General features: G+C 41.5%; 6 protein-coding genes across 11 annotated transcripts in view; 3 read left to right on the top strand and 3 right to left on the bottom strand.

Moving 5' to 3' along the window:
• The window catches only part of bcorl1 (BCL6 corepressor-like 1), an 18,768-nt gene extending 11,217 nt beyond the window's left edge, over positions 1 to 7,551 (bottom strand). The window contains exon 1 of one of the 3 annotated variants that reach the window (XM_080415742.1): positions 7,434 to 7,551. Coding sequence is in view for 1 of the 3 variants with exons in the window: in XM_080415741.1 (XP_080271867.1) it covers positions 1,752 to 1,786 (35 nt within the window). In the remaining 2 variants the exon portion in view is untranslated. Of the gene's footprint in view, positions 1 to 1,751; positions 1,842 to 7,433 lie in introns of those variants that run through there. The other 2 variants (XM_080415743.1, XM_080415741.1) reach the window with 2 other exon arrangements.
• Positions 7,552 to 16,807: 9,256 nt separating this feature from the next.
• cstf2 (cleavage stimulation factor, 3' pre-RNA, subunit 2) lies at positions 16,808 to 31,088 on the top strand. 3 transcript variants are annotated; one of them, XM_080416109.1, is made up of 14 exons: positions 16,808 to 16,891; positions 17,110 to 17,188; positions 17,639 to 17,808; positions 19,433 to 19,569; positions 20,846 to 20,965; positions 21,148 to 21,270; positions 21,428 to 21,530; positions 23,246 to 23,305; positions 25,597 to 25,702; positions 26,142 to 26,422; positions 29,515 to 29,645; positions 29,784 to 29,855; positions 30,462 to 30,608; positions 30,762 to 31,088. In XM_080416109.1, exons 1-13 carry the CDS (start codon positions 16,813 to 16,815, stop codon positions 30,582 to 30,584), a joined length of 1,584 nt encoding a protein of 527 aa, XP_080272235.1. In that variant the 5' UTR covers positions 16,808 to 16,812; the 3' UTR covers positions 30,585 to 30,608; positions 30,762 to 31,088. The 3 variants fall into 3 exon arrangements, with proteins under 3 accessions (XP_080272235.1, XP_080272234.1, XP_080272236.1); XM_080416108.1 differs by having other exon boundaries at positions 30,462 to 31,088; XM_080416110.1 differs by lacking the exon at positions 23,246 to 23,305 and having other exon boundaries at positions 30,462 to 31,088.
• Positions 31,089 to 33,654: 2,566 nt separating this feature from the next.
• On the bottom strand, positions 33,655 to 38,967 carry nox1 (NADPH oxidase 1). The gene is made up of 13 exons (XM_080415382.1): positions 38,844 to 38,967; positions 38,614 to 38,709; positions 38,291 to 38,401; positions 37,598 to 37,682; positions 37,039 to 37,181; positions 36,549 to 36,742; positions 36,325 to 36,451; positions 36,069 to 36,161; positions 35,726 to 35,967; positions 35,352 to 35,514; positions 34,970 to 35,116; positions 34,532 to 34,656; positions 33,655 to 34,422 (listed from the first exon to the last, which is right to left on the bottom strand). Exons 1-13 carry the CDS (start codon positions 38,886 to 38,888, stop codon positions 34,296 to 34,298), a joined length of 1,698 nt encoding a protein of 565 aa, XP_080271508.1. The 5' UTR covers positions 38,889 to 38,967; the 3' UTR covers positions 33,655 to 34,295.
• Positions 38,968 to 40,154: 1,187 nt separating this feature from the next.
• Positions 40,155 to 54,353, bottom strand: xkrx (XK related X-linked). 2 transcript variants are annotated; one of them, XM_080415800.1, is made up of 5 exons: positions 53,901 to 54,353; positions 53,278 to 53,365; positions 52,817 to 53,245; positions 42,566 to 42,825; positions 40,155 to 42,201 (listed from the first exon to the last, which is right to left on the bottom strand). In XM_080415800.1, exons 3-5 carry the CDS (start codon positions 53,173 to 53,175, stop codon positions 41,330 to 41,332), a joined length of 1,491 nt encoding a protein of 496 aa, XP_080271926.1. In that variant the 5' UTR covers positions 53,176 to 53,245; positions 53,278 to 53,365; positions 53,901 to 54,353; the 3' UTR covers positions 40,155 to 41,329. The 2 variants fall into 2 exon arrangements, with proteins under 2 accessions (XP_080271926.1, XP_080271925.1); XM_080415799.1 differs by having other exon boundaries at positions 52,817 to 53,365.
• Positions 54,354 to 55,521: 1,168 nt separating this feature from the next.
• arl13a (ADP-ribosylation factor-like 13A) lies at positions 55,522 to 67,252 on the top strand (the record flags this gene model as incomplete). The annotated part of the gene is made up of 11 exons (XM_080415606.1): positions 55,522 to 55,580; positions 56,028 to 56,135; positions 62,079 to 62,195; positions 62,321 to 62,391; positions 63,081 to 63,333; positions 64,291 to 64,396; positions 65,853 to 66,058; positions 66,164 to 66,248; positions 66,354 to 66,615; positions 66,706 to 66,822; positions 66,930 to 67,252. The coding sequence occupies 11 exons, from the start codon at positions 55,522 to 55,524 to the stop codon at positions 66,983 to 66,985; spliced, it is 1,440 nt and encodes a 479-aa protein (XP_080271732.1). The 3' UTR covers positions 66,986 to 67,252.
• Positions 67,253 to 68,755: 1,503 nt separating this feature from the next.
• tmem35 (transmembrane protein 35) overlaps positions 68,756 to 70,789 on the top strand; it is a 2,386-nt gene continuing 352 nt past the window's right edge. Inside the window, exons 1-2 of the mRNA XM_080415892.1 lie at positions 68,756 to 68,879; positions 69,890 to 70,789. The exon at positions 69,890 to 70,789 is cut by the window's right edge and continues 352 nt beyond it. Coding sequence (XP_080272018.1) covers positions 68,760 to 68,879; positions 69,890 to 70,255 — 486 coding nt within the window. The 5' untranslated portion in view covers positions 68,756 to 68,759 and the 3' untranslated portion in view covers positions 70,256 to 70,789. The remainder of the gene's footprint in view (positions 68,880 to 69,889) is intronic.

Here is a 70,789-nt window from a genome sequence, read left to right as displayed (position 1 = left end):
CACACACACACACCCAACACCCGCTGGTATATGGGTGTTCAGAGAGGTGAGCGCAGACGAGCGCAGCATCTGCAAGTAAATGAGTCAACTACGGGGAAAAAAAAGGGACCACACAAAAATCCACGTCAAATCTTACGGAAAAGGATAAATCGGTTGTGTGCTTATCTAAACGTAGCTCATCTTGTACATGACGACGACTGACATACATAACACCACTGGCATTGACACACCATCTCCGCTGGAATCTGCGAACGGGGACCGAAACGGCTCCGGCGATGCAGCTATCTATCTATCGTATCGCTGAATGCAAGGAGGGTCTGCATTCATTACCGTCTAACATCATGTTGCTTACAGCCTAGTTTGTCTTTGTGCTGCAGATAGCCTCACTACGCTGTCTAATACGTTACCCCGCTACAGCATTTGAATTCATCATGCTCCGATGTAGGCCAGTAATAGCCTACATCATCGGGGCTGTGGGCAAAACCCTCACACAGTCAAAACAAAGTCAAGACCGCCCTGACCAGTAAACAGATTGAATAAACCAAATATTCCATTAGCCTACCGCGAGTCTCTGACTGTATGTGTAGCACTTCCTCCCGGCCAGTTCAGTAGGGCTATCCAGCCCCAACACAACAACAGCGCAAAAGAGACACGTCCCGAATATGTCAAATTCTTAAATAAGACAAAGTGCAGGATCAAAAGCAAATCGATTTGGTGGCATCGGAACGGCAGGCTACGTTTGTTCCGTATCAGAATCAGCACGGAGAAACTCTGGAGAGCTCCGGGAGATGGCGAACAGTCACCATAATGAGAGAGGATGACAATTGCCTCTCTCAGGTGATCACACACTAGATCCAAAGACAAAACACGACTCAACTGAATACGCTACCTTGGTTTCCACAGCCCGTGTCATTTGTAAACACGCGATTAAAATGTTTCACGATGTAGAACATAAACGGGCAATACATCACTGAGAGGAGAATCCCCACATCAAAGGCTCTGGCTGCGTCGTATAGTGGACACAATGTGGCAAAAAACTGCCGCCGCCGTCCGTCACATCCATCTCTCTCTGCCGATAAGATGGGCTACTCAACGACGTTCATCTCCAAAATCAGGGACAAACAAAACTCACAACGACCACCCCTGTTATCTCCACATCTATAAATAGACAACCAGGTAGATCTACAATGATCAGTGACGTGGTTTAAACACACAACATAACCCGATCAATGTTAACCCGGCTGATGACAGAAGAACGTCACGTATAGCCTCTCTGACATACACCACAACGGAGTTTCTCACAAAATGTTGTGATCAAAAGTAGTCCGGCTGGACAACTGGACAACAGAGGGGTGGGTTACACTGAACTTGTGGACACTGGGTAGTAGGCTGCCCGGGAACGGACAACACCATGAGAGGGCAAACAATATTCAACTCAAATATCCCTGTACCACAAATAATGTTCGGATCCGTGCGCAGCGGAGTGTCCCTCTCTGCATGACTCCCAGTGGTGTGCATGTTTAGGCAGGCTACTGTATTTATCTCTGACCGCCCGACGCGAAGTGCTCCGTCTCGGTCCGATCGGCCCTTCGCGGAACCGCTTTCTGTGTTGAAAAAAGCGTTGACGAAGCCCGACCCGAATCGATTCTTGTCTTGCCCGTCCCCAGGACTCTCCCCAAAAATACTGAATAATTCTAGAGGTAATTAGCGAGCAAGATAAGATGTCTAAAATGACACAAACAGTTACCAACCCCTTCGTCCGAATGGCAACGGGGAGCAGCAGCATAGATACACCGCAACTCACATAGCAGCCCAGCCTCTCTCTCTCCCTCTCTCTGCCGTTCGCTGTTGTTCACTAATCTCGACGGTCTTCGGTTCTAAAAGTCCGGGGGGGGGGGGGTTCGTCAAGACAGTCCGTATACCGTATCTCCAGCCTCTAGTCTGGTGGGAGAGAGGGGCAGAAGGTGGACGGCTTAGCATGGGATGTGTAGTGTTTCTCCATCCACGCCCAGACCGTAAGAGACGGTGGGATGGGAGGAGTGTGGACTGCAGGTACCGGCATGCAAAGCGAACTCCAGCCGCTCAAGGGGAAAGAGGGATCGCAACCAGAGTGTAACGGTGCGCTATAAACTGAAATGGCTTTATCGAAGTAAAAGAAGTGATACATTGCATATCTTTTTTCAAACCAAAAGAGACACCAAGTATAACTGAACGGATGTGTGCATTTGAGCAATAAACAAGTCATCTTACAGAATCACACGAGGGGGTGATGGTTGATAAATGGACTTGCCAAATGCACACACAAAAAAAGAGTGGGAGAGGTATGCTTCTATTGCAGCGGAATTAACACGAGGAAGCAAGATCCCGGGTGTGTGGGGCACTCCAGTTAGTTACATCAGTGGTTTTCAACTCTTTTCATATCAAGGTCCATTATTTATTCGGCATTTGAGCCACGAACCACCGTTTGATGAAATGTTGCCTCTCAGACCCAAAACTTAGAATACTTGATATCCTTGGATTATACGATTTTGACCACAATGCCATGCTGTATTGAGGTAGTACCATAGGAGAGACAACAGGCAACCGTTGATCAAAATAACATTCTTCTACATTCTGTAATTGTGTAGACTTCTGGTAAATTAAGTGATGCAGATGTTTAACAAGAATTTAACTCTTGAGAGCATAAAATGAAACCAAATAGTCCCGTAATTGGTTTCATTTTACACTCTCTCAAGAGTTAAAGATCTATAAGGGTCCATTTGGCTACCAACTCTCCATCATTTAGCTGGGGACCACCTGGAACCCCATCAATGACCACTGGTGGTCCCCGGACTATTGGTCGAGAACCACTGAGTTAGTTACATGTTGTACATTGTAGGACTACAGATTCATATATAGGAAGGCAGATGGAACAGAGACTTCATTCTTTTCCACAGATTTTGAGCAGAAAGTGTATGACAAATAATTGAGAGTGAGACACACGCTGTCTTTCCAGACATTTTGGCTATAGGTGTTGATGGCATTGTCAATAATGATCCTTTTAGTTCCTGCATGTTGTAGAAAGAGTGAAAACACAACACAAATGTTTACAAGGGACATGCTATTCTGCACTTTTCCATATTGTCTCCCATTGTCTCCCAATACACATTTCCCAAATAGTTGAGTACAAACAACACACACTATGCGGGGTCTCTACACAATATTAATTGTAGGTTACTACTATCCAGTGGCGTACCCACCATAGAGGCAAGGCAGGCGGCCGCCTGCCCAACTAAAATCTCACCTCCCCTAGAAAATAAAGTAAAAGACTGACTGAGAAACAGGCAGTGAAAAAGAAAAACTGGCCGTGGGGCCATTAGCCCGCCAGACAGCCAATACACTATCCATTCAGCAGAGCGACCCTCGCCTATAGTGATGCAAATGTCTTCATGCCATGGGCATGGGGTGCCAGGGTTGGGGGTCTGGGCCATCACCTGTACTCACCTGGCATAAAAGGGGCTCTGAGAGCAGCTTGAGCCATTCATTACTAAACTACAACATGAAGAGACCACCGCTGAATCCAGAGGACACTACCTTTCACCACCGCTGCCAAGACCTTGGCGGCGCCAGGACCAGCGCAATACATACATTGATTATACTTGCATATTGTTTTTATTCGCGTTTTTCAGTTTTGTAGTCAGTGTAGTGTTGTTGTTAACTTGTTGTTTTTTTTGGGGGGGGGAAGAAAAAAATCTCGCCTGCCCTAAACGTAATTCCTGGGAACGCCACTGCTACGATCTCCAAATGGTTGTTGACCTGATTAGAAAGGCTCAAACCCCAAAACATTATACCGCTAACAATGCATGCAATCTTATTCTTGGCATCTGATGGTGAACAGTGGGCCACTGAGAACACTGGGCACCTTTAAAAAAAAAATGAATTTATTTATGTATTTTATATTGTATTTTATATCTACATTTATTTTACAAATGAGGGGCCAAATACATATATATATTTAGGCCCAATATTTCAACAAATGCTATAAGTTGCTACAAAACCTAGGCTGTGATAGCGAGTCGAGTTGGACATAAACAAGAAGTTCAAGGGTACATTTTGGTCAAATAATGATGTACCAAAACATACATTTATTCTTTTTTTTTACATTTTGGAGAAAAAGAAGAAAAAACTGCCAATTAAACATTGAGGTGCCCACTGGACCTGTATCCCACTTTACCACGGCAGTTTGAATCTACTGAATCTACTCTACATGCACTGTCCTTAACCTTGCAGGTCTCATTTTGTATTTGTCCCTTGGTTTGACTGAGCTCTGGCTGAGGTGACGTTTTGTCAGCATGCCTGCAGATAAACAGTGATGAAGGAGATTATGGAGAAGACTGTCACACTCACTCTGAGCACTCTCTCAGCATTAAGACATGTTGCAGTGCAGTGTGTCACATACAAACTTTACCCCCTCATGTCAGGGTTTAACTGAGCTGAGTAAGTTCAGACTCCAAATGCTGCAGAGGCTGAATTTGGACAAGAGCATGGTCAATTGTATTATACATAATCAAAATAATCCTGGGCAAATTCATAATAATGACCTATGTAAATCAATAGGACACTATGCCATAAGTATAGGGAGTTTAACAGTAGAGACATCTTCTTGCAACAGAGAGAGGGCCATTGACTGTGATGTGTAAATGAAATGGGTTTGTGTGATGATTAAAATGACCTTTTGGAGATGGAATCGTATACAAATTGTAATCAAATTAAATGGCATGTAAGACTGTTCAATATTTTAAATGTATGCCTTATCACTTATTGGTCAACTTGATGATCACTGACTCAAACAAAAACACTGGAGACTGAGAACAAACAGATGCAGAAGCAAGAAAGAGAGCTCAGCTGAATAAAACATGCTGACCATTTCAAGCTGCCTGCATGACACCTCATTTACACATAAACATGTTGCAGGGAAACTGTTTGAAAAGTCAAATCAGTTGGAAACACATCTTGGTAGTCTACTTGTATGATTCTGCTCCAAGACCTGTAATGAATGGATGGGTTGTGTTGTTCCCCATAAAATACAATAGTTTCTTACCTAGGCTACAGGACTTGATATACCGTATTCAGACCACCCGTCTTAATTGGTAGAAGGCCTATTGTGGCATCGTTTTTTAGGCCAATAAATTCCCAACATACTTTTCCTAACACTTGTGGTTGGATGGAAGACAGTGTGTAGCTACTTATTACCCAGCCACGATGCCTCTTTACTACTGCAAGCGTATACTAACACAGGGCAACGATCCCGTCCATCCAACGAGAGCGTTTCGGAGTCGTAAACTATTTCGCTGCCTGTGTATGTGTGCGGCGGTGTGCGAGTGACTCGCTGCCTGCCTGCATGTGTGTGTGCTCCAACATGCCCTTCGCCATTCGCTCAGTAATGGCAGCGAAGGCTGCATATACGAATACAAGAACGGTCGCCCCAAAACACGCTCGCCCTGGGCCAAATCCGGCTACCTCGGAACGGTCGCCACCAGATATTCCTAACGTAGCCTCAGTGAAACTATGCATAAAAAACTAACCTTATTCCTAAACGTAACCTCAGTTAACTATGCCTAACCCTTAACTTATTTCCTAACCTTAACCTCAGTACAAAACGAATATACAAGCATACATGAACCGCTGGTGGCGAGCGGTCCGCGAATAAAATGGGGGCGACTGTGTTTTTGGGCGAGTCTTCCGGTTACCGCGTATACAAACAGACACATCGTTGACAAATGTGGCCAAATGTGAAATAAATCATGAAAAAGAAACGTCTATCGAAAGAAGCTCGCCGATCACTCAGCACCCTATCAGCGTAGTAAGCATGGAGACCACGAAGTCGTCAGTTGACACTTGGCTGGCATTGTGTCTGAGCTAGGGGGGTGACCAGTGTTGCCATGTCCGCTTATTATAAGCGACTTTGGGCTTGTTTCTGTAAAGTTGCTTGTAACATTATCTAAACCAGTGGTTCTAAAAAAAAATCATGACATTTTGTTGTGCCCAGGGAGCATTTGTGTTGTTAGAATGTTTCGAAAAAATATTCCAAATATTCCACATTTTATTGCAATAGTTTTTGAAATTAGCAGATCTACAAGCTCGAGCTTGTAGATCAGCTATTTTCAAATAGTCGATACCATTTCTTAGGTTTAAAGTGTGCTCATGATGTGGACTAAGAAGTTGCTTCTTTTGGGCTTGTTTTTCTAGACCTGGTAGCTTATTTCTCTCAAAAACCTGGCAACACTGGGGGTGACCCACACACACACACACACACAGAGCACAGCGCTATCCCGGTAGTGACCGACCAAAGCTCCGCTCCGCTCGGGGCTTCTCCAATTATACACGAGTTCGCCTGTTAAACTTGTCATGCAACACAATTAAAAAGATCAAATATGAAAGAATATGGCAGAGATGCCACAATATAACTACGAGAGAAATGCCTTTACACCACGAAAGGAACCGCGTTTACTTCGAAGGCCTGTCCTCAAAGTGGGTGTACATGGTCATCTGTGAGTCATATTGGAGATTATCGACCCCATTTCGGCAGCCATGGTGTTGCCTATGTGCAATGATATGTCCCGTCCTAAGTTCGTGGTTCACCTGGGCAATACTGAATGTCGAGGCCACATGAGCACTCCAAACCTAAACCTATATGCATCGGCTATTTGAAAATAGCCCGATCTACAAGCTTACGATGCGAGGCGTTGTGAGCTTGTAGATCTGCTATTTTCAAAAACTCTTGCAATAAAATGTGGAACACAAATGCTCCCTGGGCAGAAAACACTTTGGTGAAAATATTTGAGTCAGTCACATTCCTGCCATGATCCGTGTTAGTGGTGCTAGTGACACGGACTGCTGTTCTAAACGTTGGTTTTAAGGGATGACTGACTGAAACAGTCGAATGATGCTCTTATTTGCCAGGTTAATGGTGCAACGACAAGAAGCAGTTCCATGTGAGCTGACGATATCTGCGCGGAACACGGCCACCACGGTGTCAGTGGTAAAAGATAGACAGATTTTTTTTGGTTGAAAATAGAAGATCTACAAGCTCACCACGCCTCACATCGCGACGCGTTGTGAGCTTGTAGATCGGCTATTTTCAAATAGCCGATGGGTTTGAAGTGCTCACGTATGTCATCATCACGATTTAAGAACTTAGGTCTGCATACATAGTAGCCTACATGTGACACGTTTCTTTACAATGCCACGGGACACAGATCAAGGCACAACAACCCATCCACTCTCGCATCTGCAAGAACATTGAAAAACTTGAAAAATAATACCAATATCCAGGTCAAAGTTTGGGAGAGTTCACTTGCCCTCAATGGCGTTGTGCAATGCCCCCTTTAATGCCCCCTGCTCGCCCGTAACGCCTTTGTTATTAGTAATCGCATGGTATTGCACCGCCTTACCTTGCGCTTCCAAACTGCCTACAGATCGGAATAGTCACAAAGCCTGCATGCAGCGCAACAAGCTATTGATCTGCACTGGGAGACTTCTTCCGTGCGGGGCTATAAGCATATGATTTTAAAGTAGGATGAATACTGTATGCAATTTTTGGCTTGTCCTCGCGATCTTCCCTTATTGCCAGTTTTCAGTCTGCAGCAGCTGGAGATGAAAATCGCGCACCCTGGGTCCTAGCGCCGGGTAAAGCCCTACAGGTGAATAACAAATGGACTGGGACTAAATAGGCCCTGTATCGTTAAGTGTCTGTGACTTCATTGGAAGTCGGGGAGACAATTTCTCAAGGCAGCCTACTTTTTTCACTATTCTTTCTGACTGCAAAAGATGGAAAACAGGTGGGGGAATATTGATAGCCTTTTTAAATTTGACCATGCCAAATACAGATCATGGAGATTATTAGATTAGATGCTTTTATACAAACTGAGAAATTCAGTGAATATGCTGATAGAGCACTTTTGCATCTATCAGTGATAACCAGACATTTTATCTAATAACAACAATTGTTCATCATGGTTGGTCAGACCTCATTTCCAGTAAGGAAGGAAAGAAACAACAATTCAGATTTCAATATGAATCTTCATGTTGAGGTTCCAGTTCATTTCATTTTTGGCTTTAGTACAGAAGGATGAATGCACTGGTGCATGCTAGCATTCTTGAATGAAAATGAATTCCATTCAAATCTTTTTTTATGCTGAAAAATTATAATAATCCCTCATATACAATTAACAGCACAAACTTTACCAGAGCATTCATTTTGGAGTACTTTGATGTCACTTCAAAATATATATAAATCTAAGTATCTGATTATATTTGCCCCCACATTTCTGTGTTGCCACTGCTGTTGTATTCTACTGGCTCATCTGCCAGCGAGGACTCCGGAGCCCCCACAAGGAGGACGTAGTCGTAGTGTCTCCATCCTACTACTCGCTGTCAGGCGCTGCCCCAGCCTGTAGGAGTTCATGCAGCGACAAAGATCACCCTCCCCGCCCAGCCCCCCACCCCAATTCTGTTTGTATAGGCACTCGAACCCCTATGATATCACATATTATCACATAACCTTTACTTGCCCTGGGCTGATAGGGCTGATTGATTGATTGAATTTATTTGGTGATATAAGGAAAGAGCACATCAGCACTTCCACACAAACAGCAGACACAATATCACCGAGGATAAAAACACAATAAAGCCCTATAAGGCTTATTTCCATGGTGGTCCTGATATGGCTGTAGCTGACTAATTAGTGCAAGCTAGAGGGCCACCACGAACTGGACTGACACCGTAGCGAACTCAATCAAACATGGACTAAAATTGTCTGCCAAACATGGTCGCTGTGGATATGGTATATACTGTAATTCAAAGCTGATGACACAATGAAGCTTATCCAGGTGCAAAATAATCAAAATTGCAGAAAACAGGTAGAGACCTTTGATGGTTAAAAGAATGTCTTCTTACTAACAAGGGCGAGCCCCCCACCAGCACCTGCCATATTCTCAGACATCTCTCTCCCCATACTGTCAAGAAATGGAACTACCAGTTAATTCACCGGGGCAGTTCCTCATTGACAGTAATATTAATATCCATTAAATGTAAGTGTTAATCAAATGCCGTTTTCTCAATGTGTTTGTGAATAAATAGCCTACGGCTGTGGGTATTTGATAAACAAATTGTCCAGCATTTATTGTTAACGTCAGTATCTAGCCTTGCTCCCGGCTGCCTCAGTCCTCCCCTACTGTACTGATACACTGGCCCTCGGTTGGGTTATCTCAGGCAACAACGAATAATTGGGTGATAATGTAGATAAGACGGAACATATTAAACTTTCATGGGCATGTACACTAGTGTAGGTGAGCAGAGGGTTTGCAGTCCAAACTATGTCAAGGGCAAAGTACTGAACACCATCGCTGGCAGCGGTTAAATTGGTGACCAATGACCATTGTAATTCAAATTGGGCTCTGGTTGTCCAGCTGGGGTCGCTGTAGTGTGTAGAATGGTAGGGATGATTTCATTGTGCTTGATAGTGCATGGAAATGTCCCTTGGTGTAAACTCACTCAGTTGTAATGCACTTCTTCACTTGAACAGTGTCTTTTTAGGTGTTGAACTGAGTAGCCTGCAGCTGAATGCAAAGTGCCTGCCACTGGCTATGTTACCACAAGTTACAGTTACAGTTACAGTTAGGGTGATTACAGGTGATTTTATATTGAAATTATGTTATATTAATTTCAAAATCCCCCATGGACACAGCAAATCTTGTTTACACATGTGGCCCAAACCACAGGAGGAATACCAGATGTTAGCCCCACTAGCGGTGTGGCTTGGTGATGGCAATGTTGGTCCATCTGTCCGTCCAGCACTTTGATCCCAAACAACATATCTTGAAAAACACTGGCTGGATTACCATGAAATTCGTCATTCATGCTATCCAGATGAAACCTATTGATTTTGGTGACCCCAGGCCTTTCCAACCATAGGCCCACATTTCAACATCTAGGGTGATTGGTATGAAACTTACTGTGCAGTAAGTGCATTCATGCTCCCTGGACGATGAAACTTAACCATTTGAGTGACCCCATGATCCACCTCTAGCATGACAATGAGGTGATGAAGTGCCAAAATGTCAAATTTGCACACAAGATATCTCATAATAACTTAACAGAGAGATTGTAGAATTAATCTTATAGTGATTTGGTGACTACGTGGCCTTTCCTCTAGTAGTCAGTGCCACCCCTAGGCTGGCTGAAATGTTCCACTTGTCTTTCTTTCTTTCCTATTTTCCACTCTTTCAAAAGAAATCCACATGCCATTTCACAAACGGAGCCCATTTCTTCATCAAATGTAACTTTGGCAATTGTGGGCAACTCATTTACTTCTGCTTTGATCAGAAGACAGATATTGTGTTTGTAAACACACAACGGTGTGCTTTTAAAAGTTCAGTTGTGACCTGCTTATTTGTCAGATTTTGGACACTACACAAGTCACCACTAATGACTTAATTGTTGTTGCAAAATTAAAACGTGATAGATCAACGTTGGCATTTTTCTTTCAGAACAATGCATGATGGTATGTAGGATTTGCGATAGTCATTATTGGTTGTATTTTTCACGATGCATTGTGGGATCAAATGAGTCCACTGTCTAGGGTATAATAATGATCACTATACATTCGGACACCACTACAAAATGGAGTAATCACTATTCACAAGTTTCCTAGGGCATGGTGGGCATCACTTCCTGTCGATTTGATCCCTGATACCTGATCAAATCAACAGGAAGTGAAGCCCACCACCATGCCAAAGGAAACTTGTGGATACAGTGCACTTTATAGTGAGTAGGGAGTGATTTTGGATACAGCTATAGAAAGTTAAAAGTGTTTGCAAAGTTATGTTTTATTCTCTATCAAATATTGTCTATGCCACTAATCATGGTTATTTGATGGCTAGAGCAGCCTTGTGAATTCTGACTGCTAGTAATGTAAAATAAAGCCTCATTACATATTATCATTACCCCCATTTAAAAAAGTTTTTTATGGTGTGGCACTTAGGGGAGACTTTTTTTTCCACATTTTGCAAATTCATAATCACAGATGCACCATCCATATTTGGACAAGACTGACCTCATCATATAAAGTCATCAATATGACATCAGAGAGAGATCATGAAAGCTACACCTATTTTTGAGCGGTGTAACCGCTCCTATAAGAAGGTTTAGGACCCATCCGTGGCGAAAGTTTTTCTTTCCGTCGTGAAAATTTGTCTTTCGCTGTGACGCCATGCTGTGGAAAACACGCCCATAGGCTAAGCTCTGCAGGACGTGCCGTGATTGGCTAGCGAGACACATGATGAAATTAACTTCAAACTTCGCAGATGTGTTGTGATTGACTAGCGAGACGCATGATGAAATTATTAATAACGTAAAAAATGTAAGCACGTCACTTCGCAGGACGTGCTGTGATTGGCTACAGAGATGCAAGATGAAATTAATAACTCATAAATAGCACCGCTCACTTCACACTGGGTGTGATTTTTTTTTAATGTACAGTATGTACAGTATCTCACCCACCACCTGCCTCCCACCACCCCCTTCCATCAATAAAAACTCACAAAGTACATGTTACAGAAACAAGACCAGGAGACCTGGTTCTGCCAGACCCAGACTTCACATGACGTGTCAGCCTGTGTCTATGCCCATGTATGGACGAAAGGGAAATGGAGTAGAATGTTTTCGCCCATGTATGGAGAAAACAGGTACAAAACATGCCCATGTATGGAAAGGGGACAGACTTTTATGGCTGGGGCCTAAGGACAGTGACCATGCCCATGTATGGACGAAACAGGTACAAAGCCTCATGTAAGCCGACCCATTGGGTCTGGCAAAAATCATAAAGACTTCAATTATACTATAAAAAAAAGAAAAGAAAACACTACAGGCATTACTTTAACTGGTCCCTGGATATGACCCTAATTCCTTACATCCTTCTGTTAGACCCTGTCTTGTTTTTCTTTTAAGGTGTGGCGCCAAAGGGTCGAGCTGTTTAGAGTACTGTCTGTCCGTCCGTCTATCCGTTCATCCATCCATCCATCCATGCGTCCGTCCGTCTGTCTGTCCATCTGCGGATAATCTTGCAAAACCGCATCGATCTGCACCAAACTCCTTGTGCATTCTATTTTCCACATTTTGTGAATTCAATGCTGTTATTAGACTGTTTAAAAAACATAACCGGTGAAATATTAGTAAGGAATGCAGGTATGAAAATTTTTTTTACTGCCCTAGCCTATAGTGTCTATTGTCCATAAGCCTGATTGCTTGTCAAGGAGCCTGCTGGTTTGGGCTTTGAGGCTGCGGTCCCACTTGACAGACAGTAGCAGCTGAAACAGTCAATGGTTGGGATGCTGGCTGGGGTATTTTGATAAACCCACAGGCTTTACTGACACACCGTCCGTTGTATATATAAGCTCACATCCACTGATGCTCTGGGCTGTCTGCACCACCCTCTGCAGCTCTTTGCGGTTTCGGGCAGTGCAGTTCCCATGACAGCCGGTGATGTATCCAGTCAGGATGCTCTCAGTGGTGACTCGGTTGAAGGCCTGTAGGATCTTGGGCCCAATGCCGAACTTCTTCAACCACCTGAGGTGAAACTGGCGTTGCTGTTCCTTTTTCACCACATGGCCGGTGTGTTCATCCCAGGAGAGGTCCTTGGTATTGTTAACGTGGAGGAACATGAAGCTGCTGACTCTCTTCAACAGACCTGTTGATGCCGATGGGTCCAGCCTCTCTCCTCTCTTCCTGTAGTTCCTGCAGCTCCTTGGTTTTGTCGATGTTGAGAGAGGTTGTTCTCCTGGCTCCACTTTGTCAGGTTGTTGACCTCTCTCCTGTAGACTGTCTCCTCATCGCCTGTGATCAATGATCAGGCATATCGCTGTTGTGTCGTGAGCCAACTTAATCACTAATTTGGAGCTGTACGTATCCACGCAGTTGCGGGTGTACATGTCTGACAGTGGGCTAAGTGATGTGTTTCCTTAGCAAGCATACCAAACATTGCAAATTCTGAGGCTTAAATGTGTTTGAGGGTATAAATGAAGACAGAGAGTATAGGGGCAGCACAGGATACAGTGGAGCAGGTAGAGTCATGTCTGTGTTACAACATGCTTTCCAACAACTCACTACAAAGCCCTGTGGGGGCAAATCATGATCATGACATTTTAATCAGTGACAATGTAAGGTTGTCACCCACCTGTACGTGAGATAAACTATCGAAGACAGGTGTCAAGTTGTCTGCATAGAACAGCGCAAGATTGGCTAATCATGACGATTGAAGTCATGATTAGGCCAATGTAAGGTCCAGAGAAGGACTGGCAAGCATGAGGACATAGTGAACAAGTACTGTAAACAACATGTTATGTGCCGTCTCTTTGCAGAGCTAATAGTCCCTTGGCTATAATGACCGTACGCATGGAGGGCCATCTTAACCTACAGTATCTACAGTATCTAAAGATCTTTAAGGGTGAAATATAGATTATAGTTGTCACTTGGATACAGACCAGGTAGTGATACTGAATTGACATGACCAACATTTGGTAACAACAAATGCATCACATATTAGTAGGCCAGAGGTTATTTCTAACCTAGTGCTCTGCTCCAGAAACATACAGAGGCAAAGGACCACCTAATCTTAATGTTGTCCTGAGGGAAGGTGGAAAAGCAATTCCCACAATATTATAATTCTTTTAGTTTTTTCTTAATCCTTTTCTTATGTAAAGTGACTTTGGCTACTTAGAAAAGCGCTATATAAATCTGAGCTATAATTCAACTTAATATAGTAGGCCTACATTATATAGGAAAACTCTTGTACATTTTTAGGTGTTTACTCTTTACAACCTACAGCTCTATGCTGTGGCTGTTTCCCATGCACTACTAGTCAGCCTTCAATATGTTTCAATTCAACACAGATGATCAATTCGTTGTACTCTCAAATTTGCCGTTTTACATTAGCTTAGAACGGCAATATTGTAATCAAATATATTAAGAAACATATTAGACAATAAATAAATAAATAACAATAACAATAATAATAAATAATATAAATATATTGATATATACTGACATGGAGATCAATTGACAGGTTCACACTGGAGGCAGACATTATTTAAGAGGTTTAAGAGGAGACTATCTATCTATCTATCTATCTATCTATCTATCTATCTATCTATCTAACTATCTATCTACTTCATTTTATTTGACTGCACACTATGCCAGCACAACATATGGGGCATTTAAAACATAGTGACACGTCGTTATTTTATTTTGTTCAAATTAAAGGAAATATTTGGCTAAATGTCCAACTAGACTCAATTCTAATTACTTAAAGTGGTCTTCACTAACTGAGTTGGAGACACTGGCCCTGGCCTGTTGCCTCTGGATTTGTGTCGCTGGCAGACACGTGAGGCAGTTGTGATGTGTCTCAACTGCCTGCATGCAGCATCCTACATCGCCGCAGCACAAGCGTCCTGCTTTCCTTACACAATCAATCAGCATGATAACATCTCACTAAATGTGTGCTTTGGTGTTTAAATTACAATAACAAAGCTGTTTCGTTACGTACGGTAACGGTACCTACATGTCTATTTACAACTCGCTGGCAACTTTCTCACGCTCTCAATCTGTGTAATAGTCGGCTAGACAAATGAAGCCGACTGGCCCGTAGGCTACGTTACAGCCTGCAATTGTCCACCGTTCATTCCCTGGACAGTTCAATATAAAATACAACTACCCGTACAAATAATATAACATAATATAATATAACATATAAAGACGAAACTTTCCTGCCAGGTCTATCAGATGGTTCCATAGTGTAGCGGTTATCACGTCTGCTTTACACGCAGAAGGTCCTGGGTTCGAGCCCCAGTGGAACCATTACTTTTCCCCACCGCAGGTTGGTCTTACAGCACTAATCCATTTCACTTTAGTCATTATATACAAAGTCATATTGTGCTTTCAAGGGGAAACGCTAGAAAGACAATAATTCACATAATAGATCAATATTACACAGTGCTTAGCAAACACAATACTGTGGGTTTCAGGAAACTTGATGAATAGATTCAGTTTTCATCGTTTATTTTTGCTCTGAAGGAGACAAGCACGGTCTTGCTTGTGTGTTTCTGTGTGTCCGGACTCGGAGCTAATCTTGCAAAACACTGGACCCACACACACCTATCAGCAGCCATCACATTTCTTGTGCGCAGTACATTGCCAGTGGGCTTAGTAGACCTACCAATGTACAATGACCTTCTATTCGGTTCCAATCCTCAAGCTTAATTTACAAATTTGTTCTAATTGATTTGGCAATGACGTACATATTGCTAACGTTAGCTACTGGCAAGTGCAATTTCATCATGTAGGCTAAATAAACCATAACAGACAACTCCTGTGATGATACAAAGTTTATGTTTAACCACTTAAACCCATATGGTGGAGCGGAGTCCCTCAGGGCTCTATATTGGTGTATTTTCTGTTTTCTGTTTTTGTGGGGAAACTGGGAAAGCTTTTGTGGGGAAAGCTTTTGTGGGGAAAGCTTTTGCTGAAAATAGCCGATCAACAAGCTCACAACGCGTTGCAGTTGCAGTGCGACTCCATGTGAGCATGTCGATCTGCTATTTCCAGCGAAAGCTTTCCCCACAATATGGATGCTGGGGTTTAAGTGGTTAACTTAATAGTTACAGTTCAAATTAGTAGTGTAACCTACCATGCAACTGTACTGGATGACTCCAACATGGTCTTGGTAGAGGTTTTTGACCCAGCAGCTGCAGCAGCCTAAATAAAGAGAAAGGGTAAAATAAAATGTTTAGCTAGCCTCAAAGTTGTATATTCAGCAGTTATTTAAAAAAAATCAGGCCTACTCAACTACTAATGTAAACTCGGATCCTTTCTGCTCGGAACACAATTGTGATCTTTGGGGCCATTTAGCCTTGCAATATGCTGCCTGCCATGTTATCGAGACTGATAATTAGAGGTAACCACGAACACCTGCGCCACCTGGAGGCTGGTAGCGGTAGCCATCAGGTAGCAGTGATGGTAGAAGTACTCACAATTTTTACTTAAGTAGAAGTATCAATACTGCAATGTAGAAATACTCTGTTACAAGTATGTCTGGAATTAAAAAAGTACTTGAGTAAAAGTCCAAAAGTACTATCAAAATGTACTTGAAGTAGCCTACTAAAAGTAGAAAGTACTCATTATGCAGAATGTCCCATTTCACAAGTTGTGTAATGTAAATGTATACAAAATCTTTTGAAAATAGCAGATCTACAAGCTCACAATGCATCGCGATGCCATGCATTGTTTTCAAATGGCCCGAAATGTATGTTTTGTAATATTAATAAAAATCTAAAGTACAATATTTGCCTTTGAGATGTAGTGGAGTAGAAGTAAAAGTACTGAAAATTGTAAGTTACTCCATTAAAGTAAAAATACTTCAAAATTGTACTTAAGCAGAATAAGCACACAATACTTGAGTACATGTACTAGTTACCTTCCATCACTGTCAGGTAGTCGCAGACTCAGCCTTGGTAGTCGCAGTCGCAAGAAGAACCTGCACCACCTAGTGGTCTATTTCTTATTTTAATTTGCGGTGTGATACTGTTTCCAAGGCCAACGTTCCAGGAAATTGTATTTCAGGGACACACTATTGTTTTATTGTTCTGGAGTCAAGTATATCTGATTAATGCCTAGGAGTTATTAAAGGTCGTGTGGAAAGTATCGGAACACGGTCCATTTTGAAAGCGGATATTGTTTCCGTTCACATTTCCTTGTGTCACCTTTGTTTCTGTCCCCAAAATGGCGAATCTAGCAGCTGCAGTCGCTGCTGCTGCAGCCAGAGATCCAGCTGTAGATCGTTCGTTACGCTCAGTGTTTGGTAAGTTCGTTAACGTTTTTGATAATATATAGTTGTTGTTTTTGTTTGGTTTGCAATTTTTTGAATTTGACATACCATTCAAGTAAAAACAAGGATGATCCTGCTAGCTAGCTATCAGGCTAATGAGGTTCGGCTAACCAACGAGGCAATTCTTTATAAGTTTGGTTGAAATGTTGTATTTTAATTGCATCACCTGCACATTTCACACTTTATTTCAGTGGGGAACATTCCATATGAAGCCACGGAAGAACAGCTGAAAGACATCTTTTCTGAAGTGGGGCTTGTTGTCAGTTTCAGGTAAGTTAAGCAGGGGGGACACACATGCACATTCTCTCATTGGTATTCAATTCGTCAGATGTTTTATTACACATATTGAAATATGTCTGTATACTTGTAATTCCACAATGTCAGTGTTTTACAGTAAAACACCTCCACAACACGAAGGCTGCATGTAATGTATCCACAAGTTTCCTAGGGCATTATGGGCATCACTTCCTGTCGCTTTGATCCCTGATACCTGATCAAATCCACAGGAAGTGATGCCCTTTAATGCCGTAGGAAACTTGTGGATACGGTTCAAGTAAATTCTGGTTTCCACCCATAAGTGCAAACTTGTGATGAGAGCCAGCTCTCTCCTCAACTGGCCTACATACATGTAGTTGTCATACAATTTGAAATGGGCCATTTGGATTTCCATGACTTCGTATCAAGAGTATGATCATGTCGTATGTATCTGTTGATGTCCAGATTAGTGTATGACAGAGAAACTGGGAAACCAAAGGGCTATGGCTTTTGTGAATATCAAGACCAAGAGACGGCCCTCAGTGCCATGCGGAACTTGAACGGGAGAGAATTCAGTGGCAGGGCTCTCCGTGTCGACAACGCAGCCAGCGAGAAGAATAAGGAGGAGCTCAAAAGTAAGTGCTTTGGTGCTGGTAGTATTTGTTATTGAGAATTCAAAGTTGCTGCAATTTGGTGGCAAGTTCTACACGGTTAGGGATGGTATGATAATCGCTATTATCGTTGGCAAGTCATAGTGGATGGAATAGGTTGTCACCTGTTATCACCCGTTTATAAATTGTGTAACACTTCCTATGAAACCCATGTTTATAATGCATTATAAACATACTTAAGTTATAATGCATTAATCTGCTTATAACACTTTGTAATTATAGTTATCAGAACTCATTAATACTCTGTGCCTTATAGATGATGAACATTGGCCTGCAACCAATGGTGTAGGGTACTACTTATTACATCGTCCATTGCGTATAGCTACTCAAAATTCACTTGTAATGTGCTCAACAATCAAGTTGAGTAGTGTCACAAATAAGCATTTTTCAATAGGCTAAATTGATTCTGAATATTTGAATCTTAATCTTTGAATCAATACTCAATTGTCGCACTAGACCAGCTGTGCGTCGTCCTATGACTTTTCTATCATCTCTGCCTAGAGAAACACAGGCTACACGCACATTCGCACAAGCACACACAGCAACTTGACTCGTCTAGTTTAATTTGAAAATACAGTTCTTCTGGTGCGTATTGGACGCACAGAAGAATAATTTGGACTCGCACAAATGCTCACAGAGGTTGAACAGATACATTTTGATTTTGGGAGCATATGCAACTAAATGGTCACAGTTTCGAGCCCTGTGTCATACTTGACCATATAAGTCAATATAAAATGCTCTAATATGTTATGATTATTGTTATAAATCATTGAGTATTAATTGGTGCTTATAATCATAATTATTCAGTGTATAAGAAGATTATAATGCATTATACGTTTTTATTTTATAGTGTATATAGACCTGGGATTTATAGGAAATGTTAACCAAAATTGCACATACATAGTACACTTGATGGACCCTATTAACTGCTACGCCACATCTCCTCGCCAAAGATACTGAAAGAGTAACGGTCATATCATTATGTGTAACTGGCAATGGCTTTTTGCTCTGGCAGTACCTGGTGTAGCAGTTGAGTTAATGTGATATATTATAGACCCAATTTTGTAAAAAAGTTGTTTTGTGTATTGAGAAAATGCATGTAAAACATTTTCTAAATGTTTTCATTGCTGCTGGCTTAGTACAGAAAACTCAAAAAGCTGACTATATATATGTATAGTGTGTGTGTGTGTGTGTGTGTGTGTGTGTGTGTGTATATATGTATATATATATTTTTTTTGGTGGGGGATTTTGATATGAAATGTAAGCGTACCATAATCACAGTAATAATTATCATTACTTTTCCAGTCACTTTCAGTTCAGCACAGCTGAGGTGTGTGTCACTGTCCAGCTGACACTCGTTAATGTTACTTGCATCAAGGCAATTTTGTTGTTTCTGCAGATGGTGAACAGTTATTTCTTATAATGAAGTTTTATTGTTGCCCTGGCACAAAAGGGGGAAATAATGACACCAAAAACGAAATAAACAAATATCTGTATCAGTATTGGCTAAATTGTTATTTTAAACAGTGGTATCGGCCAAGAATTTCCATATCGGTGCATCCCTAGTTATTACTTTTGTCTTGCACAGGTTTGGGAACAGGAGCCCCCATTATTGAGTCGCCTTTTGGTGAAAATGTCACGCCTGATGAGGCACCTGAGTCCATCAGCAGAGCTGTTGCTAGTCTCCCCCCAGAACAGATGTTTGAACTCATGAAACAAATGAAGGTATACAAGTTTGTATTGTATTACAAAGTATTGTGTATTCGTTTGTGTATGTCCCAATGGGAGCAGAACATGTTTGAACTTTTAAGAAACAAATTTCATAGTCAGTCCTCTTTGCCTATGGCCCCAGATGATAAGCTTAATGTGCAACATGTTTTCTCACTCAACAGTAAACGTACTAACAACATCCTTATATGAAACTTAAATATTTGTCTGATACTACTTGCTCACTGCGTTTGGCAAACATTTAAGTAGTAAGTATAACTTTACAACTAAATGTGCACCTAGTTATTTCATTTGTTTTTTTATACATTTCCTTTCCTTTCTACACCATTTGGTAATTGAATTGCAGCGACTGTGCTAGGTCTTAGGCCAAGGTTAATACTACTAGGGTCCTATCTTGCACGCGGCGTAAATATGCAACACAAGTGTCTGCTAGTTCCAATCAACGTAGTTGTCATTTTCATGCCCATCGCCCACGTTGTAGAATTACCAAATGTACCGGTACTTAAAGGAGAATTCCGGACTACGTTTTTCCACCGCAGCTAAAAACCCGAGCAGATCACATATTTTTGTCGCGATTTTATATATTTGTTTTTGTTCATATCTGACTTTCCAAACGACTAATAAACTGTCTACAGTGTTTTTGTCCCAAATGGGTCGCCGTAGTGTTTACACTCTGATCACGGGTGAAATCTCGGCTTGCGAGACTTCCAGAGGGGCCTATCTCACAATCACCGTGGACAGTTTTCTGTCATTAGGAAAGTCAGATATGTGAAAAAAATAAAGCGTGCTAGAGCGTGGACCGTCCGCTCTGGTTTTTACCTGCCGTGGACTCGGGATGGAGTTATGAACATTTTCTACTGTACCATTCATCCTAGGATATTGTAATATCATATAAAAGGTAAGAAAAACGTAGTCAGAAATGATCCTTTAAGCTCATCTGTGCGAGCATGGTCGTATTGGTCTTAAAATGAGTTGTGGTCGCCGCATTGTTGGCGCATTGCTATCTTAGGTACAGTGAAAAAAGTGCCAACTGCATCCCAAGGGAATTTTTTGTTCATCCCAAATACATATTTTATAGAGCCCTGGTCTAAATGGGGCCCTTAGATTCTGTACACTCATGTCCAACTTACCAGGAAGTTCAAGCCCTAGAAAACCTCAACTTCCTTTCATATGAGAGCTCTGGTAATGCTTATTCACAGTCAGACATTTTTGGTACTGTTTGTCTTCCATTTCCATAATTTCCAGAAGTAACATTTCTGTTTCTATTTTTTAGCTGTGTGTGCAGAACAGTCCCCAGGAGGCGAGGAACATGCTACTGCAGAACCCTCAGTTGGCTTATGCTCTGCTGCAGGCACAAGTGGTCATGAGGATCGTTGACCCAGAGATTGCCCTGGTGCGAAATCTAAGATATTTTACACTTGTTTTTAGCAGCTCTTTAGTGATTATTAAGAAATATCTGGGTGGGGAATTTCATGTGATTTCTGAAGCCCAATTGTAAAAGAACGTAGTGCCAGCTTGTACCACATGAGATGTATAAGAAAAGTCACTTTATTGAACTTGGCTACTGTGTTACAGAAAATGCTTCACCGTCAGACTACAGTCCAGCCTCTGATTCCCAGCACCCAGACTAGTGCGCCACCAGCAGTCAATCCACCTCCTGCCCAACCCAGTGTCCCTGCCCCCCAGCCACAGCCCATGGTAGGTATTGCTTTTCAACAAACATAAATTTGTAACAAAGGAAGGAGGAATAGCACAAGGTGTCGTTTTATTTGATCTCCAAACACCAGTGCAGTTAAATTTTGTGAGAACCCGCCAAACGTATCCACCTCTTCATGTTGTTTTTATGATATCTTAGCCTGGAATGCATATGAATGGAGCTCCCCAGATGATGCAACCCCCAAACATGCAACCTCCTCCTGGGCCTATGCCTGGACAAGGACCACCACCCGGGCCTCCAGGTAAGCATCAAACTGCATTCATGCATTCATAAATTGATCCATAAATGGTTTCCATCCATCCATCCAAAGGGTTGATGGTTTAAATTAGTGATGAGTAACCACTTGAAATGCAGTTAGTCTCCCTTTATCTACTGTCCATTATCCGTTTCTGACCTATATATGTGTAGTAAGAGGGAAATTATTGACTTTTGACGTTTTGCACTTGCCTTCACCATATATCCAGAAAGAGATATACAGTATGACAGTACATTAGGTGGCCAGTGACTTTGACCAGTTTCACTTTCAAAACCTTTGCATCATGCATGTCACACAAACAGAATGCGATGTGTTTTGTTGATATAACAAGTTTGTTCATATCCACTATATATATGAACAAGCCAGCTTTTTTTTAACTCTTTTAACCACTATTTAACTTCCACAATCCACATGATCAAAACCAGTGGTGTTGTGTGCCGCATTCTGTTTGTGTGACATGCATGATGCAAAGGTTTTGAAAGTGAAACTGGTCAAAGTCACTGGCCACCTACTGTATGGCTATACTGTGACTTCTACATGAAAATCACAGAACAACTGATAAGCTAGTTTCGTTGCTCAATTCCAATCTAAATGTTGAGTAGATTTGTAGCATAATTCACAATCACATTACAACAATATTTATTAACACCTTTATTGCACAAACTAGTGAGGTAAGGTAGGTAGTGTTAATGACTATTTCTCATTTACAAATTAAGGGTTCCAATGCATGTTAGAAAAACTAGACTTTACGATTACATGTCCTGTCATTGAAAAACTGGGTTCTGTTTAGTGTGTGTGTGTGTGTGTGTGTGTGTGTGTGTGTGTGTGTGTGTGTGTGTAAAAAAAAAGACAAAAGGTGAAGATATTTTATGGAAGTAGTGTCTTAAGAGCACATGCTGATTGTGATTATTTTATTGATGATGGGAAGGTGTCATTCTGTTTTCACATATGCATGCTTGCTTATATGTGCAGTCATGTCGATGTGAATGACAGTTTTTGTGCCTGACTTCCAATAAACATATTACTGGGGAAAAGAAGAATGAGAGAACATTTTGAAAAGCAATATTATGCCATAGAAATGTGGATAGTCTGAAAAATATTAATCTTATTTGGATTAATTCCTATAACAATCCTATAAAAGAAGCATTTCTTTCTAGAACTATTTCTCTACATATCTACTGGGAGATTTCTTCATATTTTTCAGATGTATTTTTTTGCTTTTACATGTCAATGTGTCACTGTCACTGTGCTCTTGTCATGGCTCATTGTGATCACTAGGTGTCACCCATAGCACTGAAATCAGTGAAAATGCTCAATGAGGGCCATATCCCAGTCAGCTATCAAAATGGTGTTCAAAAACAGAGCTCATAGAAAGCTGACATTTTGATATTTTAAATGTTTAACCTTCTAAGGTCTCTGTCATTCTTCTAAGCACATTAATATGTTTTATACATTGCACCTTACAAAAGTGCATACCACTTTGTGCAATAATGTGCAAGTTGTAAACATTGTAAATCCAGCCCGTACTGAACTGGTTGAGCACAGTCATCTCTTAATCATCTCTTTCTCATAACATGCATGTGTGTGAGAGAGAATCTCCATGGTTGGGGCGGGCTCCATGCTTGGGAATGATCTTTCAGTACTACTTTGCCTTTCTGAGTGCCGTGTCTCTTGTCCTTTTCAATTTAATGCTGGCTCAGGAAACCTTCAGCTTTCTCCCACAGGATCGTCTGGGCAGGCTGCTATCGAGCGGCCTCAAGGTATCACCCACACTCCCTCAGTTCAGCCTCAGTTCTCTAGATGCATCATAAGAGTGTCGTGGCCTGACTGCTGCAGCCTAGACATATACTGTTTTAAGATTTAGCCTGGTATTCCAAAGTTGGTCTTGGTGCATGTCAACCATGATCAAATTACAGGTTGTTGCCTTGACTAATTACTTAAAGGACGACTTCAGCCATTTTCAACCTATCTTCATATAATTGGTTCTCACTAATGCACATGATAAAATGGTAAAAAAATTATTCTACTCTGCCGGTGTCTCATAGGAGGGCTGTAGATGCCTACCAGTGACATCATTGTTAGGCAGTTTTTTTTTTTTTTTCAAAACAAGATTTCACTTTCCAGGAATAGAAAGCCTGCAGCTTCTATTAGCTTGGATTCCCTATTGATGATGTCACTGTTAGGGCACGGTCAAACCGTGCTTTTATTTTACCTGGGGTGGAATCTGCCAATGCTTTGTCAATGCAAATGCGTGGATTCATGGCCTTGCGCATCTTTCCGCGTGACACGCACATCTTGCGTTTACGCGCTCTATACGCCTGCTGGTAGCCTGGTACATGCCACACCATACTGGCTGCAAAAAAACTGTCGGCCTCGCACAGCCTGAGTATAACAGCGGGAAACCATATTTTGGTGTGACCTGAACTGTCCACAGCCCTCCTCTTGAGTACCATATTATATGATCATTAGTGAGGACCAATTACAGTATATGAAGATAGGTTGAAAATGGCTGAAGTCGTCCTTTAAGTAGGTCATTTATATCTTGATTCTATAAAGCAAGAGAATTGGAGGTGAAAACAATTAATATGCATGTAGTTGGTGACTGGATCGTGACACTGTAGACCGTAGAGGATTTCTCATGCTTTGTTTTCCCACTCGGCTTTACTAATGTTAAGTTGTGTACTGATTGTGTAAAGTTGTTAACTTCAGCTTTATTAGTGCTCATGAACTATAATAAACCCGTAGTGAATTATAACACCATTGACCTCTTGAAACTTTGGAAGTATTGCGTTTTTAAGCATTACATGAAATGGCTCGCTAGTACTGATATGAGTTCTCTGTACATCTGTTGACCTTGGTTTCCTTTGTGCTCATTCTTTCTCTGCCGATGTATTCTATACCTTTTGCTGTGTTTGTGTACATGTTTTTGAGGATGAGATTTTGTTTTGTATAGGATTTTTTCTTTTAATATGATTTATATCAGGATTCGTCTCCACTTTGGCTGGCACTGCTCACCCCCTGCATTAGCCCTTTTTAGTTTGTCGGCAGAGAAATCTCACCACGGCTCACTAGTTACTGTAAAATTACCTGAACACTGACTGCTGAGCTGGAGTCTGTTATATTTGGCAGAGCTCTGAGGCTCGCTCCAGCGAGGGTCGGAGAAAGATGGTAGTTGGGACGTCACAATCCTTTTGGTCTCCAGAAGCTTAGTGCTGCCTCTTAGTGATTTCAGGCTCAACAGAAAACCGCATATTTAGTCAGGTTGCAAAAATTGTGCATTCTTCTCTTCAAGCAGTATTCCAATATGTCTCACCGTTTAAATATACATGGATCTAACAGGATTCATGTGTAGGACAAGACTTAGGGCTCTTGGTAGATTTCATGCCCAGTAAATGCTCAAGGCTCTATCTAATTTTTCAATAATTGCTTAAAATTATACCTTTTTAGTGTTTTGAAGGCTCACTGCCTGCATTGTCTACTGTGGTCTCAGTGGATGCTTGCATGAGTTGCTACATGCTTCAGGTGGATTTAGTGTTTTCTGCAGATTTGGGTTTCAATTGAATTCCAACCCTGAATTCCAAACATAATAAGCATGTCAAAGAGAACATAATCCAGACTCAAATGTAGCCTGACAGCGCATCGCGGGTTCGAGTCCCGATTCCGACGATCTTTGTTGCATGTCTCTCCCCATCTCTCTCTCCCTGCTTTCGGTCTGTCTAATGTAAACTACTGTATATCCACAAGGGAGGAAAAAGATTCAGTTTCAAGTAAAATGTTCCAGTTAACACGTCAGCCTGGTGATAGGCGGTGATCAGGCCTTGTTCAGTAGTCTGATTGTAGCCGGGTGGAAGCTGTTCAGAAATCTGGTGGTCTTGCCCTTGATATGGTAGGCCTCCTTGCCTGGCTGCGGTCGTAGTAGGGGTGTGAACAGTTTGTGGCTGGGGTGGTGCATGTCCCTGATGATAGGGTGTGAACAAATTTAGGCACATTTAGAGTATTTAAATGAGTCCAGTGGTTCTGTGTGTTTTAATGTATGATTTGTCTCTCTCAGGACCTGGTGGTATTCCACCCAGAGGCCTGCTGGGAGATGGTCCCAATGACCCCCGAGGAGGAACCCTGCTGTCTGTCACTGGAGAGGTCATAGAGCAGCCTATAAAGTAAGAACTCTCATCCAAATCACATTACCTAAACTGTAGACGTCAGTGATTGTTGGCTTATGTAGGGGTGCAACCGTTAATCAAACAAATTGATTAACATTTTATTTTCGCCTATCTTTACATTTTTTTTACTTGCAGATGTACAAGCTCACAACAGGTCGCATTGTTGTGAGCTTGTAGATCGTCTATTTTCACTGATGTTTGTGCAAGTATAAAATGTGGCTTAATTGGTTAATCAGACTAATCGATTATAAATCATCAATTAGAACGTTTTTGCGTCAATTTGTTGATATATAAATAAAAAATCATCGAAAATGTGACCAAATGAATAATTACTAAGAAAATAATCGATAGAGCCCTACAGTAGATGTCAATGATTATTAGTGTATGTAAGTCTGAGGGCTGTCTACTCAAGTTCACTCTGTGTGTATGCATCTAGCCGGGGCTACATGGGGGCACCACCACCCCAGCACCAGCAGCCACCACCCCAGCACCAGCAGCCACCACCCCAGCATCAGCAGGCACCACCCCAGCACCAGCAGGCTCCACCACCCATGCACATGGGCCAGATGGGAAGTGGACCCCCTCCAGATATGAGAGGACCTCCGCAACATGACATGAGAGGCCCACCTATGGGTGAACCCCGAAACATGATGGGAGATCCCAGAGGGCCTCCTATGATGGAGCAACAGCAACGGGGGCCTCCAATGGAAACACGAGGTAACTGTGCCACCACTGGTTCAAAGTATGAGAATGGAAACTTCAATTTGGGGGTTTTATAGAAGCTACACTACACACTTGTTTTTGTTTTTTTGATTCAGATTCAAGTTATTTTTTTGCTATGTACTTTACTCTTGTGTGTTGTTAAAATGAAGAGCTCAGCTGACTTTACCTTGTGAATATTGTGGTGTATGCGTAGTTAGTATTCTTAGCATGCACAGGATGCATATATAATGGAGTACATCTAGCCCAGACAACCACATGATGCCCTAATGAGCACCATCCATCTGCATGGGCCAAAGGGTCGATCAATAACGAGGTCTACATTTTGTTCTACTTTGTTATAGAACTCAATATTTCATTGGTTTTATGAATGTCAACACTGGTAGTCTTCAGTTCGTGGTTTTAACAAGCACTATAAAGGTGTGCATACTAGAGCGCAAATCTCCACCAGGAGGCATGCCCTAATAATAATAGTGATGTATGCAGTTACATTTCTTGGCACCATGTGATTAGCAGTTGTATATTGTCTCTACTGTCTGTCTTGCTCTCTTTTGTCATACAATGTCTAACCATGGTCCATTCAGTGTCTAGCTCATTCCAGTCAGTGACTACCTCCCCCCGTTATCTCTGCTTTGCCGATTGTCTGCACTCTAAACTCTAATAGGAGCTAAAGTCTGAGGTGACTGTGCACAGACATTAACCTTAAATAATTTGGTGGTTTCGTATGTTGTCCCATTTTATAAATGTATATTTATTATGAGTTTCAATCTTACAGCATGTCTGCTCGCACCGGTGAACTTGGAAGTCTGTGATTGGCTAGTTCCTGTACATCCCTCGGAAGACAGGAGTGTTGTCGTTGGCTAGTTAGTGCGGGACACTTATCCCATAGCCTGGAGGGACGATTGCTGCACAATTTTGAATTCATAAACATGACATAGTTGTCGATGACTGATTTGAGAGTACTAAATTGAGGTCCTTGGCCTGCTGACACTGTGCACAAGAGATTTAGCACTGGTCAGTCTAGTAGTATGCAAGATTAGCTGCGGACAGAAACATACACATACGCTAGCCACAACCAACCTAGATGCTATAAAGCTATCTGGCATCTAGAGTTGCAATACCAACCCTTGACAGCCTGTCCATTGAAACCGGAAAGTCCTATCTGATTTTATTAAACAACGTTAAACTCACCAAAAGCTGTACAGAAAGCTTGGGTTAATCCTTTTTGTATCTGTCAAGTGTTCGAGTTTGGAAGCGCTTGCTGGAATCACTCAGCGGTCCTGCGTACCACCTGTTTTCGAATTTGCACATAATGTGAGGAGGCTGCAGGACGTGTGCTTCCAAACTCTTTTAAAAATTAATCACCTGCCCAGAATTTATTGTCAGAAAGTAGCTCATAACATGTCTACGGTGGATTTTTATGAAACAAAAACTTGACAGATACAAAGAGTATAACCCAGTGGCGGACGCAGGATCTCTTTATGAGTAAGGCCAGGCAAATACGTGGTAGGCCCCCAGCCCCCGCCCCCCGCCTCCCGGGGTAGGGTCGCCGCAGATAGACAGCTGGAGAGTTGAATAACCTCTTAAAATAACCAGAAATTACCGAAGTATTTACTATTTAGGCAACCTACATATTTATGTTTTAGCTTAGACATAGGTAGCCTACAATAGTTGGTAGATGATTGGTAAATTATTAACCATGACAACGACTCAAAGACTTTTATTTTGTACTTTCTTGAACCACAAGCATATCACTGCGCCAGTCAGATATAATGTACATGAGAGAGAAAAGGGGGGGAAAACACTTGATACAAAAAAACAAAGCTGGCAGTGTATTGCTAATATCCAGGGATGCTTTGGCTACAGAGTGCAAAGCACTACATTTAGCCAGTGAGAATTGCAGTTTACATAAACTGCGCTCGGAAAGGTTTCTTTTAGGAGCGCTTGTGATGCACCGTGCAGTCAAATCCGTGGTGTCAATAAATTCCACTGCCCGCTCTTTGATGAGTCCTCCATCCTCCATGAATCGAATACAAACTGCAACTAGTTCCCGTTTGGAAAGATCGTTATACTCATCCGCGAGTAGGCCTATTGCAAAATATTGTCCACTGAGTTAAGCCTTTATTTTACCAAGCAGGACTGATGCTGCTCCTCAAGCAGCTTGTCCTGAATGCGGTTTAGGCGGTCGCGGTGGCGGCCGTTCGTTTAGGCGTCCTTGCGTCGATGAGTTTGCTCTAGACAAACTTTTTTTTTTACGCTGGTGCCATTGCTGTCTCTCTGCTGTCTCAAGAATAAAAAATGAAGAGAACGAGGCCAGGACATGTGTGTGGTGTTTATATTGTGTGCTTATGTCATGACGTAGAAAACCGGTTCTGTGAATGATTGACACAGACAGACACATTTCACACTCGAGTGTGAAAAGGGATTCTGAGAATACACATTGGCTCAAAAGACTCAACATCCTCCAGACATGCAGGACGTAGAGAGAGAATGGATGTGTATTACGTTGTTTGTCAGCCTTAAGTATAGGGGGCGATATTCATAGTAAATACAAAAAAGCTGTCTGGCGGAGGGAAGGCACAGTGTATTCGAGGTAAGGCACGGGCCTGACTTGGCCTACAGTGCGTCCGCCCCTGGTATAACCCAAGCTTTCCGTACAGTTGCAATGTTGGTGAGTTTAACGTTGTTTAATACAATCAGATTAGGTTTCAATTAATGGGCTGTCAAGGGTTGGTATTGCAACTCTAGATGCCTTATAGCATCCAAGTTGCTTGCGGCTACACATACGTACACACGAATGGCGAATGCATGATCTCCTGGTGGAGATAAAAATGGAACTCTTGGAATGTGAGCAACATAATTAACACATTTGCAACGCCACACCTAAACCCCATGCTGTAATTATTCTGAGGCGTGAGCATGGCCCCCTATATGTGATATGTCCCAGTTTGAACTTGATTTATGAGAGACGTAATCTGAACACGCCTCTGTTTTCACTAGGACCTGAATGGTTGGATTCCTGAGCATCTATGCCATATTAAGGATATTGTTGTTCATTACTGACTCATCACTTGCATTTGTTTCTGTAGGTCGTGACCCCAGAGGTCCCCAGATGGATGCTCGTGGGCCACCGTCTGGACAGAGGGGTCCTATGTCAGGAGGAATGCAAGGTCCTGGCCCCCACAACATGGGTCCTAATGCTCCTCCACCTGCAAGACCGGTAATGTCTACAGCTCATGATTTCATTCTGGTCAGATTTGTAGGAGGCACATTTGTGCGTGTGTACGAACGTATGTATGCATCACCTTAAAGGATTCATTCATGTATGTGTGTGTGTGTGTGTGTGTTTGTCATGAAGGGTCCTCCTCCACAGTCGGGAGGCGGTTTCAGCCCCGGCCAGAACCAGGTTTCTTCACAGGACCATGAAAAGGTGGGTGTGACTCATCAGTGTATTGTAATAGGCTGGATAGGAATCCAACCTGATGGAGTGTGATAATACTCTTTTGTTGTGAAAAACTGACGCTTCTGTTGGCCTTCACATTATTATTTTTTATTTTTAACTTCCTCACGAAATGAAGGTCTCAGATAAAATAATTAAAATAAGATAATAATAATCTGACTTAAAGCACCACTACTGTATGTAGTTTGGGGTATCAGTGGCCACTTTGGACACAAATAACATGGTCGTCTTTGACTTCATTACCCAAGAGTCTCTGTAAGTATGTCCGGCGAGGACTCACTGTGATTGGCCAGTCTTCGCTTTGACTGGCAGTTCTGCCTTGGTGCCTTGGCAAATGCCAGGATGAAACTCATTGTATCCCCTATACATAGTAATACAGTCAAGCCCCTAGCAGGGAGCCCCCTGAGGCTATACATTTATGGAAGGATGATTGTTATTGCTTAAACATGTAACTTACATAGGTACTACATAGTGCTGCTTTAAGACATGGCCAATTAAACGGTAACATAAAGTGAGACTTTACAATATCTTTTAAATGTGAGTGCAGTGATGTTGATGTCTGTCTTTTCCCAACAGGCGGCCCTGATCATGCAGGTCCTGCAGCTTACCCCAGAGCAGATCGCCATGTTGCCCCCAGAGCAGAGGCAGAGCATCCTCATTCTTAAAGAACAGATTCAAAAGACTGCAGGCGCACCCTGAACATTTTATGTGAAAGGCCCAAGGGTAGGCTGCAGAAATCTTTTCACTCTGTACAGTCGCCTCACTCTTTTTGCGCAAGAAACTGGTTACTCACTTCCTAACAGCACGCCTATAGTTACAGTAGTACTGACATGAGGTGCCAACTTCCTTGACTCAGTTATAACTTTTCTTTTACAGTGCCGGGGATTGTTCTTTGCCACCGACCCCATCAAAATCCTATTGGACTGGTCCGAAGATGTCTCTCCATTAATTTGCTATATTTTTTGTTGTAGATTTAGTATCATATTGTCCACTTTTTTTTATATAGAAGGGCGAAGTTGGTGTTTGTGAATAAAAGATCAAGTTGATTTCAGTTTTTATGTTGAGTATGGGTCAAAGTTCAACAGAAAATGCCACTGATATCGGTGTTTCATTGTTAAATTCTAAAACCAATCTTTTTTTTTGGCTCTGGAAGCTGTTGCTTGTTCCGGATATTCTTTTTCAATAAATACCCAAGAAATTATATTCATATTCATTTTGTCAAAAAGGGTTGGGGATTTATATAATTTACTGACGGATCTCATTCAAATTGTGATTGTACAATGGTGCTTTGTTGCACAAAAGATGACTAGTTATACAACATGCCTGAGTGGATACCTTTGTCATGCTTACAAGGAACTGACTCTGACAGCTTTGCCTTTAATAGTTTTAGAATTTCCAGGAAATGCCCATTCTGGCATAGATCTTAATCATCAGTGTCAGCTAATTTAAAATTTCTTTTTTTTACACAGGTATTTCATGAGCAAGTGTATTGCTATTAGGCAATGTATTGTTGTAAAAGAGATTCATTCATCAATGATCATAAGATGAACCATTAGGTTGACTACTTAGCCAGAGCTGCGGTAGTGTAGGTGAAAGTTCCTTTTAAACTGTTTAATGGAAAAAAGGATTAAAGGTAGGGTAAGTGATTTGCAATTATTCAAATAATTGCAAAATGGGTCTATGTTCTGATAGTGCTCGTTACTATAGAGTGTCCTGTCCATATAAAGAGTCTCCATGTCTCTCCAGCTCTTTATAAAACAGAAAATGTATTTTGTAGTTTTTTCTTTTTTTTTTGTAGTTTCATTTCCAATTTTATCCAACCAGGACAGAGAACTCAATCAGGACACAGATTAAACAAGTGAAATTGGAAGTGATGACACTAAGAAATGAGCATGCAAAATTTGAACTGAAAACAAATTAAGCTTAAAAATGGGTACTTTCTCCTGATTGGTTGAGATTTTGACACCTACCGAAAAATGTATTTTCTGTTTATTAAAGAGCTGGAGAGACAAACACTCTATAGCAATGATTACTATCAGAATATAGTATTTTAACCTTTTAAAAAAATACTTTTTGTTTTAACCAAAAAATATCACTTACCCTACCTTTAAGCTAATGGATTTTTTTTAATGCTGCTTAATGTCAATTTTAACAGTGGCTTCCTTTAAACTTTGCACCTGTAATTACAGCGTGGTGGAAAATGTACTTAAGCAATACCATATTATAAAAATACTGTTACAAGTAAAAGCACCAAAATATTCTTAAAGTGCTAAAATGTTTAAAAATAGCAGATCTACAAGCTCAACACGACGCGTTGCGAGCTTGTAGATTGGCTATTGCCAATGTATAAAATAGGGCTAGTGGTTAATGTTATGCGTATCTGCTGAGTAACTAAAGCTGTCAAATAAGTGGAGTAAAAGTACAATATTTGCCTCTGAGATGTAGTGGAGTAGAAGTAAAAATACCTCAATTGTACTTTACAGTACTTGTATTACACCACTGGTCTTAAGATATCTGCTGGTAATGAGGTCAGTTATCAAACAGGATATTTGACAGTAAAGCCATTTTGGATGCACAGAAATGTTTGATCAGTAATTTATTTGTCTTAGAATCTATGAGTCACTGGGGAAAACCAGGAAGACAAAGCCAGTCCCTAATAGTCAGGGGATATTAAAAAAATCTTGGAATAAATTCCTTACCAAAAAAGATCTTCACCAATGTGTTTGTAAAGGTGTCTAGTAACACATCTCACAAAGACTGAAATGCAGTTTCCCTAGGAGAATTTGACAGGTCCTTAAAGTTGGGGTACCCACCATAACCTTGGTTTAAAAAAAATCAAAATGTAATTCTGTTTTAAGTAGCATATGAGGGGTCAAACTAGGGTGTTTTTATGATTCTGAATCCATTGCAAGCATTTGTTTTGCACCAAAACCACTCCTTGAGCTAAAAACGGCCATAGCCATCCTTTTCCAGGTATACTTTGTGTAAAAAGCCCATTGAGATTGGGCCGTTTTTAGCCCAAGGAGTGGTTTGTGCAAAACAAATGCTTGCAATGGATTCAGAATCATAAAAACACCCTAGTTTGACCGCTCACATGCTACTTAAGACATAATAAAATTTTGATTTTTTTTTTTGATATTTTTTTAACCAAGGTTATGGTGGGTACCCAAACTTTAAGAAGCTGTCAAATTCCCCTAGGGAAACTGCATTTCAGTCTTTGTGAGATGTGTTACCAGACACCTTTACAAACACATTGGTGAAGATTTTTTTTGGTAAGGAATTTATTCCAAGATTGGAAAATGTTCTGCTAATATCCCCTGACTATAAGTAGAGCCAATAATCTGTATCCTATACCCAGCCTTCATTTGCCCTGAGGAGAGTGGCAATGGGACACCTAAGGCTGAGATGGCAGTAGATGACCAATTGGTGCAAGGTGAAGTGCATCCTTGCTACAGTAATCAAAAAATGCAATTTTCTCATCTCTGAGTGGTGGCTAAAGAAGGTCATGGTGATATGGCCTGTTATGTGATAAAAAATAAATTGCTCAGACATTTGTCGTAGCCCTCTGTAACTAACCTTGGGCCACAACAGTACCCATGTGTTAATCTACAATCTACATTATACTGTATGTTTCCCACTTTCATAGAAATCAGGCAGGATGCGTTTCCCCTTTGTTTGAACAACACAGGTTTGGTGGATGAGATAAAATCCTAACTGTTCCAAGAGGGCACTGCGACTATACTAAAAGTAAAAAAAGAAAAAGAGAAAGTTTGTCACAAAATATACTTTAATGTTGAAACTTTGAAATACAACACACATGCAGTAACTAAAAATATAGCCTACAATACACAGATACCCAAGTATCAAACTCGAATACCTTCAAGTTGGCCGCTATCTCTTGAAATTATCGACAGGGTAGGGCCAGAGAAGATAATTTGTCATGGAATGTTTCTTTGACTCATCCAAGCTCATCATTGTTATAAGTAGACAAAATATGCATCAATTGGGTTGGGTTTTAGTATGGAAAAAATACTTTGTCTTACTGGCTTTCAGTACCAATTGAAGATTACCAGTGCTGTAGGAAAGTGCACAGCTGATGATTTACCAGTGATTTCAGCATCTTGGCTAAACGGGAAAGTGTGGAGACTTATCAGTAGTCATTTACCAGTCACTAGAGAATCATTCCCTTTAAATAATGGTAGAACATGTGTAGCTTTCCATACATTTGGAATTGTCCCTGTAAAAAGTGGTACATTCAAATATTTTATTGCTACTGTGGGTCCTGACAGCTTTCAAAATTGTGTCATCAGAAATTGTCAAGGACTGATCCATTGTGAAAAGAAAACGTTTGTTTTGAATGTTTTAAAAGACCAGTGATCTCCTTCAAAAAGAGAAACACACCTCGTCAGTTTAAAAGTTCTCCTTGTTGAAGTAGAATTTGGTCTTCCGAGGATCTACGTCTGAGTATTTGACACATTTCTTCTGCAAGACCTTGGCTAAGGCTGCAGGGCCACACAGGAACGTCCCCACCACTGACCTGAAAGTATTGAAAATTTAGATTTTAAGCACAAGAACAAATTAATCAAACAAATTAACCAGTTATCAGATCTACTTAACGAATTGAGAAAAAAAAAAAAAGTACTTACGTAGGGTTCTCTTTGCGAACTTGTTCAAACTCCTTGTCCCAGTTAGGCCTGCCGTAATGGGTTTTCTGCTTGAGACCGGTCACCACATCTTTGTCTTCATCAAAATGAACCATCACATGAGCAGTCTAGGAAGAAAAATGGAGAAAACTTAATGAGGTAGAGAAGAACCAGTCTCAACCATTCAAAGTGGGAATTATGAGCTTAGACTTAACATTAGTGTTACTGTAGCCAGTGGTGGAAAGTAACTTGGTACATTATTTTCAAAAGATTTTTACACATCATGATACCTTGTTTGATGCCAATACTTTGGAACTTTTACTAAATTTTGATTACCGGACTTTTACTTGTAACAGAGTGTTTCTGCATTGCAGTATTGATATTTTTACTTGGGTAGGCTTACTTTTTCCACCACTGACTGTAGCTATAGACAATACATACGTGGCTCTGATCCCAGCCAGTGAGGTAGAGTTTGTAAGTCAGGAAGTCTGCCATTCCTCTTTCTTCCATCTCCTTCTCCAGTATCTGCAGAAGATCTGCAAACCACTCAAAGGCGTGCGTTTCTCTGCAGAGCCAGTAGAAATAGATCTGCAACCGGGAAATGAATGTGAGCATTTTCAACAAACTCTTACGCAAGAGCATTCCGCATCACTGCTTTGTGACAAAAAAAAATGATACATTGTGAAAACAGTGTTAACGTGAGACAATAACCACCTTTGTCTTGGATTCATGTGACCGGGCATTGCATATGTCAAAACAGAACAACGGATGCGCATGCTTAATGAAAGGCCAAGACAGACAGGTTAGACCTGGTATGAGTTACCTTTCGGGTTTTCAGCTTGGGGTTGGAGTTTTTGAATTTGTACCAGATGGACTTCAGAATTGAGGCAAAGGGAGTGACTCCAATGCCAGCACCGACCAGCATGCTGACCTCATAGTCAAACACATCCTCACTAGCTGTGCCAAATGGACCATCAACACCCATTCTAGGGAAGGATAAATCATAGTTAAATGGACAAACAATGTCTGGTTTTATCCATTATCAATAATGATGTGTCATATCACTGAATCAAATGGGGAAAGTTCTAAGCTGGGCTATTGTCACAATTATGGCCTGAAGGGTGCATTGTGAACAGCAACATGTTATGGCCAGAGAATTCTGGATGCAGATCATGTCAACATTGTAAAAGTGCTCACTTGGGTCCCTGAGCACCCTCTGGAAGCTGCTCCACCATACTGATAAGTTTCTCAGTCCAGTCCCCTACGGAACGGATATGGACACTAAAGAAGTCCTCCTCAGGGGCAGAGGTCATCGTGAAGGGGTGCCACTCTAGCGGGGAGATGGCTGGGCAATTGAGGAAGACGTACTGCCCCACATCCATCTTGAAGCCATTTTTCACCAGCTGCAGCTCCAGCACCTTGGACGGTCGCATCACGATCTGATGATGGAATGCATGACAGTGATGGAGCACATGGTTCATGCGACTACACCCAGCAATTATTCCCGAAGGCCAACAGATGACTCATTACAGAAACTTACCTTTCTGTATTGCACCGTCTGCATGTAGCGGATGAACCGCAGCACACGCTCACACAAATAAAGAATCATGGGACCAATCACCCACATCCATGTCTATGAATAGGGGGGACAGAATGGGTTATGGTTATTTGGCTTCTAGGCAGTTCTAGGCAACAAAACATGGATCATAATGAAAAAAGTCTCAGTTATGCAACCACAACGGTACACAGTAACATCAGGACCGTTAATTTAACTTTTTAATGTCCATAACACTAACCTGTGGGAACCCCCCAGCAAACTGGGGAATAGGGCACTCAGGAATCCGTCCCCAGTCTTCAAACCGATCCTTGCAGAATGTGAAATTGTGCGCCGGATCTGTGGTCGACTGAGACCGCACAACGCGCCTATGAATGGGATACATGGGTCACATGAGGGGACATGCTCCTAAGAACAAAAATATGTCCTACTTATACAGAATGTGGGCCCTGACTTAATCCTTACCCTGCTCCGTGGAAGACGAGGCCAATAAAGAAGATGATGAAGAGATGGTGTGTGTACCAGAAGACTTCAAAGTAGTTGCGCCTGACGACCTCCATGGAGGACGTGATGATGAGGATGAGTGCCAGTGTGATGATGATGCCTGTGAGACCCGCAATGGAGGTCAAGACAAAGAGTGTTGGGGTCTGCTGTGGATTCTGTGTCGCAAGGAGTTGAACAGGTACATGTCATTCCAGGCCAAAAAGGCAGATCAACAGATGTGTATAAAACATTGCGTCCTTTGTTTGCCGAGTCACGGACTAACTCATACTTGATGGAAGCAAGGCAATAACTGAAGACCTCTAAATACTGAAAGTGCTGATCCTGCACTCTGCAAAATATTTAGTTTGGTTTGGAGTAATGCGTGCTGTACCCGCAGGTCCTTAAAGGCCAATATTAACAGTTTGAGAGGGTACAGGGCCAGATAGGTCTGAAAAGCTGCACAATAACTTACATCTGTGGAACGGATAGGGTTCAGGTAGGTGGTGTTGTCGAAGTCTTCCAGATTGGACAAGGCTGTGCTGAGCCCATCATACTCCCCTCGTCTGCTTCTGCTGTACCACTCCACATTGAGCAAATGTGCAAGTAGGTGCACAGCTATCAGAGCACAGAGGAGACATCATAATACCAGTTATTGTATTCGAGTTCCACTTGTTCATCCCTGCCCTTAATTAAATCAAACTTAAAATTAATGAAAGCACGGTCCTTATTGAGGCTGGTATTCATTTTTGTTTTATTTTAAAGAACTCTGTACTTGTGGTTTGATAACATTGTAAAATGTAAATGAGTTAAAGAGAAGCTACGTTTCCAACCAGTCACTTAATGTTGAAAAGACAAATGTTCATCAAAAACACTATTGTACTTCCAATGTATCAGCTCAGATTTAAATTCACAAGATTAGCCACATTTGTAAGTCTATTTATTTGAGCAATCTTTACCTTCTTCTTTCTTAGTATCCGCAACAAGTGTGTGTATATACAGCATATGCCCATGAAGGGATGAGTGTGTCCTACCTGTCATCAGTGCAATCATATAGGCAACCAGCTTGTGAAAACTTATGTTGTTGTCCAGTTGTTTCCTCATTGTTCGGCCACAACGCTGAAAGAATCCAGAAGGTTTGAGACAAGCAATTTAAAAACGTGCAACAAAAAACTTCACATATACTTCATATGTTAATGTGGGTCTCTGGGCCCCAGAAGGGTTTAAGGTAAAACAAACAGCTTTGTTTACCAGTTAATTGAAACCATTTTATGGTTCCAAAATGGGAACCTGTTATATAATGAGAACATTCTTAAACTTTGTTAAAGCAGCACTATGCAACATTCCTCTTCTACCCCAGATTTGAACTTGGTTTCCTGCTTAAGTGCTGAAAGATTTACCATTGACCTAATAAAGCCGCCATGCTTGCTCTGGTGATAAATTGAATCTTGACCATCAGATCAAAATCTGTGTCAGAACCTGTCTGGGTGAGACATGACCTTTGCCAGGAACTAAATGTCTCAATAGAAGAACAGGGAGACAAAATACAACCACCCCAATTGTATAAGTTATATTGTATTACATACGCTACCATACAGATTGGACAAAGTGAGAGAGAAAAAAACACTATATGGCATACACACACTACATACAGTAGCATACACACACACACACACAAATTATATAATTTGAACTATGTTAAATGCCATGTAACAAATTAATCTCACCATTATGGTGCCTCGGACCAAGGACAACAGGTTTCGGCATACTGGAAGGAGGATCAGCATGCAGTTGAAGTTGAGGACAGCTGCAGGAGCCCTGGCCCAGGCCAGAGCAGACTGGACAGCAAAACAAAAACTAAATATTAATGTGGCCTCACACTAGATCATATTCTGGGTCACCAGCAATTCAAACTTGCATCAGTGACAGATGAAAATATGTGCCGGTGTGGCATCACATCGACTCACAACAACTAAAACTGAGATGATTTATTCATAAATGAATTCACTGGTTCATTTTCTTACAGCTGAAACACGATTGGGTAACCTACCCCTAGAAGGTGACGCGTGTAGAAAAACTGATCCGACAAATCATAGAACAAGTAGAACCAGACGAATAGGAATATGTTGATGCCCATCCAGACAGCCTGCAAGTCCAGCCATGGTAAAATGTTCACATCATAAATATTTTTCATTAAATAGCAAATATTTCTCAGGTCCATATTAAACTACTGCTGCCTCTAAACACGTTTACAGGTTAGGCATATACAAATTGACCTACCAGAAAGGCAGCTCCAAGTCCATGGTTTACAACCCAGTTACCCATTTTGGGGACCCTTGTCTCTACTGCTCAACTCTAACACTCAAACTACATCTTTTGCTCACCTGCAGGACTTTATAGGCACCTGCTCAAACCACTCCCATTAAATGAGCGTCTAGACTGTAGTAGCCTATCTATGGCTGGCTATGCAATGACTCAGAAGGAAGCAAAATTCACATTGCGTTCTTCTCAGGAAGTCTAGAGGAGAATCGCATTACTGGGAGCAACGTCAACACTCTTTTCAGAATGGAGATAAGAACCGGTTGGTGGAATGAGGAAGCACACCTGTCCCGAGTGTGACCATCAAGAGATTTTCCTTAGAGATGTTATATTTTAGAGGCTACAAATATTTTATTTAGATAGGTGTAATGTTCCCTATTAATTAGTTATTTCACCCTTTGTGTCTTCACCTTTAGTGTATTTTGATTTGTGTATTTATTTTGCCCTTCTTATTTGTGTTTGTCATTTGTTCATAGGTCTCTGGGAGGGAGGGCAGTGATGATTTCATCAAGAGTGATTGGGGTGCACCTGGGCCCATTGTTCACCCCCTTTTAACCCAATTAAGAGGCCGATTCTACAAATGCCTTCTAAATCAGTAGTTCTCAAACCTTTTCATGCCAAGGACCCCCAAAATTAGATGTATTTGGCCGCGGGCCCCCATATGAAAATGTTTTGTGCCAGGGACCCCCCAGAAGAGAAGATGTTATTTATTTTTTTAATGATTCAACATTTTACAAACACGTTAAAAGATTTTTTTTTTAATGTTCAAAAATAGCAGATGTACAAGCTCGCAGCGCGGCACAAAGTGACGCTCTGTGAGCTTGTACATCTGCTATTTTTGAGAACCACTGTTCTAAATCGTGTGTGTGGTGTGTGTGTGTGTGTGTGTGTGATATATACATGTATATATATATATACACACACACACACACACACACACACACACACAAACACAGCTAAAATCTAAAATGACACAGATGCTTTCCCAATTTTAATGGGTTAAAGCCCTGCCTTCCGTTCATTTGGTTTTTCCTCACCACCATGCAGTCCTTCCAACATGTTTTTGATACATGCAACACACTACACAGTACACTCATTACACTGACTACTGATCTTCACATCTCAGTGTTTGTTTGTTTAATAGAAAATACTTTTTGCTTTTTAACTGCGTCTCCCCCGTTTTCTTTTCTTTTTTTCTTTGCGGCTCTGGTACCCTTAGGCCAGGGTCGTAACAATAGGCTATATGGAAGAAGAAAAAAACATTGTTTTTGTTGTATTTTATTGAAATAAATGTTCAAGTAATAAAGCAGTAGTCAAGGCACTGACATACAATCGTTACAAACCATACAAATAGAGACAAGCAGTAAGTTAACGTCACTACTTTAGAACCCAGACACCTATTTATTTTCACTCATTTTAATACATAATAATAAATTCTGGAACAAAAAATAACCAAAATTTACTGAGACAAACACGTGTGATAGCATCCAAGATCGCAAGATATTTTCTGACAATCCCATTTGACAGGTGCTTTTCTTATTTGTTTGACCACCTTGTGCAAGGCAAAAAAAAGGCAAACCTGAACAAGCATACAGTGACAAATACAAGGTATGTTTAACACAGTGTAATAATAAGAGTAAACACTGCCCTCCTGTTGCATGGAGATTCTTCAAAGTGCTGACACACACAGTATGCAGTGTTATAGGCAATGCCCATGGAGTAGGGTGGGAAAACCCTGAGAGCAAGTAAATTGGGGATGTCCCAGTCAGTCTCTGTGGCTCCTGGCTTGGGTCATATTTGGCACGTTTCCCACACACCTGGCCCACACTATCTGACCTAATGCGCTGCTCTCTCTCAAGGCAGCCTTTGTCTGACCTCATATGCTGCATTCTTTAGCCTACTGGAGCCAAGCAGTAGATATAAAAGTATGGATAGGTCATCAGTGCCCTACTTCCATGTTCACAGCCACTTACCCGGCGATGCTTATTACTATGGATGCCATATAACAAACGCATCTTCATATCGAGCAACCATGCCATGGAGGCCACCATGGATTGATTACATCCTCTTCTGTGTTTTATGCACACATACAGCGTCAGAAATGTCTAGTCTATTTTCAATGCACTGTCTAATGTGTGTGAATAATATCCCCAATAAAGACATGAGTAATTCATTTGACTGGCAAGACCAAGAATGACAAAACTTCTGCACACTTACAGTAAGTAGAAAAGATAAGGCCGCTGTTCAGGATACAGTGCGTGGCTTATCTTACTCAAGCAAAGGTGTGCATGCAACGGTGTTCTTCATACAACAAAGGATTCTAATTTCCGAGTTGAACCATCTGAGTTCTGCTTTAGTGGAAGACCCATACCCTCTGTGGTGTTGTGCAAGCACCAGTATGTCTCCCTCTCTGTGCACGTAAGTTTGCAAGCACGTTATGTGAACCACTAAAGTCCTGGCTGGGCGGCTCCTTCAACGGTGTCGTCCACGATGGCCGTCTCCCGGTCTCCCAGTTGACTGGTGATGTCGGGGCGCTGCACGTTCAGTTCCACCGCCTCCTCGTCCGGCGCCAGCACCATGGTGGCAGTCGTGGAGTAGGTGGGGGCCGCCTGTCCTTGCCGCCCCTTCTCTCCTCCCCCGCCCCTGTGACAGCAGACGCAGTGCAGGCAGTCGTGGACGTTATGCTTGAAGAGGCGTCTGCAGGGGTGGCAGAACTGATAGAAGAGCAGCATGAAGAGCACGGCCAGGCTGTAGCAGATCAGCAACTGGGCCACCAGCAGTGGCGCGCACACGTACTCGTAAAAGTCGGACTTGAACAAGTACCACAGCGTGATGAGCAGGGCGTTCTCCGCAAAGCGGGCGCAGTAGTAGGCGGCGTGTCGGCCCCAGTGCTGCTTCTTCTCGATGAGCTCTCGATGGGCCAGGTCCAGCTGCACCGCCGACCAGCAGAAGACGTTGATGCAGGCGTAGAGCAAGGTGAACAGGCACAGCACTATGGTGGTGTCCAGCTTGGAGAAGTTCTTCTCCAGGTTCTCCGGCAGCACGCCCTTCCTCGCCCAGAACTCGGCCCAGGGCATGAAGAAGAAGAACAGCAGGTTGGCCAGGCCGACGGGTATCACCCAGTAGGTCAGCGCCGTGCTGAACAGGACCAGCGAAGTGACACGCGTGGCGATCTCCAGCCCTCGCCACACGATCATGCAGATGTAGGCCGCCGGGCGGACGCGCACCTTGTAGTCGTCGTATCGGATCTGGATGGCCAGCACGCTGCACACCAGCGCCCCGTATGTGATGGAGATGAGGGTGATGATCATTAGAGCCACTGGGAACACAAAGGGGGGGTCACTGGTTAAAGCGGCAATGGCAGCAGGGAGCGCTGAAAATGCCTTCTCACAAGCAATATTGTAAAGATTACATTGAAAATGTAGTCAGTTAAACATCACTAATCAGCTACATGCAGCTGCAATCAGTAACATGAGTAATGTAATCTGATTACTTTCAGCAAACCGTATCACTTCATTTCTTGGCTGTAGCCAACCCTGCTCACTAGGGGTGGGAAGGTATCAGTGAACTCATGATAATAGCTTTAGGACTGTACTACGTTATTTATTATTCCATCATTCATTCATTTCAACCCAGTGCAACTAAATTGAAATACCAAGCAATATAAACATCAATATTCTTACATCTGGCGCCGAGGATGTACTTTTCCTGAATGGTGGCGTACATCTGCAGTGTGAGCTGGGGGGTAGAGCCTAGAAATGCCTGGATGACAGCAGTACGCTTGAAGGCATTCCTGTGAGCAGCCAGCATGCGCTCCGAGTGGCCGATCTCCAACTCCATTGGCAGGCCCTGTCCCTTCTTCAGACTGATCTTCCTGGATAATGTGACATATGGCTCCTCCTTTTTGCCTGCCCTGAAGTAGATCACCAGCGCCTCGATACACCTGGGGAAGAGAGACGGCATTGATGAAGGATGAGTGATCTCTCTTCAGACCAACAGAGGGTAGTAGTGTTACTGTTAAGTTTAAAATACAATATTGCCAGAATTGGAGGGTTTAACCCATTAAAACCTGAGGCTGATTCTACAAATGTCTTCTAAATCCTTAGTTTTCTGAAAAACGTTTCTATGTCAGTGGTTCTCAAACTTTTTCATGTCAAGGACCCCCAAAATTATATATATTTGGCTGCCGACCCCAGTCTCAAAATATTTTGTTCCAGGGACCCGCAGAAGCAAAGATATGAGTTGAACTTTTTCGCTTTAAATAAATAAATATATATATATATACTAAATAAGACTCATGCACATATTGTTGGATCTTGTTGGATATATATACATATATATTCAAAGATTTGCAAACAATTTCACATTTTTTCAAAAATAGCAGATCTACAAGCTCATAGCGGGGCAAGAAGTGATGCGCTATGAGCTTGTATATCTGCTATTTTTGAATAGCCAAAGACAAAGTATAAAATAATGGTTAAAGTGGTTAAAATCTAAAATGACAGATGCTTTCCCGGTTTTAATGGGTTAAGTGATTGACCAGGATTTACACCCCGATGGCAACAGAGAAATGTTTTGGCAGGCAAATTTTCTCTGCATTTACAGTACATGGACAATATTTCTACATTCAGAATAATTCCGATCAGAGATTCCAAATATTATGACATTTTAAGATAAATCTAGAATAAATATATTGTATATATTATTTCATAAATTAGGACATATACTGCCTTATCCAGAGTCAAAGGTTCATAATTCATTACAATTTATGAAAAGATTTCTCTGATTTCACACGGTCCAACGATCCCTGGCATAGTGTCTCCACCAGGGGGCAGTCAAAAGAAAGAAACTACAGGTGACAGCTACCACCTCAGCACTGAATGAAAGAAAATGAAAAACAAGAAGGGTGTGGTTCCCTTTGAGTTTGTAAGAAACATGATAACATTAACCCTATTCATGAAGAGTTCTACCACCTTCCAGCAGCTTTCTCAACTACTAACTTTCAGAAGAAAAAGTTAATTTGATCCACTTCATTAACAGCGTGGCGTGGGAAATTATCACATCCAAATCATCAGCCTTTAGCTAAAAGTATAGCAGGTAAATTTTACAAGACGCTTTTGTCAGGTATCCAAACAGACCAGCCATTATGGACAAGGGAACAACATTCTTCAAATTGGGCCTCTCGTCCACACTCCACCACCACACTTTACAACAATTTACAATTCAGGCATTTAGCACACGCTCTTATCCCAAGCGACTTACAAGTGTGTAATTAGAGTAAATGGCATGAACCCTAGTAAACAAACAACAGGGTAATAGTCACATAAATAGAGTGCAAAGCCATAAAATGGAGTGCTTCAAAGAAATGAGGATACCAGGTAAACCTAGCATCTGTAACCAACATGCTATCTAAATAACATTCTTAACATTTGTGGTCAAGAAAATACAATCTAAATAACAGAAACAAGTAAACAACAGTTCTGCATAGCGTAACTAGCATCTATCAAAAAGGTGACAAGAGGGCATACAAGGAGCAGCGGAAATTTGATGGGAGCCAGGAGAGAGAATAGTCTAGGAGGGCATGTGGAACATTGGTCAGGGTGTTTTAGGGAAGGTTCTTTAAGGTAGGAACAAACTATCAGTGTTAGGTGTGAGCGGGTTACATCAACATAAGCGACAGAAATAGAATGAACAAGCTTGTGAAGAAGGCAGGTTCTGTCGTTGGTGCAAGAAAGAGCTGCCAGAGTTCTCACAAGCCTTGGCAGCACATCCCCCCACCCGTTAACAACTGCACTGGCAGTGGCTTCCTGTTAAAGGAGAATTTCGGCCAACGTTTTTCTTACTTTTTTATGATGTTAGGATATCCTAGGACGAGTGGTACAGTACAAAAAAAACATTGGGGGAAATTCTCCTTTAAGTTCCGCATCTATTACAAACTCCTCCTTCTCACCTACAAATGTCTCAACGACCTGGCTCCACAGTACCTCTCAGGCCTCCTCCATGAACGTACTCTGACTGTCAAGGAACCTGCGGTCCACAGACTTGGTTGGACCTTCTCTCTATTCCCCAAACAAGCAAGCGAACCTTAGGGGACAGAGCCTTCAGTGTGGCAGCCCCGACCCTGTGGAACTCTCTCCCAATGGAAATTCGCCATGCTCCAACACTGGACTCTTTTAAGGCTGCCTTGAAAAGACAACCTATTCTCTCATATGGCAAATAGTTGTTTGTTTGTTTGTTTGTTTGTTTGTTGGTTGTTCGTTGTTTTGATGTAAAGCGTCCTTGGGTTCATGAAAGGCGCTATATAAGTTCAAGCTATTATTAGACAGGATGATGTGGAGCCTGGACTGGAGGTGGAGGCGGGGGTGGGTGAAAGGAAGAAGCTGGTAGCCATCATGACAAACCCGTCCCACCATCTCCAGTAGGAAATAGTGGGGCAGCAGAGTAACAGCGTCGTATGCAGATTCACCCTCCCACACGGAGGAGTGATGAACTGGGTCAGTCCTTTAGTCGATGCCAACCGTGCGGTACAATGATGCCAACGGTCGCTCCGCTACCAGGCATTATTACGCTTGGTCCTCGGATTAAGGTCTAACGACCAATGTGACTCTTGCTCATGCTATGACCCTCTTTTTTTGGCCCTCCTTATCTTTTATATCTATTATGTTTTGTAATGGGTGGAGACAGAAACCGGAGGCCAGTGAAGGGAATGCACCCGCCCACCCTTAGATCAACACTGGCAATTTCAAATAAGCTTTAGGAGGCTATTAGTCTTGTAGGGACACAGATGTTGTCTCTAAAAACAACATTTATTTGCAAATCCAATGTTACTGACCCATGCCCTGTTTGGAAAACATGTACTCAATATGATTATAAAGCACAAAAGGTCATGTCAGTCAGACCCATTTCAAAACACAGAGATACTGTTTCTTTTCAAATAGATTGTTACAGGTTAGTCAATAGCCATACTTTTACCTTAAAATAAAACGTACAGAAGAAAATGCCCTCCAATGAACGAGTGATTGGAGATTGGAGAAAAGTAAAATCAAATAGTGATTGCAGAAATTACTGCATTAAATCATAAGCAAACAAATACATAATCTCATCATTATCAAATTAAAGGTATTGGTCAAATTGTGTGCAGAACTCATAGATTCAAAGTGTTCAAAAGGGTCTCCCTGTCTGCTGGCTCTCTGGATTTTTAGTAAACAGAAAATACATTTATCCCACCTGAAGATGTATTTTCTGTTTACTAAAGAGCTGGAGAGACGCTTTTTACTGAACATACACTCTATAGCAGTGATTATAATTGGAATACAGAGCTTTAACCTTTTAACATAACTTTTGTTTTTAAAGACAACAATATCACTAACACGTATATACTGAGTATATGGCTGTCAACTGAAATGGGCCTAAAACAATTAGCTAATTACAAGCTTTGCTTTGGTAATACCAGCAGGCTGCAATATAATGAGCTTATGTGAGCTTGTAGATCGACAAAGGAACTTTGAGTAGAGGTAAAAAGGAGGGGCCATGGATAGACCCTTAGGGGACTCTGGTCAGCAAAGTATAGGGTTCAAATGGTAAAGAAAACAGCTCTATTTTGAGGCTAATATTATTGCATATGAATGCTTTCATGTTTAAAGGTGAAAATGGCCAAAATTGGAAACATGAGGGTTTAATATGAAATGTTTGAACATAATCCATGACATACTGTAAATTAAAGTGACCTTAAATCCACGATGCTCTGAGCAGCTGTTCTCAAGACAAACTAGGCTCTTTGCAGATTCACGCTCCACCCCTAAATCTCACAGGATGGTGCTGGAATGTTATTTTTTTGGTCCAAAGTACTGACATCTCCAACTTTGGACATGGATTCCACATGTGTTCACTTGCTCCAGCAGTTCAGCTGTGCGCTACTGGGCACTGCTGACATTTACTCTAAACTCAGGAGTCAGCCATTTTCAATCACTGTTGTTTCAGCTGTTGTGTGTTTGGGAATTACATTTAGGCTAGTCTGGCCATACCATGCTGATGCCATGCAACACCAGACCTCCACATTTTTCACCCAACAACAGTTTTGGATGCAAAACGTATAAGGAGCACTTCACCCATTTTCAACCTTGTCTTCATATAATTGATCCTCACTAATGTTCTTTACAAGATGGTACCATTTCTGTCTACTGGCTCTGCATCTCAAAAGGTGGGCTGTGGACAGTTCAGAAACTTGTCTACCAGTGACATCATCGGTAGGCAGGTTTGGTACATTCAGACAAGATAGTTTTTTAATGATAAAGAACAATGGCTGTAGCGAAAGGCTGTAGTTTGTATTAGTCCACCAGGGGATTAATACAAATTTATGATGTCATTGGTAGGCAGGTTTCTGAACGGTCCACAGCCCACCTCTGAGACACAGCAAGTAGACAGAAATTGTAATGAGCATTAATGAGGACCAATTTTATGAAGATGAGTTAAAAATGGTTGAAATGCTCCTTTAAAGACCGGTTTTGAGGATAATCTTGCTGTCATTTAAGTATGCAGTATGCACTCATCACTGTTTAGTGTTTACTCCCTTGTATACAGTACATTCCAGTGTGCACAAATCTCTCTTCGCATGCACGTTTAGTTGTTTACAAATACACAAACATACAGTAAAGCTGGGCAATATATCAAAATGACTGTGCATCGATATCAAGATATGAGACTACAGTAGATATTGTTTGGATATCGTAATAACGTGATGGCATAAGTATTATTTTACTGGTGTTAAAGGCTGCAAAGTTATGTAATCTTTGGAATTTACTGTTTTAGTTGCTTTTACCCACTTATTTATATTTGTGTACATATTTTGTCAAAGCACCAATAGTCATCTACACAATAACATCATAATATTGATAGAGGTATTTGTCAATAAATATTGTGGTACTGATTTTGTCCATATCGCCCAGCCCTACAGTGTAATCTCGTCTGTGGTTTACTGTGCAATACAGTAGAGCAATGGAGGGAGGAGGCACAGGACCATAATTTACTGACAATGCTTCTAAGGAAATCTGGCTCAGCAAAGAGCTGAGAATGCAGCTATGGGGGTAGTGCACTCAGGCCAGCATGCACTTAGGATTCAGTAAGCAATTGAGAGGCAGACCGAATATCACTTAAGTATATAAAAAAATGCACGCCTGAAGAACGGATTAGCCATAGAATCAATATGCTTAGATTCTATATGCACGTGATATACACAGTCTACTCATCTACATTCACAAGCTAATGTGTGCGCTCACAGCTCAAACACAATGTCAAAGAAGATTGGGGAACATAAAACCATATAATCCAAGAAGAAATTCAAAAATAAATAAAGGCAGTTTCTTATTGAGGAAATTGCTTCAACTGCTCTTTGGCTTGACACAGCAAAACATCCTGTTGTGAGAAACAGTCATTGGGCATTTGCATGCACAGCGTAGGGACTTCAGCAGGCACACTTTGAACTCTCAAAAAGGAAAAAGGAAATGGCTGAAGAATGCCTTCAATCCTAGGTTTCATGCAAAGCAGTGTGTAGTGTTTTTTCTTCTTTTTTGATCATGTTTAGCTACTACTCCTGCACCTGTGTATCTACTCCTTTTTGCACAAACCCCTTTGAACTCTGCAAGTTTAAAAACCTTTCAGAGCGCAAAAAGAGACACACAACCATTTGCTTTCACTGTTTCAGTCATCAACATGCTGAGACTGCACCAGGCAGTCTTAGTGTAAGGATGTAGCTAGTCTGTCTGCCTGGGGTGAGGATAATATTCTCAGAAACAAGTCATGACCTGACGTAGATAATCCGACTCCACACACACACACAGACACACATTCCACACAGAGTATGGGGATGATGACATCCTGCAACTCCACCCAGTTAGACTCAAATACAACTACAGTAAATAAGGTTCCTAAAAAGACTCTGAATAGGCCTATATCTGAAAGAAAACATAAATTAAATTCTCGACTTTAAAAGTAAAAATGTACAGTTTTTCCCAGCATCATTTTAAAGCCATTGCTGAGTTGCTATGAGTCATTGTTTGCCCTGCCACTGTGCCACAGATGATTGACAATTACATCATCCCCAAGCCACAAAAGAAACACCCATCAGTGCCAAGTATCAGGTGACGTTAGGTTAACATGTAGGAGAACAATGTAGGAGAACATGACAGATACTCCAAACAAAACTACGATTCAATCGTTGGCCTCACTTGGGCATATACTGAAAGCAAAGTGAAAGATGTACACTGCAATACATATAAATTATTCCAATTACAGGTTGCATATTAATCACATAAAATATTAAGCGTAGTGTATAATGCTGACTACGGTTGGGACAAATTGTCTTTTAGAAAGGCTTTTCTTGGCTGAAGGTATTGCAAATCGTTGGCCCAAGGGAGGCATCCCAAGCCCCAAGCTCAGGGTGGAGGGGGTGGACAAGGCCACAAATCATTGCCAGAGGGTCTCTGCATGTGTACTGTATACAGTAGGCCCATAGCTGTGTACAGCTGCCTTTGCTCTCAGCCGCTTCCCTTGTCAGTAGAACTAACAACAACACTGGTCTGTTTGACTTTGTTTATTGTGAAAAACGTCCATCCATACTGTACCATATCGTGTGCTGGGGCCAACGATGATTTTGAGTGAACTATAGCCAAACCAATACCAGACTTTTGGGTCCGATGCCTATCCCGATTTTGGAGAGTCATCACCGGGTACCGATGTTTTGACTGATATTTTGTAAAAACGTACATTTTATTTAACCACCTAAGCCCTTATTCAAACATTTTCAAAAATAGCTGATCTATAAATTCATGATACGTATATTCATCATACAATGTGAGCTTGTAGATCTGCTATTTTTGAAAGACTTTGACAAAGAATCTTGTCTTGACAAAGAAGTCTTTTCAGTTTTCACCCATTATGCCCAAAATAGGGAAACATTGGCTGCATAATTGCAGATACCCATATTGTCAAAAAAAGTCAAATAATGGCAGATTTATCGGTCAATCCGATATATTGGTCGGGCTTTATTATGAAATACATAAAGCCTCTCCTGAGCACAGTGGAATCCAGTGTGGATTAGGATAAAATTCCTAATATAAGATCTTACAAAAAGAAAATAAATATGCCTATTGTCTGCAAAGCAATTCATGTGGTTCTGCTGCCAGTTTCCTTACAGCAAATATTAACATAATGCATCGTCATCTCTCAATGTCATCTTGAGTTCAAACTTGTGTGTTATTTGAAGTTACACGCCAGTCAGCCAGCCAGGGGGTGTAACATGTGGTGGTCACCGACATGTGTGCCTTCTTCTCAGCGAGGAGCTGACATCCACAGACACACAGGAGTTTCAGTGTGTATAATTATAGTACTGTGGCTCTCAACCAAACACTGAGCATGGTCCAGTTATACTGTGAATGGCAGGGCTGCAGTGCAAAGTGCTGCTGCATTTCAATGAGTATTGAATGAGTTTGTCTGATGGTTAAGGCATTTAATCATAAAGGGTGGGGCAGAGTATACATGGATCATGTGAATCCTGTGTACTGAAAGGATAGTGTAGTGTGTATAACGTGTTTGTTTTTTTACTACACTCCACATCAATGCTTGGTTGTGAAGATAAAAGCATGCGTCATCTTTTGGATGACATGAAGCACTGTGGTCTCCTGAAGCCCTTGTAAGCATAAGCATCAATCAGGCCATCATTTAGCGTATCTGGTGTCGTGGTTATCAATAGCTGGCTTGGCTGGCATATTTCACTTATAAGCTTTTCTAAAAGCTGAACTCCATTAACACAGCATAACATTTCTGTCTATGCAATACTTTACACAGGATGTCATTCATTCCATGGCAAGACACCTACCCTTTTGGGTCAAAAGACAATGTTGTAGCCTATTTCTTTTCTTGAAAAAGGCCACGCCCTTTTAACTGACTGTTAAAAGCACCCAATGGTTATTTGTGCAGCACACAAACCAAAGTTAAGCTCGGGTATAACATTTCAAAATACTAGACAAATCAACATGGGGCTAAGCCCATGAGTCACTGTTTGTCAAAAAGGTCTCTTAAATGAAGTCACTAACTGCTATAGCCCTAGAATGTCTGTGATATTACATACATACATACCTGAAATGTATGAAATATCACACACCATTCTAGGGCTACAACTGCCACTGATTAACTAATTTTGAATGGTATGGTCATAAGCAGCAACATTGCTTTGTTAATTATCAATATACACAACTCTCAATACAGAATGTCTTCATGTTTTAACTTAACATGCACACAGAAAGCCAATTTTCTTCCATAGGTAGCCTACATTAATAGTGTTTACAAATGTTTTAGACTGGGCCTTCAGCAATCAATGGTAACATTTCAAATCTTAACGTTATTCTTGTACTCGGGTCAAATGTTCATTCCATGAAGTTTGAAACTGCAGCATTTGCTTTTACAAAACAGTGTACTTGCTGGTCTTTTTATCTATATTCATTTTAGCAGAGATTTTAGCATTTCAGCAACTGTATGCTAGGCTTACCAAAGATTTGATTTCACACAGATAGCTGCCATCTACTGTTTTGCATAACATACATTTGAGGAAGTATCTGACTTCAGCATTGTCTTTTACACAATTAGACTGGGAACAATGTGTCAAGGCATCAAGTGTAATCCCTTCAGAGGAAATCAAGTGGCCTTTGCATCTGGGTGGCAATACGATTATGTTTCCTATATAAATGAGGGACTCTAAAGCCGTTTGACACTACTGTAACTGTGATTAAGGGCTATAGAAATAAACTTGACCTCGGATGAGGTCATGTGACAGCTATAAAACAATGTCACAGTGACTGGAAGAAAAAACAAAGACAATCCAATCACTTCAAGGGACTGTCTGTAAAAGAACCGAAAGAGTGTGTGTTTGTGTGTGTGTGTGTGTGTGTGTGTGTGTGTGTGTGTGTGTGTGTGTGTGTGTGTGTGTGTGTGTGTGTGTGTGTGTGTGTGTGTGTGTGTGCGCGCACGTGGAAAAAGTACTCAAATTATTTACTTAAGTAAAAGTATCAGTACTGCAATGTAGAAATACTAGTTCTGGTCCAGTGCTAACCTAGCCTGGTAAAGCCCCTCCCTCCGGAAACTCTTATTTCCATTTGATTTCAGGAAGGAGTCTGGCCTGAAGGCTTGTCTGGGCGTTTCTAGCCCGTTCACCAAATGGACGAGTCTATCAGCGTCGTCGCTCATCGTTCTGTGATTGACAGCGAAAGTTGGCCAATCAGGTGGCGAGTTCGCGTGAGCCCGAATGGAACCGAGTGCAGCCGACCAAAAACGAATGGCAGCCATTGTTTTTTGTGCGTTGTATTTACTTCTTACTTTCGGTTTTAAAACGCTCTCAAACTTCTTTTTTGAGGCACGGAATTTACTTTTAAGATATCGTTTGGGTAGAATTTAGATGTTTAACTTCATATATGTGGTCAATTAATCATGACAGAGCCTATTTAAAATAAAATTCAGAGAACCGGCAGGGGCGGGTAGTGACACGCATGTATCCGAATAAGGCAACCTATTTTGGGCGTGGCCGTCTCAAAGGTCCCGTTGCGTCACATTAGTCTGGAGGTGGTAAAAATGCACTGGCTGAAGGGGAACACTGCTAATTGGCTGAAGGGGTTGTCAGTCAACGGTATTACTGCCGCCCAACTCCAGCCCACAGCCAAAATTGCAGAATGGGCGATCATGCCAGACTCACTCCTGAAATAAATTACAAATGAGATTTCCGGAGGGAGGGTTTACCAGGCTAGTGCTAACCATGGATCACAAGACGGTCATCTGTCATGACCAATGATGTATCAGGGCTAGTCCAGTGCACACAGCCTCACGCACTGGACCAGAGCTAAATCCCAGGCCAGGGGGATATTCCAAACCATCGGTGAACCAGTACCTACCTAATAACGGGGCCCAGTAGGAGTAGGTGTAACAACAGGGTCAGAGGGCGATCTCTCCCCACGTCTCTGTGAATGAATATCAGTGCCATTTGCGTCAGTATGGCGGGCACCAGCATGAACGTGACCGTCATGCCCATCCATATCGAGTCGTCGCTCTTGTCGTACATGGCGCACACCACCGCTGCGCTCACGAACTCGGCACAGTACAGCAACGTGGCGAGAACCACGCTGAGTGGTGGTCGAATGCGACTGTGATTCACGACCAGCACAAGTTCTCCGTTTTCTGCCACTGTGGTGGCATCGTCTCGTTGAGAGGAGCTGCGTTCCGGTTCAGTGATCTCAACCGTGTCGTGCTCCATGATGGGTAACTTGAAAAGTGCTTAGATTGCAATAGTTTGGTATGTTTAACTTCATACAACGTTTTATTTAAAAAGGGGGGGGGGGGGGGGGGGGGTGATGAATCAGTTCCCAGAGTCCTCCAGTGAACGAACATGAAAGCGGTTCATCTTTTCCAAGCAGTGAGGTCTCAGGGTCCCACGTTGTTTACACCTGGTGAGCAGAGGTGGAAGAAGTACTCACATTTGTAGAAATACTCTGTTACAAGTTAAATTCAGGTATTCAGAATTTACTTTAGTAAAAGTACAAAAGTATTGGCATCAAAATATACTCGAAAGTTCCAAAAGTACTCATTATGCAGAATGTCACATTTCAAGTTTTCCAAATCTTTTGAAAATAGTAGATCGTGATGCACCAAGTTGTGAGCTTGTAGATCGGCTATTTTTAAATAGCCGAAATATAACGCTTGTGTGGTTAACGTTGTTTGGTAGGCTAATAAAAATCTAAATATAAAAAGTAACTAGTATAACTAAAGTTTTACAATCTTTTCCTCAGAGATGCAGTGAAGTAGAGGTAAAAGTATTGAAATTTATAAATACTCCAAAGGAAAAAATACCTCAACATTGTACTTAAGTACAGTACTTCAGTAAATGTACTTAGTTACTTTACACCACTGCTGGTGAACATGACAAGTGGAAGTGGCTGTGCAGCGTTTCTTCGTGTATCTCCAACAACAATCTCTACTCACTTTGCACCAAGTTGATCACTCACTGCTGTTCAACGTCTGAACGGTTGGATCTGATCCATCCCGAGGTATTGAGGCCACCCATACGTGGCAACGGTGGCGTTATACCACCCCGTGTGGCAATGGTGGCACCACTCAGTCTTTATCTCATACTACCAACCCCTTAACGTACGCCTTCCACCAGTTCACAAAGTATCTCGAGTGGGTCGACACAGTTGTTGCATTGTCATGATCGGAGACACGGGAGGAACGTCCCGTATTGTTGCAACAACGACCGCGTGCAAAGCAGTGGCTTCGTTACAGTCTTCATGTTCACAGTTTTTTTCAACGTTATTCTTCCGATCGTAAATACATGATCCAAGACAAGTCAGCTGCAACTGTAGTGAAGTAGTAAGATCCCACCCAGACTGTGTGTGTGAAAGGCAGGTGTGTCGTCTCTCTACCACACATACACATACACACACACACACGCTCACGCCGGCGGCCAGTATGACTTGGTGCGTAGACCGAGCGTAATGTCTGGCCTCCCCTGGGTCCTAATGCGTTGGGGGTACAAGCACAAGAAATGGACCTCTCAAATAAATAAATAATCACACACAAACAAGACACCCGCAGAACACAATAAGTGGCTATGTAAGACAGAGTGAGAGCAGGGTACCTGTCATCATGGTAAAGCCCCACTAGGCAGTCTCTCTAATATATGTTGGGTCGTCCTTATGCCAGTGGTGGATAAAGTACTCACATTTTTTACTTAAAGTATCAATACTGTAATGTAGAAATGCTCTGATACAAGTAAAAGTCCAGAATTCAAAATTTACTTAAGTAAAAGTACAAAGGTATTGGTATCAAAATGTACTTAAAGTATCAAAAGTAGAAAGTACTCCTTATGCAGAATGACAAGTTTTCAAATGTATAAAGATCCTTTGAAAAATAGCAGATCTACAAGCTCACAATGCGTTGCATTGCGATGCATTGTGAGCTTATAGATCGGCTATTTTCAAATTGGCCAAAATGTATGGCTGAAGTGGTTAATGTATGTTTTGTAATAATAATCTAAATCTTCAAAGTAACTAGTAGCCTAACTAAAGTTTTCAAATAATTATAGTGGAGTAAAGGTACAATATTTTCCTCTGAGATGTACTGGAGTCGAAGTAAAAGTAATGAAAATTGGAAATACTCCAGTGAAGTAAAAGTACCTCAAAATTGTAATTAAGTACAGTACTTGAGTAAATGTACTGCTCCCAGTGTCCTATGTTCCAGTGAGCACCAGCCACCAGGGTCCGATATTCCCTATGAGGTCGGTGGGTTGGGGTTAGGGTTAACATAGGGCTGAGGGAAATGGAATAGACACGTTCCTAGCTTGACTACATTCCCCACTGTAGCTTAATTGTGAATACTGTAGTTTCACTACTTTCAGAAAGATGGCTTTCAGCTATACTTTCCCCACCATGTAGCTGGGTAGCTTGACAAAATGACTACATTCTCAGTGGCACATCAACATAACATAGCACAAGAGATGAGTTTCGAGTGGAGTGTCTCCAACACATCAAAGAGAGAATTCTCCATTGCCATTTATTTATAGCTTTTATACAGTCATATGTTTTCAATCACTCAATTTGATAACATGTCCTCCAGCGACATTACCAACTGCATCCCCCGGGAATCGGACCAGGGATCTCCCGCGTGGGAAGGGACACTAAAGCCTAACATCTTATTATGGCAATCCCCTTGGCTAGGAGAGATATTAGGCTTTTTGTTCTTTAGTCTAAGGCTCTGAGCCACTCTTTGCTAGCTACTACCTAGTACAGTGGTTCTCAACCTTCTCAGACCCCCCAAAATAATCATATTTGAACTGGGGACCCCCCACCCTGACAAGCACTTGTGAAAATAGCAGATCTACAAGTTCACAACACCTTGCAACACAAGGCGTTGTGAGTTGTAGAGCTTGTAGAGCTTGTAGAGCTTGTAAATCATGTGGGGTTTCGACCCACAGGTTGAGAGCCACTGACCTAGTAGACCTTGTAGCTAGCTACTTATTTTGAAAGAGAGCTCCAGAACCTGGCCGGTTCTGGAGAACGGCTGATCAGATGGATTTCACACTCAATACCACATTTCCTTATTGGTCCTCAGCAATGCACCTGTCAAGTGCGAACAAAGTCCATCGGATGAGCAGTTCAAGGGCTATGCGTGCCCGCTTGGAGCAGGCCAGGACAGTTCTGGAGAAATGCTGATCCGATGGTCTTCACAACACTGGACTTCAACAATAGACTTCCTTTTGGGTCCTCAGCAATATACCTGCCAAGTGTGAAGTCGATCGGATGAATGGCTCTGGACAATGGCGCTGGTTCTGGAGATATGTGAAGGACAGACAGAAATATATTGACATACTGTACAGTATATAGGCCTATATGGAAAATATATAGCCTAGATGTTTTTAGGCTGTCAAGTTCCATTAACTACTGCCATGAAAAACTGGTTTGCTTTCTGCAAAGCAAGAACAGGCCTCCTCATAACTACATCGCGAACATGACCTGCAATGATCAATATAACTGTGGGTTACTCTCCCAGTGGCAGTGCTGTAGAGGGCAAGAGCAGAAGGATCAGTTACTGTCTGTTTCCCTTTTTAGTAGCGGGCAAACTTGGCCTGGTTACAGTAGTCTGCTAGGCCAGGCCTGAGTAGAACAAAGCAGTGGACATGTGCGTTAGATAGCATGATAAGTATAGGTAATTTGAGTTGGAAATTGACTCACTGTATCCTCATTAATTTTTTTGCTGTGAATTTTCATTAGGCTACATTGGAGAACATTTGTGTTCTAAAAGAGACCGTTTTCTATTTGCTCAACTACTACGCAAACAAGGGCTATCAATTTCAAAGGAGCATGAGAAGAGTCCACCTGTTTCTGGACATTGTTCATTTCCCATTTTCACTCTCTGTCTATCCACCAGACCGGGTGTCTGGTACACACTTTTCTAGTTTCAATAAAAGTTTTTAATTCACAATATTTCCTAAATTGTTTTCTCACTGGAAATTGGTATCCTATCCTATTAGGCCTTGATTTGTGGTCTGCAAGACCATATCGCAAGACAATATTTAAAGCCTGATTTATACGGATGCGTTGTGAGCTTGTAGATCTGCTATTTTGCAGTGCGACACACAATGCACAATCAAAGTATACAGTATATATCAGGCAAAAGTTTTGTGTACATTTGCTCCATCTTTAACAATTCCATGATATAGTTTCACTGGGGTTCATAGATCTCACCACACCAAGTCATCAATGATATGAGCCCGGCTTTGTGATGGGGGTTTATACATAGTTCTGAAAGGTTGTCATCATTAATGCATGTGTCTGGTACAGCATTAGTGATGGTCACTGACTCCTCATACTATACTTTGTGGAGTCATGGGGAAATCTTAGGGCTTGTCATAATCCAACCAGTCAGCCTTACAGCATGCATGGAGGCCGGCCCCCACCATGTACACAGCGTCACTGGCCAATACCATCAGCCCTGGGCGGTACTCCAGTCCACTCTTCAATGTTCTGGCTCTAAGTTATACTTGTTACATTGCAGCAAACCAATCATTCCCAATCTTTGCCTTTATGGTATATATCTCCTAACTTGTTCAAATACATGCATGGTGTGTGTGTGTGTGTGTGTGTGTGTGTGTGTGTGTGTGTGTGTGTGTGTGTGTGTGTGTGTGTGTGTGTGTGTGTGTGTGTGTGTGTGTGTGTGTGTGTGTGTGTGTGTGTAAATAGTAAATGCTGCATTTATATAGCGCTTTACATTGATTGTGCCATTCACCCATTCACACACACATTCATACGCCGATGGCGCAGGAAACCATGCAAGGCACCAACCTGCTCATCGGGAGCAATCTGGGGGAGCGCCCCAGCCCGGGATGGAACTGGGAACCTATCAGTTCACTCTACCCGGCCACTCTACCCCTGAGTGCACGAGCGCACGAGCAGTCAAGCATGCATGCATGCATGTGTGCGTGTTTGTGTGAGTCAGCTGGCAGCTGACAATGTTGTCAAAGTCCCGGATGAGTCTAGTCAGCAGATGGGGAGGTGCATGCCTGATTGGTCACCGGGAAAATAACTTAATGAGATCAGAACTGTATACAAAACACTGTTCCTGGACGTGATGTTATTTCCGCACGACAGTTTAATTTAATTATGTCAATAATGCTAGTGCACAGGTGCCAAATGTTTTCGGTACACCAAAATATTGATCCATGCTTGTCGTGACCCAACAATGTGTAATAGCTATGTATTCATGATAATGAATTGAAAATTAATTGTTTGACTGTTGACAACAGCAATGTTGTCAACAGGGATAAAGGGATAAAGTATGCTCTTAAAAGTACACAAACAAACAAATGCATACAGTACCACATACCAATAAACAACTAGATTATCACCACATTTTGTTTAAAAACATAGAAATTAAGTGAGCATTTAATTAACTCTTTATCAGCCTGCTTGGCTCATGTTTTGCATTGCCATGTCTAAATTTGGGTCCTGACCCACAGTTTGTGCACATCTGTGCTAGTGTAGGCCTACTTGAAGTAGGCTACATCATACATGCAGGCACCTGCCAACATAACGGTAACACCAGCATAATTATTGTTGTATGACTGCTAGATAGTTACAGTTAGGCTTACATGAATGTCTGGACATGGAAAATTGAAACTTTTTTCACAAGAGAGACCCTTTTTAATAATCGTAGAAAGCACTCCTTGACTCCTTAGTGACCCCTTCTGCTCTATGGATAGAGGTTCCAACTAGCATCCATCCAGATGGAAATGCCTCACTTTAGGAAGTAATCACTCAGAAATTTGCATTTACTGGCATTAACCTTCATGATAAAACTTGATTTATAGGGTACGGTACTCCATCGCAGGCTATTGCTTTACGAAAAGAACTGACTTTCACATTACTAGTTGGAAAATCTGTTATTTTCGTCAAGCAACACTGCTGTACTGTGGGGAAATGGGTTGGTCACTCAAACTCACACAGCAAAATCCAGTGCTAGTTTCAATGTAAAAATGGACGTCCATGCCAGTAAAGTCGGTCCCACAAGAACCCTGCACCCAACAAAGTTTGTACTGCACCCAACAAAGATTGTAGATTGTTGAAAATGTTCATTTGTTTCATCAGCTATCCTGTATGTAAATCTTTCACCACAATCACTGGGGCTCTGTCCTCAGGGTTGTGTCAATTTGAATATTATTTTCCTAAATTAATCAAACATTGTGCTGTTGATTTGTGGTTAACAAGGTTGGCATTTAAAATATCTAAATCATGAGTTATAAATGTGATTTAGTTCAAGGGTAATATTCATCCTTGCTCATGTAAGTTTTCAAGGACAACAACAGTACGTAGGCTACTAAAAATATGCACCAAGGCAGAGATTCAATGACAACCCAAAGAGGTAGAAATCTAAAACATTTGACTATGAGGCCATCTAGTGGCTTAAAACAAACACTACTATGTCACAATGAAAGCAGCAGCTATTTTCCAGGAAACAAAATGTTTGCATTACTGTGTCATGACATGTTAACTTAGCGCCTCTTATGTAGCCCATAACATAACCCACAGCTTGTGGTGCATGTTGGTATGTTTTATCATTATTTTAGATCAATGTGAATTTTTTGAGAAACCATTTTATTAAATAGACCAGCATTCACAACAGGTCAACAGGCTAAAATAAATGTTACATAATGTTATATAATATATACATATATGCGGTGTGTGTGTGTGTGTGTGTGTGTGTGTGTGTGTGTGTGTGTGTGTGTGTGTGTGTGTGTGTGTGTGTGTATATATATGTGTATGTATATATATATATATATATATATATATATATATATATATATATATATATATATATATATATATATATATATATATATATATATATATATATATATATATGAGAGAGATTTGTGGCTCCAATAATATCTGCAATCTAGGATGAACTCTCAGTGTGGTGTGCAATGTGTTGTGACACCACATGACCACCATCCTAATCCTGAAAACAAGGTTATTTGCTCCTCTGTCGTCATAGTAGTTATGCTACTTTCATAAACAAAACAAACATGTCACAGATCATCACACCACCGTGGACACAGATATCCACCTTGATCTGTCCCAGTTAAAAAAAGGAGCATGTCAGCCAATGGGGAAAGCAAGCAACCCTTTAAGGAGTGTGGGATTGGCTGGCATCCCAACACTGTGCTCCCTGGATAGCACCTCCCACATGAGGTGACCAGGGGCTTAGTTTGATCCTGATTAGTATTTAAACTGGATGGTGCAAGATGTCAATTGAGAGATACACACAAACAAATGCATGGACATCTTTCTGTGAGTATTCCCAGAATTTATCACAGTCTTTTTAGCCTTTCATGTAGCTCAGTGAGTGGTACATGGAGATGCAATACTGGCTGAATTAGTGAGAAAGCAAGTCTACTACAGGTAGTGTGTGTGTGTGTGTGTGTGTGTGTGTGTGTGTGTGTGTGTGTGTGTGTGTGTGTGTGTGTGTGTGTGTGTGTGTGTGTGTGTGTGTGTGTGTGTGTGTGTGTGTGTGTGTGTGTGTGTGTGTATGGGAAATGCTGCCTTTTTTGATAACGGCTTACCTTATGATTGCTCATTATATGTGAATTTATTTTAATAATTGTTTTTTATAAGATTGTTTTATGAGCTCTGTGGGGATTAATTATTAATATCAATATTATTTATTTTCACATGGTTATTTTTGCTTCTCATTATTAAACGAAGACACTTTGCATTCATCTTCGGAACCTCAAACCATGACTATCTTGGAAAACATCACATAATCACCATACTTGTCAAACTTAGTTGATAAATGTTGTTAGTGTGCTATAATGCTAACGTCTTCTCCTCTCGTTTCGCAATGCAAAGACATTTTATGCTCCAATATTTGAATACATGTAAGTTGTTGGTTCACTGTGCTAATGATATTGATAAAAAAGTTGTTAATCACCTTTAATCAATATTCAGTGACTGTGCCATCACAGGTTTTCCTGTGTAGATACAGACAACAGCTTGTGTACCTCTCCAGTCAAAACAGAATCAGGGTCAGTGTGTTCTCCACAAGGGGCCATTCGTAACTGAATCAGTCAGGGCTTTAGCAGATTATGGAGCCTGTCAGCCTGTGCAGCAGATGCAGTGGTCAAACGGCTGAAAGACCTCCTTGGTTTGGGTTTTCTTTTAGCACATAGCCTGTCCATCTTACACCTCAAACACACGCTGTGTGTGTGTGTGTGTGTGTGTGTGTGTGTGTGTGTGTGTGTGTGTGTCTGTCTGTCTGTCTGTCTGTCTGTCTGTCTGTCTGTCTGTCTGTCTGTCTGTGTCTGTGTGTGTGTGTGTGTGTGTGTGTGTGTGTGTGTGTGTGTGTGTGTGTGTGTGTGTGTGTGTGTGTGCACTTTTAGCCAGGCCAACAGCATGATGTCATCAAGACTAGTCATCTATGCCTATTCCAAGACTAGTCATCTATGCCTATTCACTCAGGACAACTGAAGACGAAAGAACGATGACTACTGTATGTTGTTCTAGTGAAAATTTGTCCTGCAGTGTAAAGACAGACATTTAAAATTTGTGCAAGTAAAGAATAGGAATGAAAGGTTCAATGTACAGTTAATATATCAGTGTTAATGTACCTCTGAGAGTGTAAAAACAAACACAAATGGCTAATTTCTTCCCCAAATTTAGAGGATTTTACTTTGTAGTAAAGTCCATACATCCATCCAGTAGGTGAATTTGACTAAGGAATGTATGTATGTATGTTTGAGGTAAGACTGTCAACATCACAATGTTCTTCAGTGCTGATTTACATAATGGATACCTTTTCCCCCAAAAACGATTTGATAGAAAATATGCATGTGTAATGTGTTATGTGCTATAATATGATTGGCTAATTTTGGATGCTAATGAGGTAGAGACATTATTTGGCAGTCAAAGCATGGCCTCGAGTGTCCATCTGTAACGGCCTCCTAAAACCCGTGGGAGCCAGACACACTCCATCTTTGTATTGGGCCTGGTCATGACCCCCCCGTGATTTAACAGATTGGAATCTTGGTGTGTGTGTGTGCGTGTGTGTGCACATGCACATATGTGTTCATGTTTCTGTGTCACACTTAGGGCTGCCATCTGTTTTCAGGTACGAGGTCGAAAAAAAATGGTGGCCACTGTGCTCGCCTTCCTCACCTCGACTAAACATGTTCAACCTGATGAGCAACTGCTGCGCCTGGGTCTCCAAGATCCAGGAGCCCATCAGGCAAGGCCAACCTTGAAACCACATTAAGCAACTGGCTTGACGTGGGTCTGCTTATTAGCCTGGCAATGTTTGATGAGTGATGTGTATATATATGAAATTAAAATGTTTATTTTGTTTTTACACAGGAAGGTGATAGTTCTTGTGGTTGGTCTTGACAAAGCAGGAAAAACATCCTCTATCAGGGGAATGTTGAGAGGTAATTCAGTGACTACTTTGGAACTAAATAGCATAGATCAACAAATGTGTTTATCATACAAATACAGAGTGTACAAGTGTATGTTTAATATTGTGTATGCACAGTGGTGTAAAGTAACTAAAAGAACATTTACTCAAGTACTGTACTTTTTTTTCAGTAGTTTTACTTCTACTCCACTACATCTCAGAGGCAAATATTATACTTTTACTCCGCTACAATTATTTGAAAACTTTAGTTACTAGTTACTTTGTAATTTTTTATTATTATTACATAACATGCATTACCCACTTCAGCCCTATATACATTTCGGCCATTTGAAAATAGCCGATCTACAAGCTCACAATGTGTCGCGATGCAACACATTGTGAGCTTGTAGATCGGCTATTTTCAAAAGACTTGTATACATTTGAAAACTTGAGTGAAATGGGACATTCTACATAATGAGCACCTTCTATTTTTGGTACTTCAAGTATATTTTGATACCAATACTTTTGTAATTTTACTAACATAAATGTAAACTTTTACTCGTAACAGAGAATCTCTGTTACGAGTAAAAGTTAAGTAAAAGTATCAATACTACAATGTGGAAATACTCTTGAGTATTTCCACATTGCAGTATTGATACTTTTACTTAAGTAAAGTTTTTTTTTGCCTCACAGTGTTTCTAAGCATTTCTCTGTGTACACTAGTGACCCCAGGAACGGACGTGGGTCCCACCCAGGGCTGTGTGCGTACAGAACTCAGGGTGGAGAACTACCTGGTCACGCTGCTAGAGATAGGAGGAGCCCCTGAGTGGCGGAGGGTCTGGCGGAACCATTATGGAGATGTCCATGGGATCATCTTTGTGGTTGATTCCAGTGACAGACCGAGGATAAAAGAGGTCAAAGAGCTTCTGGCAGACTTACTGAAGCATCCGCAAGTGGCAGGAAAACCTTTACTAGTGTAAGCACAGTTTCAAAGCTGGATGAGTGTTGTGGTTTTACGAAATATTATAGGGTACACAGCACACTCTAGTGGCTGATGAGAGAAAATATCATCTAAGGAGTGACTGTTTGTGAACTAACTTTGTAAGAATAAGCACGACACAAAGTTTATTATCGCCACCAGACTGGACGGCCGATGGCTGACAATTATGTTTTCACGCCTGTCCGTCCGTGTGTCTGTTTGAATGTGTGTCTGTCGATCTGTGAACAGCTAATCTCTGGCACTGTTGGACTGATCGGCATTCAACATTGCACGCATACTCCCAGTAGGCCAAGGAAGTACCTCTGCCCCAAAATGTACAATATATAACAGGCCACTTCATGTTTTGGCCTATTAACTCTTGAACCGTAGGTAATTTTCTTCAAAATATACTTTTTGCTACTTCTCTTTTAAAAAACGATTGGCTATCAAAGTTTGCAGGAGGGGCCCGCTTAGCAAAAAAACGCCACAAATCTTGAATGCTGCATCCGATCGGCGTGAAACTTTAAACGCACACTCCCAGTAGGCCAAATCTTTCTAATCGGCCTCATGGCGGCGCTATAAGAAGTCTCTTCCCATTTTGGCCTATAACTCTTTACGTCGTACAATAACATTTTATTTTTCCGTGGAGTCCTTGTATCATGCCGCAAGCAACTCCCTATAGGCCCCGCCCATTTGTGGCTGACTACACACTTTGTCCTACTAGTACAGATTGTGTCCAAAACTCATACAAATCGGTACAGATTATCATGCGATTCATGCGATCAAGATGTATCAGTCAAATGTTTCATATTTCATTCCCATTGGCTATGAATGACTTTGAGTTTGCAGGCCCTGGGTAGCCAACCCGGCCTGCCGGAGATCTGCGCTTCGAGGAGTTCACTTTTCTAGTCTGTTATTGTGACCGCAGCATTGTCTTTCTGTTTAATTTGCCAGGTTGGCCAATAAACAGGACAAACGTAATGCTCTGCTGGGAAGTGAGCTTATTGAGATACTGTCTCTGGAGAAGCTGGTTAACCAGAGCCGTTCACTGTGCCATATTGTAAGTATTGTCCTAAAAAACTGTACTGTACTGTATGTCAATCAATCAAACTATATTTATATTTACAGAATAAATTGAACTAAACTAAAATAGCCAGTTCAAACGGACACAGAGAATAAATAAAATAGGGATTTGAAAGGAGATTGGAAATAACAACTAGATTTTTTTTTTTTATTGTACTAACTGCCTCTATTTAAAAGCAAGCCTTAAAATATGTGTTTTGAGTTGGCGTTTAAAACTTTCACGATGTATTAGCTGTCCTCAGATCAAGGGGGAGACTATTCCAGAGTAGCAGCTTCACCATACAGTAACTTCAATTTCAAGTCAACTTCAATACATCACAGGATTAGGGCGCGCTCCCACCAAGAGTTGGCTGGCCGCTGTTTGCAGAATCTGCCAATGCATTGTCAATGCAAATGCGTTGATTCACGCAAGAGCAGATTTTTCCGCTAGTCGCGCAGACCGTGCGTTTATCTGCTCTCTGCGACTAAGCATAAAAGAGCTGGAGGCAGGAGCCGATTTTCTCCCTCTGTCCAATCGGGTGAGTGGAAGGCGGACTGTCTCAAGACTCAGGAAGCAACATGGTGCTCAAGGCAGCAGGCAGTGGGTCCTGAAAGTGAGTGACAGGCGCGACACTCCCGTTTTTTAGAATCCGCTGGCTGCAAAAAACTGTGGCCGCGCACAACCTGCGTTTAACAGCGGCCAGCCAACTCTTGGTGGGAGCGCGCCCTTACAGCTGTTTAAGAAGTGTGTGAATTTCTTTTTCCGTACAAGCTTCGTACAAGCCATCATTTGTAATTTTCAGGAAAGCAAAAAGGAATAGAGAAAGAAAGAAAGACAAAGGAATACAGTAGATCTTTGTTTTTGCCTTAGAGAGAAGTTGATCTGAGGGCTCTACCAGGGACAGATTTTGGCAGTATATCAATAAAATAATCAGGAGTAGGTCTGTGTAAAGATTTATAAGCAAGTCATCTTTAAATCTATTCTAAAACTAGTAGTCAGTGCAGAGACTTTGCAGGGACATTCTGTTTGTCTTTTTGGGCAGGCTTGAGAGCAATTTATTACGCCTACTACGAAAAAAAAGTCTGACATTTGTATTCTTTATTATTTAGATAGTGCTGTTTTGGTCATATTCCTTATATTGATGTTACGTTAGATTAGAGTCGATAACAACACATTTCTTGCATGAGGTGTAGCAATTAGTTGTTAGCTCAGTGTCTCTCTCTGTTCCTTGAATTACTTCTGTTTTATCCTGGTTAACTGGGGGGTCATTTGAATTGAAAGCCATTCTTAGGTCTATATAGACAGATAGGCAGGCAGATACACTATACAGAATGGCTAACTGACTGCCATGAGATTGTAGAATGCAGGTATACAAATTAGAGAAGTCGAAATGAAAGGAAATGAAAAAATTAAATAGACTCTCCTTGATTTGACAAAGTTCTGTCCCTTTCAGGAGCCTTGCTCAGCCTTAATGGACCTGCGTCGCTGGTCAGACAGGAAGACCCTCCGGGGCCTGCGCTGGTTGCTGCGTGCTGTGTGTCTTGATTACCCAGATCTCTGTGACCGCATAGCCCGGGACTGCAGGGGGCCTTTGACATCTGAAGAGGCACAAAAACGTGGGAAATCGGAGAAAGAGCACAGAAAATCCAAGGAGGAACGGTGAGTGAGTGATCGTTAATGAAATTGTTGTGCAAGTGAACTAATTAAGAATAACTTCAGTATCCCTTGATATATACCTTCATAGGAAATATTTTCTCCCCTCAGAAAGCGCTCCAGTAAGTCTGAGAGAGACAAAGAGAAAAGGTCCAACGCTGGAGACAAACAACCCATTCAAAACATTCTACAAAAGGTTAACTCGAAAAGTTCATGCATGCGTCTCTTAAGCAATATTATAAGGCATGTGCATTCTCATGTCTTTTATTATGATTGCTACTGACAAATATTTCTATCACAGGAGAACACACTAAAGAAGAAGCTGAAGAGGAGGACGAAGAAGCAGGCAAAGATCAAGGTCAACGAAACGGATAAAGACGTAGAGAATGAACAAGAGGAGGAGGAGGCTGAAGGCCACGACGGGGAGCAAGAGCAACTGGGACAGAAAGAGAAAGCCAGCAGTGCTCTGATTCCCCCAAAACAAGGCAAAGTAAAACGCAAGGCAAAGGTGAAAACTGTGGATGTGACGGAAGCACTTGACAATGAAGAAAAGACCTCTAAAGGTGGCTATTGATCAGTTCTCCAAAGCTCTTAACATGCCTACACGTTCGTAATTGAAAATAATGACACATCTCTTTCTTTTTATCTTATAGCAAAGGGGGAAAAGAAGAAAAAGAAGAAAGTGGGGAAAGTAAAAAGGAAGAATAAAATCACTACAGAGGAGGTGCCTCCAGGTTGCACACAACCTGTTGACCTGTCTGCCACATTTGGTGAGCCCCAGCCACTTCATTAGTCCCCCTAGTCAAATACAATGACACTGTTGGACTCTATGATGAAGTCCAGTTTTTAAAAAAAAGATTACCCTGTCTCCTCATAGATCTTTATCGAAAAGCCATTCTGGCTCTGAAGGAACGTCAGGATCAGACCGAGTGAAAGGGGTTCCTGGGTGAGTCTTGGGCCCCACGTGAGGAGGTGCCCTGCTGCAAGGGATTCAGGCCAGCAATGATCATGGTGGTCATATATGTTCATGCTGCAACACACACACACACACACGCACACGCACACGCACACGCACACACACACACACACACACACACACACACACACACACACACACACACACACACACACACACACACACACACACACCCACACACAACAAATGTTTACAATCCAGCCCCACGGATAGTGAGAGCAATAAAACAAGACAAACAGGACTAAACTAAAAAACAAATTATCAACCACTAAAGCACTGAGGAGCATGTTGCTTTGAATACCCATTTAACACTATACCTCAGATCTGATCCCTGAACCTTTGGAATAAACCAGGGAATGCCATTGTGTATTGAAGGGTGTTTAAGAAGTGGTGTGTTTCTCTGTTTAGGTCTAAATAACCCCTGGAAAATGTATATATTTACACTAGAAGCCAGTTTTATAATTATTCAAATGTTTACTTTATCAGACTGTTAACAAATCATATTAACAAAAGAAAGATTTCAACTTGTACATTGCTAAACTGTTTGAATAGTTGTTTGTCAATGTTTGTACGATTTTGTATTATTATTATTTTGATTGAAAGGGAAGCATGTTTTTTTTATGTGTATCAGCTGTTTTTATAAATCCAAAAATGTCCAAGCAATGAGTTTTCCAGAAATGAATTGTCCATGGAAATGAGCAAGGGGCATTGTTAAAATGATGAACGGGTGTATGGCATTATAATAAATAATCTATCACTGTTTTTATGTTTTGTGTTTTTATAGGTCTAATAAAATGAGCATTGTGTATACTTTCTTTTATTACATTCACTTTCTTATAGTCACGATTAACGCAATGCGTTGTGAGCTTGTAGAACTGCTATTTCCCAATTATTTTATACATTTTGAAAACAGGAAATAGAAGATTTATGCATAATAAGTACTTTTGGTACTTTAAGTACATTTTCATACCAATACTTTTGCACTTTTATTCAAGGAAATGTGTAATACCAATCTTGTACTTGTAACAGAGTATTTCTGCATTGTAGTATTGATACTTTTACTTAAGTAAAAAATTTGAGTACTTCTTCCACCACCACTGCCCCTACATCCCCATTTTTGTCTCTCATCCAGAAGCCCGTCCCCCTTCACGCATCTTCACAGTGGCAGTGCATTCAGCGTTGCCATGTCTGCTTGTTATAAGCGACTTTGGGCTTATTTTTCTGTACGGTTGCTGCGGTTTTGGGGCATGGGGCTTGTTGTTGTTTCTAAAGTATAGTTGCTTATTTTCGGCTTGCTCCCTAAATATTGTTTAAAAAAACAGTGGTTCTCAAACATTTTCATGTCAAGGACCCCCAAATTCATGTACTAAATACATACATTTTCAGATGGGATGCAGACCCCCATCTGAAAATATACATTAAAGATTTATGTAGTTAACATTTGTTTCTTCACATTTTTCAAATTGTCTTCAACATGTTAATATTGTATATAATAATAAATAGCAGATCTACAAGCTTATAGTTTTCAAATAGCTGACATATAGATTTAAAGTGCTCATGACCTAAAGTTGCTCCTTTTGGGATTGTTTTCCTATTGTTTTCCTCGACCTGGTTGCTTATTTCTCTCTCACGATCTGGCAACCCTGATTCACGCATCTTACAGGCAGTGCATTCAGTCAGTGGATGCAGCTGCTTGCACGACGGTGGCGGTGGGATCACAGACAGTTAAACATGGCCTCGCCAAGGACAATAACCATCGTAGCCCTTTCGTTCGCTCTGGGTCTGTTCTTCGTGTTCATGGGAACCATTAAGCTCACCCCCAGACTCAGCAAGGATGCGTACAGTGAGATGGTGAGTAGATCCAGTAGATATACTCCAGTAGATCTATGGGCATCCATCTATCTGCACAAGGAAAAGGCCATTGTTCTAATCTGCACTGGATGCAGACGCGGGTCTTATTGTCGCCGCTCCAATAATATGTCAGTGATGCTGACCTAAATTCACGAAATAGGCGGAAAAATTACATTCCGCACAAACAGTTATACATAAATAACATATTTTTAGTGAACGCGAGGCGTCTCGTCTTAAAATTCTCCGAGGCATCCCCGATTGAACCTGCTAACTTAAGTTAGCCTACCAATTATAAATCTTAACAGACCATCGTGTTGGCTTTGGATAACGTTAGCTACTATATTGAAGGGGGGGGGGAAATCAATTGCACATCTAATTCAAATCAATAACCAAAACGATATACATCAATTCCTTGATCATCTTGATTTAGCTCGCTGAGATCGATTAGGTTACAATCGCCCAATCAACAGTTTTACGAAGATCGGTCCTCATTGCAGAAACTACTATTCTATTAACCGCTGTTAATTTCTGTGAAGACTATCACCGAATAGTAATATAATATAGCCTGCTGTAGCCTACATGTGCAATGGCGGCATTGTGTTGGCGTCGCACTGGAGCCAGAGATTCCAGCAAATTCTGCGGTGCACCTGCTGGTGCTGATGTTGAATAGCTCTCATTTGTAGATGAGTGATGAGTGTGAGTGGCACGCACTATATGTATATTTGAGGTTAAATTAAAGTGTTTAATTCTTCAATGTGTGTGTGTGTGTGTACACTTTAACCGCTTAAACCCATAATAGTTAACCAGAGTCCCCCAGGGCTCAATACTAGTGTCTTTTCTTTTATTGTGGGGAAGCTTTCGCTGAAAATAGATCTAGCTGGTGTTTAAGTGGTTAATGGAGAAACGAGGCTATATGTGTTTAATAGATACTTAACTTGTACAGCTTTTGTCCTATCAACTGAAATGTATGTTTTATAATTCATTGAGAAATTCTGTCTTCTATTTTCCAGAAAAGGGCATACAAGAGCTACGCCAAGGCTTTGCCAGGCCTGAAAAAGATTGGCATAACCTCTGTGCTGCTTCGTAAGATCATTGGCTCACTGGAGGTGGGCTGTGGTGTGGTTCTTACCCTGGTGCCGGGCAGACCCAAAGACGTGGCTAACTTCCTGTTGCTGTTGGTCATGCTCGCTGTCCTTTTCTTCCACCAGCTAGTAGGAGATCCCCTGAAACGATATGCTCATGCTCTAGTGTTTGGTATTCTGCTTACCTGCCGACTCCTCATCGCCCGCCAGGGTGATGACCGACCAGAGAGGGAGGAGAGCAGGGAAGAACAGCACGTTAATGACCAGGAAAAGAACAAGGTCAAGCAGTCCTGAGCACATGTTCCACTTTGTACCGGCCTACAGTGAAGGGAACACTGGGTGTTTCTTTGGATTGTAGTAACTCTGATTCTGAAGGGAAACGGTCACCACCAAGAATGGCGCACCTCACTCACATCCGTTTGTGCCGTCCCCTGTTGGCTGACTGGTTACAGATTACTCTCACCCACTACTCTGCACTCTGATCGTAATATTGATAACTCTGGTCCCATACATTCTGTGGACAATCATCCCTGGAAACTGTAATGAGTTTGGCTCATTGTCACACTCCGGATGACCAAGTGCATCCATCCATTCTTCATCTTTTGTCCCTATTTATTTCACAATTACAATGTGTTAAAAGATAATGTGTTTTTTATGTTCACATTAATATGAAGTTTGTTTCGGCTACAAATTGATTTGAGAATGCTGTTTTTCATGAATTTGTAGCCTGCTATTTTTTTTAAAAGCTTTTTTTTATGTTGTAGGTAGAATAAATAATGAAGATTAAGTACATTGTTTTACAGTTGTTCAAGCATGTTTATTTGGCAT

This window comes from Gymnoscopelus braueri (assembly GCF_963280865.1).
Source record: "Gymnoscopelus braueri genome assembly, chromosome: 20".
Taxonomy (NCBI): Eukaryota; Metazoa; Chordata; class Actinopteri; order Myctophiformes; family Myctophidae; genus Gymnoscopelus; species Gymnoscopelus braueri.
This window is presented reverse-complemented; position numbering and strand designations above follow the sequence as displayed.

What these genes read in the sequence shown, in the direction of transcription:
- cstf2 (XM_080416109.1), top strand. Translation starts at nt 16,813, where the DNA reads ATGGCGAATCTAGCAGCTGCAGTCGCTGCTGCTGCAGCCAGAGATCCA. An exon ending in TTCGTTACGCTCAGTGTTTG is followed by an intron (nt 16,892 to 17,109) that starts GTAAGTTCGTTA and finishes ACTTTATTTCAG; the next exon opens with TGGGGAACATTCCATATGAA. An exon ending in CTCCTCCACCTGCAAGACCG is followed by an intron (nt 29,646 to 29,783) that starts GTAATGTCTACA and finishes TTTGTCATGAAG; the next exon opens with GGTCCTCCTCCACAGTCGGG.
- nox1 (XM_080415382.1), bottom strand. Translation starts at nt 38,888, where the DNA reads ATGGGTAACTGGGTTGTAAACCATGGACTTGGAGCTGCCTTTCTG. An exon ending in TGGTCCGAGGCACCATAATG is followed by an intron (nt 37,683 to 38,290) that starts GTGAGATTAATT and finishes GGATTCTTTCAG; the next exon opens with CGTTGTGGCCGAACAATGAG. An exon ending in TTGCTGGGGGGTTCCCACAG is followed by an intron (nt 36,162 to 36,324) that starts GTTAGTGTTATG and finishes CCCTATTCATAG; the next exon opens with ACATGGATGTGGGTGATTGG.
- xkrx (XM_080415799.1), bottom strand. Translation starts at nt 53,175, where the DNA reads ATGGAGCACGACACGGTTGAGATCACTGAACCGGAACGCAGCTCCTCT. An exon ending in CTACTGGGCCCCGTTATTAG is followed by an intron (nt 42,826 to 52,816) that starts GTAGGTACTGGT and finishes TCTCTTCCCCAG; the next exon opens with GTGTATCGAGGCGCTGGTGA. An exon ending in GTACATCCTCGGCGCCAGAT is followed by an intron (nt 42,202 to 42,565) that starts GTAAGAATATTG and finishes TTGTGTTCCCAG; the next exon opens with TGGCTCTAATGATCATCACC.